General features: G+C 35.9%; 4 protein-coding genes across 4 annotated transcripts in view; 2 read left to right on the forward strand and 2 right to left on the reverse strand.

Moving 5' to 3' along the window:
- LOC145015824 (mitogen-activated protein kinase homolog NTF6-like) overlaps nucleotides 1-1,569 on the forward strand; it is a 2,854-nt gene extending 1,285 nt beyond the window's left edge. Inside the window, exons 3-6 of the mRNA XM_078974299.1 lie at nucleotides 1-32; nucleotides 112-444; nucleotides 576-759; nucleotides 1,251-1,569. The exon at nucleotides 1-32 is cut by the window's left edge and continues 106 nt beyond it. Coding sequence (XP_078830425.1) covers nucleotides 1-32; nucleotides 112-444; nucleotides 576-759; nucleotides 1,251-1,429 — 728 coding nt within the window. The 3' untranslated portion in view covers nucleotides 1,430-1,569. The remainder of the gene's footprint in view (nucleotides 33-111; nucleotides 445-575; nucleotides 760-1,250) is intronic.
- A 25,559-nt stretch (nucleotides 1,570-27,128) lies between these two features.
- LOC145015549 (putative serine/threonine-protein kinase PBL7) lies at nucleotides 27,129-29,763 on the forward strand. The gene is made up of 5 exons (XM_078974025.1): nucleotides 27,129-27,400; nucleotides 28,111-28,361; nucleotides 28,449-28,638; nucleotides 28,730-29,121; nucleotides 29,245-29,763. Exons 1-5 carry the CDS (start codon nucleotides 27,298-27,300, stop codon nucleotides 29,509-29,511), a joined length of 1,203 nt encoding a protein of 400 aa, XP_078830151.1. The 5' UTR covers nucleotides 27,129-27,297; the 3' UTR covers nucleotides 29,512-29,763.
- Nucleotides 29,764-31,795: 2,032 nt separating this feature from the next.
- LOC145017894 (uncharacterized) lies at nucleotides 31,796-33,521 on the reverse strand. Its single transcript, XM_078975846.1, has 3 exons — nucleotides 32,623-33,521; nucleotides 31,993-32,535; nucleotides 31,796-31,897 (listed from the first exon to the last, which is right to left on the reverse strand). The coding sequence occupies exons 1-3, from the start codon at nucleotides 33,460-33,462 to the stop codon at nucleotides 31,796-31,798; spliced, it is 1,485 nt and encodes a 494-aa protein (XP_078831972.1). The 5' UTR covers nucleotides 33,463-33,521.
- Nucleotides 33,522-44,507: 10,986 nt separating this feature from the next.
- On the reverse strand, nucleotides 44,508-51,704 carry LOC145014915 (DNA-directed RNA polymerase III subunit 1-like). Its single transcript, XM_078973359.1, has 26 exons — nucleotides 51,471-51,704; nucleotides 51,242-51,377; nucleotides 50,629-50,778; nucleotides 50,379-50,556; nucleotides 50,113-50,297; nucleotides 49,904-50,016; nucleotides 49,704-49,803; nucleotides 49,390-49,608; nucleotides 49,144-49,292; nucleotides 48,908-49,049; nucleotides 48,692-48,832; nucleotides 48,406-48,594; nucleotides 48,105-48,321; nucleotides 47,938-48,031; nucleotides 47,595-47,829; nucleotides 47,327-47,518; nucleotides 47,144-47,242; nucleotides 46,851-47,054; nucleotides 46,494-46,766; nucleotides 46,254-46,401; nucleotides 46,032-46,183; nucleotides 45,794-45,949; nucleotides 45,602-45,715; nucleotides 45,446-45,519; nucleotides 44,944-45,351; nucleotides 44,508-44,754 (listed from the first exon to the last, which is right to left on the reverse strand). Exons 1-26 carry the CDS (start codon nucleotides 51,560-51,562, stop codon nucleotides 44,706-44,708), a joined length of 4,209 nt encoding a protein of 1,402 aa, XP_078829485.1. The 5' UTR covers nucleotides 51,563-51,704; the 3' UTR covers nucleotides 44,508-44,705.
- Between the last annotated feature and the right edge of the window lie 20,385 nt (nucleotides 51,705-72,089).

Below are 72,089 nucleotides of genomic sequence, written 5' to 3' on the forward strand. Positions count from 1 at the left end.
CTTCTCAATCACTAACAGATGACCACTGTCAGGTAAGATTAACAATAACATAACAGATAGTTTAAATTACATTTCTATTGAAAGTTGAAACTGATAATATGTTATTTTCAGTATTTTCTATATCAGTTATTACGTGGATTGAAATACATACATTCAGCAAACGTATTACACCGAGATTTAAAACCAAGCAACTTGCTTCTTGATTCCAATTGTGACCTAAAAATTTGTGATTTTGGGCTTGCAAGAACAACATCTGAAACAGATTTCATGACTGAATATGTTGTGACAAGATGGTATAGAGCCCCTGAATTGTTGCTGAATTGTTCAGAGTATACTGCAGCCATTGATGTCTGGTCTGTTGGTTGCATTTTAATGGAGATTCTTCTAAGGGAACCTCTCTTTCCTGGAAAAGATTATGTTCAGCAGTTGTCACTCATCACCGAGGTAACCATTTACACATTTACCAATATGCCCTTGTGGACACTTTTTGAAACAACATTTACCTAAATGAGACAAATCAGAAAGTACATTGCAATTTAATGATCATATGTTTTTTTTTTAATTAAAAAAAACAGCTTTTAGGTTCTCCAGATGATTCGGATCTTGGATTTCTTAGGAGTGATAATGCACGTAGATATGTTAAACAGCTTCCTCATGTCCCAAAGAAGACTTTTCAACAAAAGTTTCCAAATGTGTCCCCAGTGGCAATCGATTTAGCACAAAGAATGTTGGTTTTTGATCCTTCTAAACGCATAACTGGTAAGTCTTTCTCTTTATTTGGAAATTAGTAAATTACATTTTTGGTCCTTGAAGATATCTGATTTTTTCAATTTTGGTCTCAAAAGCAGATCAAAATTGCAAAAATCAGCTAAACTCGGGGACTAAAAATAGTGATTTTACGTTGAACAAGAACCAAAAACGTTACAAACTCGAATAAGGACCAAAACTTAAAAAAAAAAAAAAAAAACTTTTTTGGTACCAAAACTGCAAAAATCGGCTATACTCAAGGACCGGAAATGTAATTTACAATATTAAGATTGGGTCCCAAAAAAATGCAACTTTTGTCCTATTCATCGTTTAAAAACAAATTGGATCAAAGTCGCAACAAAATCAAAGTTTTGGGCTGATTGTGATTGTTTAAAACTTTTTGGACCAAAGTGGTAATTTTCGACATACAATAGGGACCATTTTTGCAATTTTGTGTATTGTAAAGTTAGAGTTGGATGATATTGATATGTTGTTAATAATAGTTGATGAAGCGTTAAACCATCCAATGGTGAGAAGTCTCCATGAAATCAATGAGGAGCCTACGTGTCAATCTCCTTTTGTGTTTGATTTTGAGCAAGCCTCTTTAAGTGAGGAAGAAGTGAAGGAGCTCATTTGGAAAGAGTCTTTGAAATTCAACCCGGATAAGATTATCATAACATGATGGGTTTTTGGGTTCATTTTATTATGTGTTTTGCTTGTTTTTGTTGTTTTGGTTGTATTAATGAATTCTTTGACATATATTTTGTTGGGTGATTAAAAAATAAAGTCCCATAGTTATATAATCTTTGATTGGATGTGAAATTTTGTTGGATAAAGGATAAATAAATAATTGTTATTTGTTTATGGAATGATGGAACGTTGTTTGGAGTATGTGATGAATAAAATTGTTATTTATTAACTAAGTTATATCGAGTTCAAGTTTTTAAATTAAAAAAAAAAAATCAAACTTGTTTAATAATGTCGATCCAATTTAGTTCAAAGATTTTATTTTTATATTATTAGAGTTTTTTTTTTTTCTGAAACAGGGATTGGATATTGAGCTTTTTACTGAAACAGGGAGGAAATCAATTAACAAAATCTATTATATCTTTTTACGTAATATCTTAAAAAAAATATTTTAAATATGAAATCAATTAATAAAACATTTGAAATAAATTATGTATGGAACTTCTAAATATCATTTTGAAGGAAATTCAGGAATTTGGCTTTTCATTTGGAAGAAAGGGTGTACATGGAATTGGACTATGCGAAGGTCCCACACGGCATCTGTTATCTGTCAACCATATCTCACAAACAAGCATTACTCCACGATAAGGCTAGAGTAGAGGGTGTCGAATGGAACCATGGCAATCCTCTAACTTAACCTATATGTGCCATGCTGGTAGATTATGTCTAATTAACTTATAAGCTAACTTATCTTTTAAGTTCATTACACTATAATAGTTGGTAAGATTACTAAATTAACTTATAAACTAGTTTTTTATAAAAGAATTTGAGATAACTTATTAAATTAATAAACCTATGAGCATTTTTCTATAAATTTTCAAATATACCTTTATACATTAGTTTTTAATTATGTATCTAAATGTTCTTTATGTCATTTGACATTTCTTAACTAGATTTTATCAAACACTACTGTTTTGCAAGCTAGATTTAAGTTATTAGCTAGTTTGTTAGACAAAACTAAAACTAGCTTTCCAACTAGTATGCAAAATACAACCAAAACCCATAGTATCAAAAAAAATATTTTTTTAGTTCAAATGTTTTAAGAGCCATCAAAAGCTCGTTGTCAAGTACACTTAAAATATTTTGTAAACAAATATGAATATGAACTGATAAGTTGTATTGATATTATTTAATATTGATTTATAGATCATACCATCGATGGCATTCTTTGTTATGTTAAATTAATCTTTTAATAACTTTATTAAACAAAATTATATTTTCTTACATCCTTGGTTTTATAGGAAACTAGGTGAATGTATGTTTGTTGCACACTTATACATAATACAATTATATTGTTAAAATATTTTTAAAATCGACACATCATTTTAATAACTTGTACTTATGCGTTACACATGATAAAGTTAAATATAAGCAACAAAAAAATTTCATCCAAAATTCTATCAGCCACTTCAAACCTAATAAAAAGATGATCAATACTTGCAGTTCACGAATCAGACATAAAACCAACGGGACATATATACCCCTACTCAACATTTTATTACGCGTGAGAATTACATCCATCAAAACTCGCCAAACCATAATATTCACCTTCTTAGGCACACAATGATTCTATCTGGTCTCCGTTCCCATAGGAGGAAGAATAATATCATCAATCCATCTTTTAGTATCTTCCACCATAAATGAACCGTTTTGCCCAATATCCTACCTCCAAATATCATGACTTTAATTAAAAACATTTTCTTGAAGGCATTGAATAAAACCAAGAACTGGTGAAGCTCTTCCTCGTGATGAATAGTGTGACGCCAACTCCAATTCCATTCTTATTGGCCATTGCTTAGGGTTTTTTTTGGGGAACGGCGGAAATTTATTAAGACTAGCAAGAAGCTAGAGAAAAAGAATTACATCAATAAAGTAGCAAAAATAGGGTTATGAAGCTAAGAGTTCCAACTAATCCTGGCTTTAGTGCACCTATTTGAAATCCAAAAAAAAAAAAAAAAAAAAAAAAAAAACTATACACAACGTCATCAAAAAGCATGGATTTCGTAGGGGTAGCCGCTCCAAAAACCAAATAATTCATGAAATTCCAAATACACCAAAAGAAGTCAAAACCACTACATCAAAGGCCTTTCGCTGACCAGCTCTCAACGAAGTAGAGTCTGACCACTCGATAAGAGAATCCACTGATAACTGAGAAGGAATATACAATCCCCACCAAACAACGATCCGAGACCATAAAACAACTAGCTCGGTACATCCTGAAAATATGTGATCGATCGTCGCCACGCTACACGAACAAATAGGACACATAATCGAATCCACTAGAATACCCCTGTGGGATAATCATTCTCTAGTAGGGATGCTGAATAATCTAATCCTCCATATAAGAATATTAATCTTAACTGGGATCCATTTGTTCCACCAAGTCTTGGGGCCTCCTGAAAAAAACGCAATACCATCCATATATCTCCGAGCAAAAGACATGGAAAAAAGTTAGAAGTGTCAATAATCCATCCCAATCTATGTGGGGCCGACTGGAGCTGAAAATCATGTAATAACAAAAGAAAACAATCCCACTGCTTTTTCTCAACTCCTCCTCTAGGAATACGTCTAAGAGTATTGGAATCCCAACCTCTAGCAAAGCGGTCGCTAACAGACATGTGTCTAAAAGTATCCAAAGGATACACTCTAGGGAAAGTGGAAAGAAGAGAGGTGTCACCCATCCACACACCATGCCAAAAGGACATAGAAACCACATCACTAACTCTAATAGGACAGAAAGACTGGAGGTCGATGTCTTTCGCTCTCAGTTGGATGAACATACAAATAACCTTGTACTAGGGACCTTGCCCGACTCTAGAAGAGATCAAAGCTCTACATCCACCATCCGAACCATACATGGATTTTAGAACATGAACCCACAAAAGATTAGGGTTGTGAAAAAATCTCAACAACCACCGAAATATCATAACCCTATTGAAAGAAAAAAGGCTCCCGATCTCCAAACCTCATTCCTCCCTGGAGGCTAAGACTTTGTCCCATCTAACCCAATGCACGCGTCTCTCATCCACATCTGTGCCCCAAAAAAATCTAGCCATTTAAAGAGGTCAAAACCTAAAGAGGAGTAAGGAAGATAGACATCATGTAGCTCCCTAACGAACCCATAACAAATTTCACCAATGTTAGATATCGAAAGGCATTTGGCCTTCCAACCCGAAAGTCTACTTCGAAACCGATCAAGAACAGGGACCAAGCACAAACACGAGACAAATTCTGACCCACAGGAACTCCAAGATGAGAAAAAAGAAGTTTAGAAGCTGCACAACTGATCCTCTCAGCAACACTATAAACCTAAGATAAAGGAACACCCACACCAATCAACTTGCTTTTAGACAAATTGATTTTCAATCCCGACGCCATATAAAAACACCGGAGAATGCAAATAAGACGATTCACATTTTCAGGATCCCAAGACAAAACCATCATGACATCATCCGCATAGAAAATGTGCTAAATCTCAATCCCTGAGATAGAAATCCCCCTGAATTTAGCCATTTGGGCCCTAACCAAAGCTGCATGAAGTCCCTCCATAACAAGAATGAAGAGAAAAGGAGGTAACGAATCTCCTTGTCTCAAACCACGATGAATTTGAAATTCATCATTCGGGGAACCATTTACCAAAACAAAAGCCCTAACAGTAGACAATAACTCCTTAATCCATCCACACCACAAATGACCAAATCCATAATCTACATGATTTCCAATAAATAATCCCAAGAAAGAGAATCATAGGCTTTGTCGAAATCCACCTCCAACAGGATCAAATGATTTCTAGTCGACTTACTCCAAGCCACCATTTCATTCAGGAAGAAATGACCATCCAAAATCTGCATACCTTTAACAAAGGTAGACTACTCTAGGCTAACAACACTACCAGTAACCTCCGCCGATCGATTAGCTAGAAGTTTACAAATAATTTTATATTAGCAACCAATAAGGCTAATAGGCCTATAATAACTAGTAACCTTTGCGTCTCTGATTTTTGGAATAATGGTGAAAAAAGATGCGTTACACCCATTTGGAATAAAAAATTGTTGAAAAAAAATGTATGATAAATGCCTCAATATCATCTACACCACGATCCCAATACCGTTTAAGAAACTCAAAAGTAAAACCATCAGGGTCCGGTGCCTTAGTAGAACCACAATCCCAAACCGCCCTTTCAATCTTCTCATGGGTAAAAGGAGATTGCAAAGATCAACCTGAGTTGAAGATAAAGTACTAAAAAATTTGGCACCAGTCTTAAGCTGCCATGTAGGATGCTCGAAAAAAAAGAGAGACTGATAATACGTATGGAACTCCTCCTTAGCCCGAACTGGGTTATCAACCCAAACTCCATCATTCATAAGACCCGGAATAACAATTTGATGTCTCTTACGATTAAGAACCCCATGATAAAAACTTACGTTCTTATCGCCTTCCATCAATCATTTCTTTGGGCTTTTAAGTTTTTCTCTTCCAAAGAAGCTAATTTATATATAATAAGTTTTTGTTCTACATAATGTTAAATGCTTTAGAGGAATTATATAATATTCAAAAAGAACATGTTAGTGTTGAATACGACAACAAATTATTGTATACAAAGCAACTTATGACTATGATATACTTGGTAATGAGTTTTTAACTTTTAAAATTCTCAAATCAAATATAAACTCAAATCGAATATAATGAGCTTAAAACTTTTATTTTAAATAAGAAGTTCATAATAAAAAAACTGTTTAAAGTAACTTTAAGATTTTTTTTATTATTATTATTTTTTTTGAAAATTTAAAATTTAGGTTTTATGTTTATGGTATTTTAGATATTTCGAAAAAAGGTTGCAAATGATGTTACTGCATTTCGATACAAATAAAAGATACCAACTTTTAGCTTATAGATATCAACTAACGTTGCAAAACATAATATACGTCTAAACTTTGTTATATATAATCTGTTCATAAAGAAAAGATGATACTTGATAATTTTAAAGCACCGTTATTAATAGTTTATATACCAAACTACTGATTATTGATTATTTATGTCTTTTTGTTAAAGGCAGATTTCTTCTTTGTTAAAGGTAATTGTTTACGTACTTTTTACCTTTAAATGTTGCAAATCTCTTTACATATAGACCTGACTTTAAACATAAAATACAGCAACGTTTTTATGTATGTTCCATATAAATATTCACAAAGAAAATTAAATACGATAGTACCAGAATAAAATAAATATACCGGATCACAATATTCATTAATTATTTTCCATGTAAATCCAAATTTGTCACAACAGATTATTTGGACGTGTGAGAATCTTCAATTTTGTCCCTATAATATACGTTATACTTCCCTAAACTATGGATACACGAATGCATGGACCTTATCCAACACCAAAGGGCAAGGGGTACTCAAGTCATTACCTGTGTTTGGGTATATTGTGATTTTGGTTTTAAAATTTATCGAAAAATATTTAAATCTTGTGAAACAAATATACTGACCAAATCCTCGTCATGTCCAATTCCTTAATCATGCCTTTTATGTTGATTGTTTTGTCATGTTCCTTTGGTTTTGGATGACCCTTGTTTTGCTTTTAAGCTTAATCCTTCTATTTCATAATACTTTTTCTCAGAAAAAAGATTTGAAGAATATCAATTATTAGAAGTAATAATTTCGATCATAAAAGTAAAGTGGTTTTATTTAGCAAAAAATGAACATGTAAAATGGATTGAACATGTTATATAGAACCAAAAAAAATGTATTTGAATATCTACGAACCTTGTAGATCATGCTACTTATAACTTAAATTGTTATCCGACAAAATTCAAACACAATTTTTATTATAACTCTTATATCTTATATTATATTATAAAGTATATTAGTTATATTTTTAATTTTAACAGGTATAAGTTACAAAGCCTTTTGTACAAATCAAATATGCATGAATAATTCATTAAAACTTATCAAAAGTTTGAAAACTTAAATTAAAGAAATTAATAAAGAAATTTAATTTGAAACAAAATGAAAATTTTAAAATATTAAAAATTTTATTTATATAAATTAATTTGCATTTTTTAAACTAAACATCAATATTAATTAATTTACATTAATAATATAAACAGATAATATAAACATAAGGTATAAACATAAATATTTTATTTAAAAATGGTAATGTTTTATTATATAATAACTAATAATAAAACGTAATAAATATTTCGACGTAATAAACTATTCGTAAAAAAAACTACTTAGTTACTATGGGCGATCACACGATCTAGTATTACAAAAAAAAGTGTGAACTCGTTGACAATATTCAACTCAATCTGTTTTGATCTGTATAATAGAGTTATTTATTGTGACTCATTACACTATTAGAAAAAGGTTTTTAATGACATACATTTAGTGTGATGACATACACATTTGTCTCATTGAAGCCCCACTCATAAATAAAAGATGACATACATCATAAGTTCAATTAAAACTCTTGACTCACTTTAAAAAAAAAACTAAACTGTAAAAGTTCAATTTCACACTAACTTCATTACAATATTTATGTTCATCATCCTACTCGTTGGACACACCTCTGAATCATATATATATATATATATATATATATATATATATATATATATATATATATATATATATATATATATATATATATATATATATATATATATATATATATATATATAGGGGATAGAGAATATACATTATAGTCCCACCTAATTTTAAGTACTAAACCTCTAAAATATGTCGTTTTAACATGTTAAATATACTCGGTTTGGTTTCACTTGGTAAATATATCATTCTCCACAACATTTCTTTCTTTCATTATCGTTTTATCATCTCCGTTTTCTTTCCTCAATTATCATTTATTACTTCATCCAAGTGAACATTACTAAACCCTAAACCTAAACCTAAACCCTAAATTTAAACCCTAAACACTAAAGCTTAACCCTAAACCCTATATCTAAACACTAAACCCTAAACCCTAACCCTAAACCCTAAACCCTAAACCCTAAACATAAACCTAAACCCTAAACCATAAACTCTAAACCCTAAACCCTATTGTGTCGATCTTGAATTTACATCTTGAAGTATTAATCGTGAATCCATTAACCGTAATCTTTATATATTAAAACAATGTTTTTTCAAGAGGTTTAGTACCTAAGCTTAAGTGGGGCTGTAATGTATATTCCCTTTTCCTATATATATATATATATATATATATATATATATATATATATATATATATATATATATATATATATATATATATGACTCGATCAACTATACTCTAATTGCGCCCAAAATCGATCTAGATCGTTCACCAATTCCATCTTCTTCTAACTTCTTTTCTCGATCATCGTCTCCAAATGTCATATTATGCAAATCTTTCACTAGACCTTCGAGGTGATCAACAACAAGAATGGAATAAACTATAACAAAAAATTGTGAAGATTATGTACATTTGTTGCTATCGATAAGTAATTACAATTAATTGACAGTGTAAAATGAGAATTGTCAAACGATACATAAGGAAGGATTGATCCATGATTCAAAGAAACCGAGTGGGTCAAACTTGGAAGTCTGGTGATTACATAAGGTTTTCAGCTCACATTATTATTATTATATTGTTTTAAGTATATATATAACACGCCAAACCAATTAATCCCGATTACCCATTCCCCTTATTCTCACTCTTTGATCGTAAAATGATAATCTCAAGGATACTATCCTAAAAGATCTCTGTAACAACGAGTAAACAATACTGCCTTGGGGGTTCCTTAGCAATACAAGTCGGTAAGGCAACCACGAAGGGGAACATATTACTCGAATGAACACACAATCCATACTCCTGGATAGTATGATTAGTTAACACCTACAGATTGCGAGTTTGCTAGTGTTCCACCGGACTGTCTAGAAGAATCTATGGTCGTCATCACTACTCTGCTAACTGACTGCTCTCAGTTGGGCATGGTATCTCACCATTATTTTATCCATAGCATGGTCTCTCACCGTTATATTATCTTTGGTATAGTCTCTCATCACTATTTTATCTGTGGCATGGTCTCTTACCATTATCTTATATCTGCCTCCTTTTACCCAATACAATATAAGTATGATGATAGTGTGCCTCTTGGGCATGCCATAAAACACCAAAGGCGTTGGCCAGATAGCCAACCCATTCGTCCATCCTAGCGGTTCAGCGTCCATTCCATCCTGGAACGAACTATCCCTCGATATCTGGAATACGGCCTAGAATGTGAGTGAGAAGTCGGCAGACGACAAAATGGCACCTACAAACTCAAGTGAAGGTGCACGCACCACTACCATGGCTAAGTCAATCATGGCTTAGGTAGGGGATAAAGGCACAATCCACCAATTAACACCTCTGTACCGATTGGGCCTTGGCAGTCCAGTATTCACGAGCAGTATTCATGCCTAGATCCTTACTATAAAAGGTATTAGGCCTTCAACGATGAGGGATTGAATCCCAACTCTCTAAGCCTTATGTTATACAAACCTCTCTCTCTTTCTCTTCTCTCTCTCTCCCTCTCTCTCTCTCTCTCTTTCTCTTTCTTTCTCTCTCTCTCTCTCTCACACACACACATACACACAAAGAATGACTTGACCATCGGAGATTTCTCTCGGGACCTCCTCCCAAAGATCGTATGACGGCTTGTTTCCTATTGTTATTGTAGATATCCACTGTAACTCGCCAAATCGAGCCATTGCCACCACGCCGGAGGTCCAACATCACATTATTGGCACCATCTGTTGTTGAGACAACGATACTAAAAGCTCTAAACCCTAAACCACGATCATGGAAAAATACGGAGAATGAGGCACTAGCAACATGATGCAAAGCCCTGTCCGGCCAATGCCATCCCTCGACCGAGTAATTATGAAACAAGTCTAATGACCACCCCTCCTCTAACGCCCGCGTTTCTGGATAAGCATTAATAAGATGATTTAATAGTCAGGGTCAACAATTGTAACCTATTTTGAAGTAATGAAGAAGAATTATTTGAGTATTATGTTATTTAAGTGTAAATTATGTGCAATATATATGTTTATAACGATATAATAAAATAAGAATAAAAATACGTGTCTAAAATAGAATAATAATTAGACCTAATAATTTTTGAAGAAAGTTGAAGTAGTCGTGACAAGGATTCCGGAGATATAAAGAACGCTAAAATCCAACTTATAACAAAGAAGTTATGACCCGTCGAATTTTCGTGATTAAACCGACACGGCTACGCGTATCATAAAAAGTAAATTTTTGACAAAATATTTTTTAGTCTTAGCGATCTAAATGAAAGTCGTAGTAAACGTTAAACCGAAAGCGTGCATGTAGAGAACGTCCAAATATGACTTCGTTAGAGGAAGTTATGATTTTTCTAAAATTCAACATAGCAGTATAGAGCTCGGAAATCGACTTTTAGATCGATCGATCTTTAGCCGCGATGATCTAAACAAGAATTGAAGATCTCATTAATAGGAGTTCAACGACATAAAGATAGTCGAAAACGGACATCAGATGACAAAGTTATGAATTTTTAACAAACTTTAACTGTTTACGTCTGTTAAAATATAACTTTAAAAATAAGTCAAAATTAGTTGACGGAGTCTAAACAAAAGTTGTAGATCTCATCGATAGCTACGCGTGGATATAAAGAACGTCAAAACTGAAGATCGTATGCGGAAGTTATGAATTTTATAAGATAATTAATTTTCGGATTAACCTCGGGGGTGAGTACGCCCCGCATACTCGGCGGGCTGACAACCTATAAATAGAGCTCGATTTTCAATATTTTCCTCACACCATTCCTACCAACTCTCTCCCAAACCTCCCACCCCCAAGGCCTCCATGCCTTTCTCTAGCACTTCCCAGGTGTTAGTAGTGAATCTTCAGAGCATCGTAAAGCCCCGAGAAGAAGAGCTTTTGGCTTACAAGTTCTGCCCGTGCAGAGTCCGGTTTCTCGCTTAGCCACCTGTAAGTTGAGTTATGCTTATCGTACTTTAAGTATAACTTATGTTCAAGTTCATTACCATTATTATGAATGTATAAACAGGGATGATGTTTAGGCTAGATTAAGTGAGGTATTTAAAGTGGGATTTCCAAACATTATACTTTGTATACCAAACAGACCTAACCTCCGATATGTTCCTACTTGATTGTAACTTAATTGATAGATCTTGAAGTATACTTTGAATTAATGATGAATGTAGACAAATAATTAATTGCAATAAATATTAGACTAAGACTTACTGATAATGATACTAGGTTTCTTCAAAGAAAACGCAGTTGCTAGAAGCGAAGCGCTGTCCGAATTTCAAATTGTCACTTTAACAAGTGAGTACATAGTTACTTTCATCTTACACATAGATATGAAGTATTTAATATAAATTACATGCTATATGTGCCTATTATCCGTGTTCCTAATATCTATGTTGGATGAACGATTATGCATGTTTTACTTGATTTAAACTGTATATGTATTTTATACCTAATCTATATTGGGTAAAGATGGGTAGATGAAAGATGAGATAAATGATGAAATTCCTTGATTTTTAAGATGATCAAGTCGTCTAACGGAGTATACATGATGACCGCAGACTATTCTAGGTAGTCCAGTGGAACGCTGACAGACTCGCAACGTGTAGATGTTTTTGAACTAAGTGTTCACTAGATGTACTCCATCCCCCTTATGGTTGCCTTACTGAAATATATTTCTGAAGAATCCCCTAAGAATTATTTTCTATCCCAAAGATAATCCTAAGGACAGGTCTCTTAAATTAGATGCTTTAGGGACAAAAAGTGAGGATAACGGGAACGGGTAATTGGGTTGAATGATTTGATGAAAATAAGGAATTTTATTTTTTGTGAGTTCAAAACCCTATGTGCTCACCAGGCTCCCAAGCCTAACCCACTCAGTTTCTTGTATTACAGGTAGTGACACAAGGGCACATGTGTGATGATCAGATGAGATATTTATGGATTATAGGCCAGTAGAATAATAGATGTTTGTAAGGGCTATGTTATTTCCGCTTGTGCTTATGTACTGTATTGACGATGACATCCCAACAATTTAAATATAATTAAAACTAAGTTCTTTGGAAATGCTTTGATAATATCATTATCATATATGGGAACATATTCCGCAATATTATTCTTCAAAAGGATACTCTGATTTTTAAATAAAGCATAAACAAATCGGTCTTTTCTGGCCATTAAATTGGGGATGTCGTAGTTGGTATCAGAGCATTAGTTTAAGTGAACTAGGAATTTGTAGGATTTCTAGACTTAAACTTAGATTGATAAGCGATGATTGTGAGATGACCGTATGTTATATTACCTGAATAGACACAAGCACTAGCTTATTTACTGAAGATACCTAAATTGATTTTATATGCTAAATGTTTTATGTGTAGATATAAAATGCGTTATATTCTTTATGATGCTATTATTTGATTGGATCTACGGTCTATTACCAACCGGATCTGGAAACTTTATTTGTTCATATTACTAAACATTTAATTATGGTATTAGAACTGGCATCTAACCTTTCGGAGTGATAAGGAAATTTATATGCTTACCATAAATAAAGTTTTCCCTATCTTAATGCTCATCATTGTGCACTAAACATCTGCTTAGGTGTAATTGACATGGTGAGAACTCGTAGCGGATTAAGAAACGCTAATGGATACCAGCAACTTGAGCCACGAGTAATTGAGTGTGCGTCAGAGGTAGCAGCTGCACCTGAGCCTATTAGGTTGGCAATGATACAGACGATGTTGGATTGTCAAATGGAAGAGACAAGGTGAAACGACCCAAAATACGACCCAAATTTTTTGTTTTAATATTACTAAAAATCAAATCATCGAATATCATATATAATAAAAACTATGGAATGAGTAACTCAAATGTCATAGTAACTGTGTCAAAACAAAACTGTATCAATCATAACAATATCCGAATAAAACTCCCAGGATAAAACTGAAGTTGTGGTGTGTGCGATGCCATCATCCCTAGCTCTTCCCTTTGCTAGCGGAAGTACCTGAAACCAAAACTGAAAATTATAACCACGAAGCTTAGTGAGCTCCCCCAAACTACCACATACCATACAATAACATATAAAGCACATACTGGGCCTTGCCCACTGCATCGGCCTGAAGTCCAGAAACTGCATCAGATCGAATTCCGGAATCTAACTAGGGCCTTGCCTTCTGCATCGGACCGAAGTCCGGAACCGACTGCATCGGACCGAAGTCCGGAACTGACTAAGACCTTGTCCCCTACATCGAACCGAAGTCCGAAACTGACTGAACATAACATAGCATAAACATATCAACTAGCATGAATACATATATTGCATACTGCATTGGACCAGGGTCCGGAACACATAACACAAAACATGCTTGAATCACAAAGACATCAAGCAATCTAACTAATGCATCGGGACCGAGGTCTGGAACTACTGCTAACTAAACGGGCCGACATTATGGTCGTAGACCCGTTCCTACTGGAAGGAAACTCACCTCGGAACTGTGGCTGCTGAGATGCTAAATCCGAAACTGGATGATTGTTGCTCTGGAACTGTCGGGCTACTATTCCCATAAACACTAAATCAGATACCGATAACTGAACTGAGGGTAAAATGACTATTTTACCCCTGGTCAAAGTCGACCTTCTGGTCAAAGTCAACATTTAGTTGACCAGACTTGCCGAGTTGGGCCGTCAACTCGTCGAGTCCCTATACTCTCTTCTTATCCACTACTCGCTACTACTCGTCGAGTTTAACAAAAGACTTGATGAGTTCTTCTTCGATAATAACATCCAATCTAACTTCATCCGACTCGCCGAGTTATATAAACAACTTGTCGAGTCCACCCTCATCTCATGAACACGTCTAGTCTGTGACTCGCCGAGCTGTATGAACAACTCGTCGAGTCTGTTCTTGAGGCAAGAAGATTGCATTGGACTCGCCGAGTCAGGGCATAGACTCGCCGAGTCCCTCCATTACTGATTTTGTGTCCTATTTCCCTGAGTCCACGTCCTACTCAGTGATTCCACTCGTAATCTCTCAAAGGGATAAATTTGGGGACTTGCGACTCGACTTGTCGAGTCCGATGAACAACTCCCTGAGTCACTTGCATGAAATAACTATATCGTTGATTTTTATCGATTCCAAGGCATTCAATTCATAGATATGGGTTTCTAGAGTGGGTTTTACACGTAAAGTTTCCAACTTTACGTGCATGCATTATCAAACGAGGATTAAAAGCCCTAAATAAGCCAAAAGTGTAGATATATGGCTTGCATGAGCATTTGGCCTAATAAAGCTGGTGAATCTGAGCTTCTAGAGCTCAAACATAACTAGATATGATGTTCTTCTATCTCTACATGCCCCCTACTCACTAATAGCTCTAGAAATGGCCCAAAAGTGACTAGATTAAGCTTTTATGGAGATTCAATTGAAGGAACAGCAAGGGTTCGAGTTTTTATACCACTATATGCTCTAAATTGACCCCCAAAAGCCTGGATCTTCTTCTTCTCCTTTGGATCCTCCTTCCTTCTCCTTCCAAAACTTCAAAGAGCACAAAACACTCAAGGTTGCTTAAAGAATTGCTAGGGATTCGTATGGGATTCTTTGTGGGTGAGGGAGGTCGGTCCTGGGGCACATAAGATGTTTAAATAGGGTGCAAACCCCTGAGATTAGGGTTTCATCCAGACTGGAAGACTCGCTGAGTCCAGAAATATGGACTCGTCGAGTCGCTCACTTAAAACATGAGCAAATCCCATCTCTACTCGACGAGTCTAGCTTTTGACTTGTCGAGTACCCCCTTAAGAATGAAAATTACTTTAATTAAGTTACATACCAGAATTCGGGGCATTACATAAGGCGTGTACTTCAGCAGAATAGGGATGAATCTACTATGCCTATTGTGTAACCCGAACTAAATGAAAACTATTAGAGGAGGGAAATTACAGCCGTACTGTGAGTCAAGTTGAACCATGAGTGGTAAGGAGGAACGTCTCGAATAGAGGGATTGACAAGGATGGGCATATGTATAAGAACTTGTTAGGTGCCAAACCACCAAGTCTTTCTGGAAGATTGTGGACTGGATCTTCGAGATAGAGATAGTATTTGAAAGCTGCTACTACAGGAACAAGCAGAAAACCTTCTTTCCAGTCAGACAATTAAAGACCAGAGTTTTAAGTTGGTGGAAGTTATTAGTAGATACAATGACATGGGGAGAAGCCCTAAGGATGTCTTGGGAAGTACTCATGGAGCAGTTGAAAATGAAATACTGCCTGGATGTAACGCCCTGTCCCAAATCGTTTCTTATTTGGGGGTGGGTGACATAATTTAGATGATCTAGGTACGCGGTTTGTGTTTTGGAGCCAAATGGGTATTTTGGTAAAGTGTCAGCTCGGGCTTTTATGAAAATCAGATTTTTGTTCAGGAAATCTTAAGGTGTATGTGAGTTGATAAAATCATAGAGCTTCTCGTTACCTTTTTGTGGATATAAGGATCGTCGAAATTGGATTTATAATGAAGAAGTTATGGCCTTCGGAGTATTTAAGGGCTTAAAGAAAACCCTAGTACGCAAGTCGTACATAGGGAGTGCACGGGACGTACTAGTACAAAGTGACATATGCGGAGTGTACACTGGTGAACGCTAAGCGTACCAAGAAGGAAGAATCTTGAAACCTCAGCCTCATATGTTGGGCGTACGAGGAGTGCAGGAAATCTTAAGGTGTATGTGAGTTGATAAAATCATAGAGCTTCTCGTTACCTTTTTTGTGGATATAAGGACCGTCGAAATCGGATTTATAAGGAAGAAGTTATGGCCTTCGGAGTATTTAAGGGCTTAAAGAAAACCCTAGTACGCAAGTCGTACATAGGGAGTGCACGGGACGTACTAGTACAAAGTGACATATGCGGAGTGTACACTGGTGAACGCTAAGCGTACCAAGAAGGAAGAATCGTGAAACCTCAGCCTCATATGTTGGGCGTACGAGGAGTGCACGAAACCCTAATTAAAGTATGTTGTACCCTATTTAAGCATCTTAAGTCTGTAGGTCTGGCCCCTTTACCAACCCGCAAACCTCCTAAAACCATAAATTGACCCGTAAGCCTTCTTTATGGTGTTCTTGAGCTCTAGAGAATATTTTGGTAGTTATTTTGTCCATTGTGAAGGAAGTAAAGAAAATTTGAATGTTCTTTGCTTGGTAATATAACTTACACGATGTATGCTTTTAGCTGTATAACATTATAAGATCTTGGTAAAACATTTCATTCAAGGGTAGCTAGCCAATATGCCCCCTTTCGTAGTTTTGAATCGATGAGATATGATCCTTCCGATTTAGGTGCCAATTTATCAACATTGGGATCCTTGGTATTTTGGAATGCCTTCCTAAGGACTAACTCACCTATTTGGAATCTTCTTACTTTAATGTTCTTATTATATGATTTAGAGATCCTTTATTTATGAGCAGTAATACGGATCCTAGCAAGATCCATGAGTTCGTCAATAGTGTCAAGATCGTGGGCCACGATCCTATCGTTGTTCTTCGGATCCTGTAATTGGTATATTGTCGTTGGGATCACCACTTCAGTTGAGATCAAATCATAAAAACATATACAAATTTTATAATTTGATTAACTAGATTGATAAGAACCCTAATTCATTGATCAAGTGAAAAGAGAGCCAATCAAACACATAATTAAGATCAAATCAAAGATTACTAGATGTTAAATATCAATCAAGTGTAAATTACAACCTAACAACAAATACTTAAGAATTCATAATCCTAAATGATAAAGAAATCAGCCACACATGTCTAAATTAAACTACAAATTCAACAAGTTTAATCCTCAATTTGACTTACAAAATGCAAATTAAAGTGTTTCCAAATGTTAATAAACTTCTAAAATCTCCCAAAATCCTTTCTCTTCTACCAAAAGACGACTTAACTTCCTATGGAACTGGCTATCTCACTTTTACAAAGGATGAAACTGTTTTAAAACTGATGACACGTTTACACGGCCTGTGTAAACTAACACTGACCATTACACGCCCGTGTAAACTCTAGAAGTAAAATGCTCAAATCTGCCAGGCTTTCGAAGAACACTACTGTTGAATATGCGTTTACACGACCCGTGTAAACTCAAGGCTTTCATTTACACGGCCGTGTAAACCTCTGTAAAGTTAAAATCTTCATTTCTTCATAACTTCCTCCTCGATGCTCCAATAGTCCCGAAACTTCGTCCACATCTTTTATTCATCACCTCAACTAAGATCCTACCTTCAAAAGTCTTTGAAATATCACAAAAGTGTATGAATCGAATTTCATAATGAAAAATCCAAAAAGTATGCAAAATGCATGAGTTTAAACCTAAATGCAATGCACTTTTATGGATTAAAACTACAAAATGAACGCATGAAATACACCTAACACATCCCATCAGTCATCAAATGAGTTCCTGTGAAAGAATATATAATCTCTTCTCCAACAGAGAATTATCGGTAGCCGCGTATGATCCATGATTGTGTTTTGGGAAGGGCTCCAGGTTTTTAGGGTGTGATCTGCTTCAGGAAGAAGGGAATTTGGGTTTTCGATATATTGGGCAATTTTGGGTTTTGCCAAGGTTGGCAAGGCAGCGTATCGACTGAGTCTCCCATAGAAGCTCAGTGAGACTCATAACACTTCCTATGTCTTGCAGTTACGAAAGTGTGTGTCGGGCAAGGACGTTGTGGCATCAGTGGGTGATCTTCAGGAAAATGAGCGCCTGAACTATGTCAAGAGGACAGTGGCTGTCTTGGGACGAGAGGTAAAGGTTCTACATAGCAAGGAGGTGCCTTTGGTAAAGGTACAAGGGGAAACATCGGAAGGGATATGAGTAGGTTTGGGAGCCGGAGGCTGGAATGCAAAGGCATTGTCCATATTTATCCACTGTAGCAGGCTTCCAGGATGAAGCCTTGTTCAAATGGGGGAGAGTTGTAACATCCTGATTTCCGGGAATGATATTTTAGGGATTTCATGCAATTGAAGATTCCTACTCGATGAGTTGGAGGCCCCCAACTCGCCGTGTAGAGATTAGTCAGCCCGCGTGATTTATAAGGTCTACTCGACGAGTCGGAGGACCCTAACTCGATGAGTAGGAGCAGGAAAATGAAACCCTAATTTCTAGGGTTTTGCGCCCTGTTTAAAGGGTCATTAGCCTCCATCTGCCTCCTTACTATCGCCCTTGAGCTTAGAAAACCCTAATCACATCTACAATCCATTTGTGTATGTTAAGAAGCTTGGAAGGCGGAGTTTGTGAAGAGAGCTTGAAGTCTAAGGAGCTTGGAGCGAAGAGAAGATTGTGGATCTGGTTTCTACTTCATCTTAGCATCATCTGGAAGGCAACAAGTCATTACCTTGGTGTCTCTCTAGTTAGATCTCTTCATGCAAGGGTTTAGGGCTATTTCTAGTGTGATGTGGAATTATTTATGGTTTTGGGCATGATCTGAAGTCGTAACTTCAGATCTGGACTCCTCAAGCCCCTTATAGTTATAAAGTTCTAGCATTTAGCAAGTAATGGCCTTCTCCTTATCTAGAACTTCTTGTTTAGCTTGGTCTTGACCTTTAATACCTTGCATGCACATAAAGTTTGCATCTTTACGTGATAACTATGCCTTAGGAAGCTAGATCTACAATTTAGAGCCTTGGGGTAGCTTAAAAATGTCTGAATGAGAAATGGACTAAAGTGAATCGACGAGTTGCATGGTTAACTCGACGAGTTAGATGAAGATTGGTCGTTGTTGGTTTCTACATGGACTCGGCGAGTCAGTGAGACGACTCGACGATTCAGTTAGGGTTTTCTCGTCATTTGGACACTGCATGGACACGACAAGTTATCTGGGAACTTGAAGAGTCAACCAGGGTTTTCACGATTTATTGAGTTTTGGAAGACTCGACAAGTCAGTGGGCTAAACTTGAGGAGTTGGCTCCACATGGACTGTTGACCTTGACTTTAACCAAGGGTTGACCAGTTTGACTTCTGGGGGTATTTTGGTAATTTGGGAAATTATGAAAGTGGATCATTGGTGGATGTAGGGGATTGAGTTTGGAGCTGCATTTGGGGAATTTGAAATTTATCATCCCGAGCTACTTGTGAGGTGAGTTGTCCTCACTATACTAACAGGGTCAAAGGCACCAATGCCAACCCTTTTCAGTTTTGTATCCGGGTTTATTGCATGATATGCTTATTGATTTGCATCCTGGTAAGTAGGATGATGATATGTTTAGCGACCTGGTAGGTCGGTATCATGGTATATAGGATGATGCTATGTTAGTGACCGGTTAGGTCGGTATCCTGGTTATAGGATGTTGCTATGATTAGTGACATGTTAGATCGGTTTAACTGTTATATATGCTAGTGTATGATATTTATGTGCATATGGTTGTTTGATTGGGGGTTGGGTTGAGGCGGACCAACTTTGTGCTGAAGGCCAATATCCCAGGGTGGACCGAATATATTGCAGACCCACATATGGCATCCTAGTAAGGTCGAAGGCTCGACGAGTGGTTCGGATGGGCTGAAGGCCCTGAGAGGCGGTCCAGATGTGCCCATGGCTCAGAGAGCGGTCCAGATAAGACTGATGGCCCTACGAGGTGGTCCAGTTAGGCTGATGGCTCATTATGCATGTTGTTTGTTTATATGATATGATTATGATTGTATGGCGTTGGTATTTTGGGGAAATCACTAAGCTTCGGGCTTATAGATGATGATTTTGTTTCAGGTACTTCTGATGACTGCGGGAAGGCAAAGGTGTGATTGTGCCCGTCCGTATATTTTTATGATTTGATTATGGGATACCCTGACATGAAACCATTTTTAAAACAAATTTGTAATGGTTATTGGTTTTTTGAATGTTTTAAAAAGTTTTAAATTGGCTTTAATTTTATAGGTGTTACATTTATAGTATCTCCAACATAAAACCTTAGAAGCTGATAATGATCACTAGCCTTGTTGTTTTTATTGATTTGAATGTAATATTATCGGGATAGTGATGATAATACAAATACAAATGTACTAATAAAGCTCATTGTCTCCGTATTGGTGAATTACATGTGTAATTTTAGTCTAGACTAAACAACAATAAGTCCGATATTTTGGCGATCCTCATGAATGAGTATATGCACGTTGTTTGACTTGGTATTCTCGAGTCTTAAGCCTGGTTGAAGCGATTCTTCGTTGAGAATGAGTCTTATATTGACCATTTTTACACATGTGAGAAAAACAAATAGAAATATATCCATTAAAAAAGTTACAAAATTATAACGATAATGATCAGGTGCCTAAGGTATGTATAAGGATCTTGAGGTTTTGTTAACACCAAGGATCCAGAATATGGTTCTAGGATCCTACCCCTAACACTTAGGATCAAAGAAATCTGCTTAATCCATTAAGTTGCTGAAAAACCAATGCCCATGGTGTGACAGTGGAAAAAATCACATCTGGTTGCTATTAAAGGGCCACGATGTGGCCATATGTGATCACGACAGGGTCGTTGACTAAAGTCAACATTGACAGTTGACTTTGACTTGAGTTAACCTTTGGTCAAGCACCAATATATTGGATGACCTCAAGGCTTATTTGGTATGATTAATTAGGTGATGCATAGCAGCAATACTTTGTCATTGAGAGCAGTGGCATTAGAGCATTTTCTGTAAGGCAAGTCTTCTCATCACACTAATGGGTCGAAGGCACCAATGTCAGCCTACTGATTTATATGTGTAGGGTGTATGTGACTATGCAATTATTACTGATATGATTGTGTGTTATATGCATGGAGCCAATCCGACCTCAAATTCATTATGGACTCGGGGTTGATACGGACACGGTGGTTGATACGGACACGGTGATTGATACGGACAGAACACATCTACTTGTTGTTACTCGGGGTCGATACGGACCCGAAACATCCACGTGATGTTATATTTATGTGTATGTTGTATGTGGTATTTTGGGAAAGCTGACTAAGCTTTATGCTTACAATTATGTTTATGGTTTTAGGTACTTCCGGTACGAAAGGGAAGGGTCTGGTATGATGGCACAACATTTTCCTCCTCATGTTTCGCAATTATAATTTCTTACCCTTATGTTTTAGATAGTTTTTATGATGGTTGTTTTTTTAGACATATGATGTATGGGATTGATGATTTTGAAAATGCAAATTTTTACCACTGTCTTTGGGACATTACATTTCTGTAAGTAGATCAATCAGTATAATGACTTGGAATCATTGATAAAAGCTATTTATAGGTTTATAATAGCGAACACGATCATAAATATAAGTTACACTTGAAATAAAATAGGTGTAGCTTAACTTACAAAAGTTTTAGCGAAAATTGGGAAAGTCACATGCAGAACTCCGAAACCAAAAGCTCTCTCTTAGCCTCTCCAAAGACTCACTAAAGTAGCTAGAAGCTAGAAAGTAAAAGGAAAAGATTAAAGAGGATATGGGGTGAAGGGTATGAGAATTGAGCTTAAAATGTTGTTATTTATAGAAATTATGAGAAGACGCATCGCACAACCTGTCTAGGCATGTCACGCCTCTTGTCGGGGGTGTTAGCGTGGTTCCAGTCAGAGACTGCCACATGTTAGCTTATGGGTGGGTTGTTATTGCACACCCTGTCGACGCGCACCCACGCCCGCACGGATTCTTTAAGATTTTCAAATTTCATATCTTCTTCGTACGAGCTCCATTCTCGACGGTCTTTATATTTTTAACAGGCTTAGACTGCTAAAATACGTATAAAAATCATAATCTCTCAGACGACCTCTGTTATCGATTGTCTTTATATTGATGAGATCTTCAACTTTTATTTAGATTGTTTTGCCTAAGAATCAACCAATCTAAAATTCGGTTTCTGTGTCACACACAACTATACTGAAACTTCGAAAATTCATAACTTACTTATATGAAGTCAGATTTGGGTATTCTATATATGTATGAGTTCGTTTTTACGATTTGCACGACTTTCATTTAGATTACTTAGGCTATTACGCAACTTCTCCCTAATTCACTTTTTATGATGCGCATAGCTGTCTCGGTTTTGATCGTGAAACTTCGAAGAAGCTTAACTTCTTCATATAAAGTCGGATTTAGGTGCTCCTTATATCCACAAGATTGTCAATACGACTGCTACACCTTTAGTTAAGATTATTTATTACATCTTAAATGTCTAGACCAAATCTATGGTCATTAACAACACGAGTGGGATACTTTCAAAGTAGTGGGTTCAATAAAACCTTAAAATTGTACAACATGGATGAGAATGTATATTTGGTGGAATCACAAAATATGGATTGTCGATGGAGCCTTAGGGAGAGTGTTTTGAACCAATCAAGAGATGAACCATGGTTTCATACAATCAGAAATAAGATAACATGATTTTATTTGAGGACAACACACAAAAATAGCAAACGGTCTTACGTGTTTTTTTTTTTAGTTTTTAAAATTTTTTATTTATGACACCAAAATACGACATACATGTTTTTATGTCACGAAATTTTACAAACAACAACATAATTTTACGCTCTGTTGTAATTTCCTAAGATTTCATGAATGATAGAAATTATATTTATGACAAAAGTTTTTATCTATCATAAAGTCAATGTGTGCCATAAGCAATATTGCAGAAATTGGTCTTGGCGGTCGATTAATCGGTGATTAATCGTTTGCGGTCTCGAACCGATTACGATAAGGGTGTTTGGCGGAAATTGGTTAAAATCGGTCAAACTCGGGTTTGGCGGTCATTGGCGGCCTTGGCGGTCCTCGACGGTCATAAGCAGAAAATATTTAAAAAATTCAAAAAAAAAAAATCATATATTACACCTAAATTTTAAATTTTAAAATTTTTAAGCTTTCTAATTTTAAAATATAATACTAAAATTTTTAAAATTTTAAAATTTAATATTTCCAAATACTTAATTTTTTAGCTAATATTAAATTTTCAAATAATTTAGGATCTCCGATTAATCCCGTCGAGTTTGATTAATCGTTTATCGTCAATCGATCGCCGAGCTACCGCTGAACAATTTTTACAACCTTGGTCATAAGTAGTTCGTACAACACATCTAACCATCTATAAAATTACCAAAGTAAAACGTTTATTACCCTTTCATACGTATTGGTAATTTGTTAGATAACATATACTAACCATATTTGGATCTTTCACTTTATGAATATTTTAAAAAGATTATAAACATTGAAATAAATTCAACTCAAGTGTTAATGTTTCATGGACAAGTGTCAACAACTTTCAAGTAAAATAAAAACTCATTCGGGGAGTTGAAATAAATGTCACATCTCAAGGGGGTGGTTTATAAACCCTAATAATTCACCTATAAAGTAATTAAATAATATTGAATTATAAATATTTGTCATCAATATATGTTCAGTTAAATTTAAACTAATTGCATTGGTATGGATCTTGTCGGGTCAATAATTCATCTAACATGTACACAAAAATTTATATTATAAAAATTTCACATTTCATGGAAATATTGTTTCTAAAAATCTTAAATAGATCTAATACATGTTCATCTAAATACGTATTATTATAAATAAGGACACCTTTAGCTTCTGAGTTCTCAATAATGAAAATTGAAAAAGCCACTAATTACGTTAGAAGTATCAATCCAGTAGACTGCAAAAGGTAACCATTTATGCATAAAACATTAATGATACCCACTAAAATAACAAATCAAGGAGACAACAAATATCTGATAGCCTAATGAATAACAACTAACAACGATGGTTTAAAAGTCAGTTACGATTTTGTTTAATACAATAGAGGAAACACAAATATGGAAAAACTGGAATTCTATTTATATTCGTCTTTTTTATTAGAGATAACTATTGCTACATAAAATAATTTTGAAGATACTTTAATTTAAAAAAACAATTTTTATTATTTAAAAATTTTGAAAAATGCAAATATATAAATAGAAATGCCCAGATTCATAGGACCACTATAACTTTTTTTTTTTTAAGAGGGGGGGGGGGGGGGGGGGGGGGGGGGGGCGGGTAACCACGGGTTTTTTTCATTTAACCATTTAAGCTGTTTTTCCCCTGTGAACCTACTATATAACCCACTATAAAAACCATTATTCTTTCAAACTTCTTCAGTTTGACCCTTTGATTTTTATTTTCTTTAACCACTAAAACTTTGATTTTTATTAAAAATAAATGGCATCCGTAACAAAACTACTCGCTCGATTTTAGTTTACAATTCATTATCGGGAAAAAAATGAAGTAGTTTTTTTTTTTTTTTTTTTTTTATAAAGTTAAACAAAACTTTTAGCCGTTAAAACATTAAAAAACTCTTTAAGTTGATAAAAAAATATAAAATAAATAATAAAATTACTCTTTAAGCTGTTAAAAAATATAGAGTAAATTGTAAAATTGGTCCTTATGTTATCCCAAAAAGTATATATATATATATATATTATTTTTTTTATTTTTTTTATTTTAAATTTCATTCATACAGTTAGTCTCGAATTAAAGCTTCGATACAAATTGACCAAAACTGTATTTTTTTTGGGATTCCATAGAGACCAAATTTATGGAAGTTTCAATTTTATACTTACTATATGAATTGTTAGGACACCATGTAGACCAATTTTGCAATTTATTCTAAAATATGTATTATTGATTTTTTTATAAAATTTGATTTATTAAAGACATTTTATATACCTATTAATTAAGATGTTATTTTGTTTGCAACAAAAGGTTTAAACTCTAACATAATGATTCAAAGAGTTGAATAATTTATAAGTCATTTAAGAGAGTATTTTTATGTCAGGGAATATGACTTATTAAGGTAATTAACTTTTCGGTATGTTCATATCTGGGTAATTATCTTTCTTTTGTACATATCTAGGTAACAAATTTTTTGCAAGTGTTCACATATGACAATGACCTGCTATAGCAGGTTAAATCCTATATGTAAACGTTTTTAACAAGTTTGTTACCTAGATGTGTAAAAAAAAAATAGTTACCCAAACATGAATAAAACGAAAAGTAAAAATTAAATTACATGAATGGTCCCTATGGTTTGGGGGAATTTGTGGTTTTGGTCGCTAACTTATTTTTTTAACTTAAATGGTCCCTACTGTTTATTTTTGTTGCGCGTTTGGTCCCCGTCTTACATAAAAATACTATTATGCCCTTATTAATTTATTTTTTAATTAATTTTCTTATCTATGTATTTATTTTTTTCATATTTAAAAAAATTAATAGACCACACATATTTGTATCTCCTCGGATGATCCATACTATTTATTTTTTAATTAATTTAATTTTTTTAACTCAGTTGGTCTCTACTATTTAATTTTGTTACGAACTTGATCTTTGTCTTATTTAAAAAGACTATTGTGCCCTTCTTAATTTTTTTAATTAATTTTCTTGTTTATGTACTTATGCTTTATATGTTTAAGAAAAATTAGTAGACCCCACATATCTGTATTTCCTCACCATCCCATCTTTCATCATTCTCAACTTCTATTTATTTTTCATCTTTAGTGATATCGACGTCTTCATCATCACTTCTTTTTTCGGTCCTTCAACTCCGTTGAATCAACACCACAGCCCACTAAAGATGAAGAGACAGTAGGTTATGGTGTTGGTTCGCTAGAGTTGAAGTACCAAAAAAAAAGGACGGTGAAAACGTCGATGTTACTAAAGATGGAAAAGAAATAGAAGATGGGGAGGATCAGAGATGAGATGATGAATGGTAAGACTCAAATTAAATTTCTCAAATGTGGTTTCAAATTTACGGTGATGAGATACATATATGTGGGGTATATTAATTTTTTTTATAAAAAATAAATACATAAATAAGAAAATTAATTAAAAAAATTAATAAGGGAAAAATAGTATTTTTAGATAAGACAGAGACCAAACGCGTAACAAAAATAAACAATATGGATCATCCGAGTTAAAAAAATAAATTAATTAAAAATAAACAGTAGGGATCATCCGAGGAGATACAAATATGTGTGGTCTATTAATTTTTTTAAATATGTAAAAAATAAATACATAGATAAGAAAATTAGTTAAAAAAGTAAATTAATAAGGGTACAATAGTATTTTTAGGTAAGATGGGAACCAAACGTTCAATAAAAATAAACAGTAGGGACCATTTAAGTTAAAAAAATAAGTTAGCGACCAAAACCACAAATTCCCCCAAACCACAGGGACCATTCATGTAATTTAATTTTTAGTTTTCGTTTTGTTTATATTTGGGTAACTATTTTTTTTTTACACATCTAGGTAACAAACTTGTTGAAAACGTTCACATCTAGGATTTAACCTGCTATAGCAGGTCATAATGGTCATATGTGAACACTTCCAAAAAGTTTGTTACCTAGATATGTACAAAAAAAAAATAATTACCTAGATATGAACATACTGAAAAGTTAATTACCTTGATAAGTAATATTCCCTTTATGTCAAGTACCTGTTTGCGTTTTAACAGTAGTATAGGGGCCAAAATGAAAGAAAAACCCAACGAAATATATAAAATGTCCCTTCGTTTCCCCCTCTGAAAACTTGCCAAATGTTGAATATTCTCTCTTTTTCTCATTTATGCTGATTGGAGGTATGTTCTTGAGCAGCAGAAGCACAACACACGAAGAAGAAAGAAGAAGAAGAAGGTCAAATTAGGACCTTTTTGAAAATCAACGAATTCGGTTGTCATCGTGAGAAAGTTTTTGTGATAGAGAAAGAGAGAGACATGGGTTGTTTCTTTTGCTCCGGTGGAGATTCTTCTGAGAAAAGATCACCCCAAAATAAGAGAAAGAACAACACCAAGAACAACCAATCACATCCCTCTCCTGGTACGTATAATGCAATCGGTTCTTTTAACTGTTTTCAAATCATTTAAGAGCATTCAAAATAGTCAGTTTTGAAAATTTAATCGATCGGGATCGTATTTGGGGGAAATTTTCTTCTTTCAAATTCTTATTATAACTCGATAACGGATTAATTTATTGTTGTTTTTCTTTCTGAATCATGCATGCCCTTAACCTGTTCGACGTAATTCCTCTTCATTCTTCTGGATTTGCATTATTTTAATGTCTCGATCTCTTTCGTGGTTTTATGATCCCAAAGTTTGAACTTGTAAATGGAAACATACTGATCCTAGTGATTTTTTATATTTTTTTATTTCATCATCTTGATCAATAGTGAGATGCGATTTAATCCTTGTAATTTAGGCAATAATCTGTTCTATCTGTTGGCGATACTTTTTGTTTAACCAGTTAAATAGTCTACTTTATCATCATCATCATGAACAACCCCATAAAATTTTTCGTGAAACTTCATATAAAACAACAACATTGTTTTAAATCTGCGTTTTGTTAATTCCTTTTTTTATTTCTTTCCTTTTGTTCTTTTATAACTGTTGTCATATCCCCTGTTATCTTCCTCTATGATGTTGAAAGTTTCATTGTTTTTTTAACTTCCTTTGTCTTCTCTGCTTCCACACACACAAACACACAGTTCCTGGTGTTTTCAACGATTAAAATTTGCTTCTACATATGTGTAGATAACTCCAACTTGAATCCAAGTAGCGAATTGAAGAAGGATAATCCTAAAGAATCCAATCAATCATCAGTTGCCAATGAGAACGATGATAAAATCAAATCTCCCAACAATAAAGAGTCTAACAAAACCAAGGCACGAAAATTTACATTCGCTCAATTGGTAACTGCCACCAATAATTTTAAGGCTGCAAATTTCTTGGGTGAGGGTGGATTTGGTAAAGTTTATAAGGGAAAATTAGAAGACACTCATGAGGTTTGTGATCTTTAATCAATAAAAAAAATCATATTTATTGATATTAACCCACTAAAGTATGAATCTTGATTTTTTTTTTGGTTGCAGATTGTTGCAATTAAGCGATTGGATCTTGATGGGAGTCAAGGGATTCGAGAATTTGTTGTTGAAGTGTTGACTTTAAGCATGGCCAATCATCCAAATTTGGTCAAATTAATCGGTTATTGTGCAGAAGCCGAACAAAGGTTATTAGTCTACGAGTACATGCCGTTAGGTTCTTTGGAGGACCATCTGCACGGTACTCTATTTATCAGATATCAGATAACAAACAACAGATAATCAGTTTTTTACAGATAGTGACTAATTGGAACTTGGATTTATGGTGTTAGGTGTACGTGTGAATAGGAAGCCGCTTGATTGGAACGCGAGGATGAAAATAGCGGCGGGTGCGGCCCGCGGGTTGGAGTATTTGCATGACCAAATGAATCCGCCGGTTATATATCGAGACTTGAAGTGTTCTAATATTTTATTAAATGAAGAATATCATGCCAAGTTATCTGATTTTGGGTTAGCAAAAGTGGGCCCACTTGGGGACAAGACACATGTCTCGACCCGAGTGATGGGTACGTATGGTTACTGTGCTCCCGATTATGCGTTGACCGGTCAACTTACCTTCAAATCCGATATATATAGCTTTGGAGTTTTGCTCTTGGAGCTCATTACGGGGAGAAGACCAATCGATAATACAAAACCTACTTCCGAGCAAAATCTTGTTAATTGGGTAAGTTCAATAGTAAATTCATATTTTACATACACATTAAAAAATATACCATCAAAAAAATGGTGTCGAGTAGAGCAGCTCAGCTTAGGGGTTGCTGGAAGAATAACTGATTGTCATTGTCAGGCGCGACCGTTGTTCAAAGAGCGAAAGAAGTTTTCTCGGTTGGTGGACCCTATGCTTGAAGGGAAATACCCTGTGAGGGGGCTTTATCAAGCTCTTGCCATTGCTGCAATGTGTCTACAAGAACAACCTAACATGAGACCTCTTGTGGCGGATGTTGTAACGGCTCTTAATTATTTGGCAACCCAAAAGTATGATCCGTTAATTCACCCGGTTCAGAGGTCAAGGTATTGGTCAAACCTTGACCAGGATGGGGTTGTATCGCCTTGAAAGGTGGTTTTAAACCCTAATGTTTATATCAGAATCGGAGGAGAAATTCCTCCCATTCTGTTTGTTTTTTTTTTTTTTTTTTGGGAGTTGATGAGAAGCATTATACGGAGGGGTAGGATGTGGGGTTAAAAGGGGAGTTTTGTACAAGGAGTACTTTTTTCTCCTTGGAAGATGGTAAAGTAAAATGTTGGATTTTTAGAGCAAAAGATAAGAGTTTTTGTAAATGGATGTAAAGGTTTTCTTTTTCTCGAAGGATGGGTGTGGTCAAATAGTAACACAAAGACAAGGAGAGATGTCGTGTACTTGAATCTTTAAAAAAAAAAAAAAAGTTAATAAGGTACAAGAATGAACTTTAGAGTTTAAATTTTAGGTGGGGTTTTCATATATTTATTTTGAAAACAAGTATAAGATATACAATAATCAAAATTGTATAATCAGTTTTAACAAATGTCGATAATCAATTGTTTCAGATTATATAGAGATTACAGATGAAATCCGTAGTCGATGGTGCCTTTAAGGTATTTGATGATGTGTTTTAAGATTGGAGTGTGGCCCATAGGGAACATACACAGACAAACAAATTAACTGAATTGCATATGTGATGTCCGGAGTAGTAAACATCATATATTTTACTTTTATAGTTATACTTCGACAAAGAGTGGCTTTTTGATGTCCGACAATGATTTTAAAATTTTTGTTTTTTGGAGTGGACATAATTTTGCAATTTTGCATCATTGGCACGATGGATTGTTTTTGGTGTATTTGTGATGAAAAAACGTGCAAGTAACCAAGATGCCTAAAAATAGATTAAATTACTCTAGTCCATTATCTCAAATTCCTATATGGGAGCATGTATGATATTCATCGTGAGTGCTTGAATGATATCCCTACCATATAGTAAAAGATAAACGGTACAACTCACATAGTCGATAAATAAATAGAGTTGCCCTTTTTGTTGTATAGAAACCCAATCATAAGGAGATAACTTTTGAATCCTTGATACCAAGCTTGGGGAGCTTGTTTCAAACCATAGAGTGAGTTGCATAGTTTGCACAATTGTTGGGGCCAGGCCCGAAGAAAGGAGAGGTGATTTGGGTTGCAACAATGATTCGAATGTACGTAGTATGTGAAGTTGCGGGATGGTGTTTGAGTGGAGTGTATGTGCTACGTAAGGAGGGAGTTCGGAAGGTGTAGGCGGGGCCAATTTTTGGCAACAATAGGAGAATATAAATATTTTTTTTATTTGAATACGAAATGAGAGATATATTGGGATGATTTGTGGACATATTGTAAGTTGCAACATATGTTAGAAATCTAGGTGTTTCAATTACTTGGATTTACTAAGAGTCATGATACACTTTCAGACTCAACTATTCGATGATATAGTCGAAATCTCAATTGAATAAAACTTAGTGTGTTTTTGATGAACATGGAATGAAGAATACATGACTCACGAATTCGTATGACCAAAAAACGAGAGAACCATAATTTAAGAAAACTTGCAAAAAATTGTCATATTGGTATTTACAAAATCACCACAAAATTGTCACTAAATCAGGTTCAAAAATCGGGTTCGACCCAACCAGGGGCAGAGACCCGAAGACCCAACCAGGGTTGCCACCCCTTGGACCCCGCGACCAGGGGCATTGCCCCCGGATCCTTGTAGTTTAAGGGTTTCTCCCCTAAATATCAATGTATTTTTGAATCAAAATAAACTCAAACAAGTGTCTACTCCACATTACCATTGTTCAAAATTTATTAAGATTACATTGGTCAACAAGTTCATCTCATTATATTTAAATAATAATGGTTATACTAGATACCTCACAAAAATCACTTCACATGAGTACACCGAGAGAAAATAGAAAAAGAAGGTATCTTTAAATAAACTCACACTTTATAATGTCGAGAACATTACAAGAATCAAGTTCATTATTCAAATTAGTACCATTGTGACTCAAATAATTGAAATTTCATCACAAACTTTCATTCGCCTATATATGCAACAACGATGTGAAATAACTGAAATTTCATCACAAACTTTCATTCACCTATATATGCAAGAACGATGTGAAATAAGTGAAATTTCATCAGAAACTATAGATTTTGATAATGTGGAGTAATAAGTGAAATTCCATTATAGAAGTATGTATACTACAAGTTTGAAGAATCACAATCTAATTGGGATTAAGACTTACCAAATATAAAGATAAATAGATAATTACAAATATCAATCTAATAAGGATAACTACTAATATATCTTATATTTAAATATTATACAACTCTACACCTCAATAACCTCATTCTCTCCGCAATGACCAACCCACAAGTACATGACTCCTTCCTTCCTAGAACGCAAAACTCTACAACAATCCTTCCTTGGCGCCTGCCATATGAACAAGAAACCAATTACCAAATGATATATAAACAATATTATAGAAAAAGGTTATTAGATGATTTAGATCTCGATGCATCATGTACCCTTTGCCAACGATCGGGATCTTCCTGCTTCAAGACGACCACAGTGTGGATGGTTTCAGGAGACTCCATCTTCCATCTGCATCGAGGGTGGCGTTCCCGGTGACGAGTGTATATTCCGATGATCTGCTTCCTGGCTTTATCGTATCGTGTGGAGTTTATGTAGAACACGAATGGCGTCTGGCATCGGTTCCCGGTGATTGGACGAGTGTTGAATGAGTAGGATGTAAAATCAAGCACTTTGTACCAGTTGATAAACGTACGACTAGGAATCTCTAGCTCTCGTGGAGACAGAATTCCCCTCATGATCTGAACAGCGAAACCCCATGACACCAGAATCGACCATTCTCTTCTCCGATCATAACAAATTGACTGCTGTGCAAGACTCGCGGAATCGTATTTCGCAGAATCTAGTAAGTGTTTGATCGATTCCACTCTTTCCATGCCTGGGAACACCGGTTCGATTACATCAAAGTGGTGGAGTGAGACCAACGGCGTCACTGGATGGCCGGAGAGTATACCCAATAGGCTTCCATAGATATCGTTCTGAAAAGTTGCGAAAACAAAATCAGTCTGACTAAATACGAATTCTTGTAGTAATCAAAGAAGTTTGATCTATCGAAAAAAACAAACCTGATGGAAGCCTGGTTCTCTGGTGAGAGGGACGTTAAGCTCAGCCATGCAAGCTTGCATCCTGTCGTCGCTTCCATACAAACCAGGGTATCTCTTAATACACCGATCTTGCATCTTCTCCAACTCCTTAGCCAAAGGGTAACTGATGGCGAACCCACCACCACCATAAGCCATTAAATATGAGAAATAGATGTTCTGTAAATGACTTTCCGACGAGCTTCCGATATAATAAAACTGGTTGTGATTGTATTTAGACAAAACCCTCACAACATTCTCCTTAACAAAAACCGTGTCATCGTCTCCCATGACAAACCATCTAATGTCCTCCAACCCGAGTCTTAATGCTTCTGAAACTATCCTTGATATGCGAATGGCTGACCTATGTCCCTGTTTGTTCGTGTATGGGAATCTTGAAGTGTCTCCTGAGATGTAGATGTCGGGTAGACTTTCGTTAGGTTTGATTTTCACGTCCATGTCGAGCCAAACACCTCCTCTGGTCTCCCCAGGCTTCCACCATAGCTTGATGTATTCTTTCCTTGATTCCCATAGATTTGAGGAGGCTGCAATGCAAAATGCGATATGTTTGAGCTCGGTGTCGTACCCGATTTTGGGTTGTTTGGGTTCTGTGAGATTAAACAGGCTAGCTTTGGTGGCGTTGGGGTGGAGATCGGAATCTTGGCAGTTGATCTTGGTGGTTAAGTGAGGAGGATAAATGAGAATTTCGTAAGAGTAGAGGAGGTAGAGGAGGAGTAGGAAGAGGAAGAGAGAGGGGAGTGATGATCGGATAATGGAGGCAAGGCTAAACGAAGGGCGGTGTTGGGTGGAAGAGGAGGAGATCATTATGGTGGTGGTGGTTGGATTTGGAAATTGAGAAGGTGGTGGATCGGAGTAGGGTGGTTGCAGGATGCCCCATTGTTAGAGCTAATTTCCAGCGTCAATGAGGTTTGGATGGAGAGAAATGCTTTGGTACGAGTGATGTTCGGATTGAAATGGAGATTTGATAGCAAATAAAAGCCGAGAAGAAGTCAAGAATGTCTCAAAATACACTTTCACAACATGTCTACAAAGTCGCTAAATATTACTTTGTCCCCTATGTTTGAGACACGTGGGCACTAAAATAACTAAATAAGTGAAACTGATGGTCATTGACAAAATCAAAGTTGGACACATACCTTTGTTTTGTCAAAATCCCAAGTTGTTAATGTTCTAACTATAATTAAGAATGACCATAACATCTCACTGTGAATGTGTTAGTAAACTAAAGAGCCGATGCAAGTAAGAATCTGTTTAGTATCGGCCTTTATGAAGAGACTATGTCAGTCCCAACTCCCATCACCCATGACACCCAGGATATATTATGTTAGATTTGGTGATAAGATTAGTACTCTAATTATAGCCGGTCGGAGTGTCAGACTAAATTTCGATAAACTTAGCCAACTTATCTAATAATTAGTTTGACAATACAACTAGTCATTTGTCAATTTCAAATGAAACTGTGCTATGTGAAGTAATGATGTTTGTCACTCGAACCTACTCAATACTAAATAGTTTTAGTAGTCAATACCAGTCTAAAGAAGCAAGCCCAATTCAACAAGACTAAGGTAATTTTTGTTTTTTCAAAACAAAAACGTCTGAAATCTGCGGACCACATCTGCAACAATCATCTGCAGTATAATAGGAGAATCAAAAGGTTGCAACTTGTAATATGAAGTTTGTATTTTAACTCTACAGGTTGCTACAATAAACTGAAATTAACTATACATTATGTTGGGGGATATTAGGGTGATGGTCGAAAACCGAATTCCTTATGGATCGTGTATGTTCATTTTCCGAACTGATATTTTTACCATATGCCTAAGTTACATGAAATCTTGTTTTGGATAATCCAAAAAGACACGTGTATCTAGGCACAGAAACACAAGTCAAATCGCCAGAGAATTGTGAGTTCGTTTTAGAAGAAGAAGAGTTGAGAAGGGTTCTCTCTACAGCTCAAAAGAGGAGTCATAAATATACATGACATATTAGGGTTGTTATCTTCTAAATTAGTTAGGAGAATCTCACATTTAATGTCATAATCAGTGGTTTCTAAAACTGACAAGATTTGTCCATCTTAATATAATCAACCACTAGAATTTGGTTTTTCCATAATACATCTAATTCAAATTTCCGAAGACCTTTCGGGGCGCTGCACCAAAACCCGCGGGGGCGCTGCCCCTAAGACCCTGCAAGGGGGCGTAGCCCTCTTGAACCCCACCTTTCTGTCGTAAAGGCTTATAATTCGATCTTATATATGCATGCACCACACATTCACCAAAACATATAATATGGAGTACAAACGATAAGCCACTTATCTCACATGTCACTTCTAATTACACAAAATGTCAGGTGACACTAAAATCACCAACAATCATCCCTCATTTTAGTATAACCCATGAACAAATATAAATTTTTCTAAACAAACCAAACCAGTACATAAATGAAAATGTTGAAATGATTAAATTCTCATCTCAGTATCAAACAATTCAAATACTTGAGAATCGGGGTGTTCTAAGAATTGAACCCTTCAACCCAACTAAATACCTGAAAGTAAAATACATACTAGTTTACTGAACTTTCTAGCAAAATACAACTTGACACTATTATAAAGTCGTGTGTACTAATCCTCTCATGATTGTATCAATGCTAAGTCCCAACCTCTTGAAATGCATAAACACTTCACAATTACGTAGGTAATTCCTTTACTTCATGTACGCAACATCTTGTTTTGAGGTACTTTCACTTTTGACCCTTATATTGAGATTTATTACATTTTGGTCCTTAAAATGTAAGATTTGTGGTTAGGAGGGGAAAATAGTGTCATTCATGGAATTGTGGGGCGAAGCCACATACATTGGGTGTACATTTACGTACGCAGGGCATACGGGGTGAATTCACATACCCTAATATTTAGGGTTTGGACCCTATTTATTCTTCATTAACTCTCAAACCTAGTTCCTTTCATCAACCTCCATCCTCACAAACGTTTTTGCAAACCATAATCTACCTTGTGAGCATTTTGAGCTTGTGTGTGCCAGTTTTATGCCTTTGAAGAAGGAAGAAGAAAGTGGAGACCATCTTGGAGGAGTGAAGCACCTTAGATCCGGAATCACACCATCATTTGACATCACTTAGAGGTATAAAGTTCTGAATATGATGAAGTTATACTTAGATTTTATTTTGGGCTTGATTTTATGTCCTTTTGGTCCCATAATCTTGGTATTACGAGTAGGGGTTATTTTAATCCATTTGAGTTGTCCTTTCAGAAGTTTTGGAGCCTCTTGAGTAATAAAAATGTAATCTTGGATCTTCTTTTTCCTCCATGCAAGTGTTGAAGTGTCTTGATGGAATAAGAAGTTAGGTTTTTAGCTCTTGGGACTTGCCTAGCCATGGAAAGTCATAAAGGTGGAAACTTATGACTAAGAGCCTTATTTTGAGCCTAGATCTGTATTGGGAAAGGAAAGGTCTTAATGGATTAAGCACGACTTAAAGGGGAAAGTTGGTTGCAGAGTACGTTGAGCGTACTTCAGAGTATGCTGTGAGTACTCCCTTAAGCCCTCGATGATAGAACGTGAGTACGTTGGGCGTGCTCAGTTAGGTTGACTCGGTTGACATTTTGGAATTTTGACTTTTACCTTATTTTTTACCAAGTTTAACCTAGGGGTATTTTGGATTGTATTTGATAATTTGTCATTTGGATGAATAGGTGACGATTAGAGCTAAGATTCGGTGCAACACTTGAATTTGTGTAACATCCCGATGTTCAGGTACTTCTAAATTCATCCCTATAATTCTATTTCATGTCAATTGGTTAAGTGGTAGCACCCTTGGTTATAATTGAGGTTTGTACACGGTGTGTTGGAGGCTCCAACACGACATGTCTAGATTTGAGAAGGCGCGAGTTTCATCTTGGGCAACACGACATGTTCCCTCTTGGAATGCATGTGTTAGGCATCAATTTCAAACTTGAATCCATAGGATTGCTCACAAGAGAATAATCACTAAAATTGAACCGTTTGAGAATTTTCTCAACATAATGACTTTGAGTCATTACTAATCCCTTGTTCACCCTCTTAATTCTTATACCAAGAATTATATTGTAACATCCATAAAATTCAAGCTAATTTAAAAAAAATTCAAACATTCCAAAACCTTTAATTATTACAAAATGTTTTCAATCTAGTTTCATATCAGAGTATCCCAGAAATCAAGATCATAAAAATGTGAGGAGGTGTATCACGCCTTCGCCTTCCCGCAATTATCTGAAGTACCTGAAACAAAATCTAAAACTTTAAGCTTGAAGCTTAGTGAGTTCCCTAAAAATACCCGCACAACAAATAACACACATAAAATAATAGCATACTATGGGCCCAATCAACCATCGAGTTGGAATGCCCCAGACCCTTAACAATCGGGTTCAAATTCCAACATACTATGGGTCCAATTTTCCTATGGATGGTATACCCTCGGCCCACAACCATTAGGTTGGAATGCCCATATACTATAAGTCCAATCATTCTCAGGATGGAATACTCTCGGCCCACAACCATCGGGTTCGAATGCCCTGGTCTGTTGGCTCTCGCACAAAACAGATAAGCCTCAACCACCAATCAATCATGTGCACATATATCAGATAATCACAAAACAGTCTACAGACAGACAAGCCAATCTATAGAACACTAAGCATAGTAGCATCCTATCTACTAGGATACCGATCTAACTGATCATGACCACATAGAATCATCCTATCTACTAGGATGTTGATCTAACATATCACACTAACAATAAAGCAAGATAACAATCCAAAGGGTCGCCTTGGTGCCTTCGACCCTTGAGTATAGTGAGGAAAACTTACCTCACAATGTCGATCGGACTGAAATATCAAACTCCCAAAACACGGCTCCGAACACCAACACCTACAACCACCAATGATCCACTTTCATAAATTCCTATTTTACCGAAATACCCTCAGAAGTCAAATGGTCAACCCTTGGTCAAAGTCAAAGTCAACGGTCAAGGTTAACAGTCCATGTTGACCCAACTCGTCTAGTGCAACTTACTGACTCGTCGAGTTCCTTCAAAACTCAAAGAATTGTGAAAACCCCAGTTGACTCGTCGAGTTTCCAGACAACTCGTCGAGTCCATGCAGTGTCCAAAATGTAGGGAAAACCCTAACCAAGTCATCGAGTTAACTCACTAACTCGCCGAGTTCATGCAGAATCCAGAAAGGGGGCAACCCTCATCCAACTCGTCGAGTTGGCTATGCAACTCATCGAGTTCCTTCAGTCCTTTTCTCATTCAGATGCTTTTAAGCAAAACCAAGGCTTCAAACTCTAGATCTAGCCTCCTAGGGTATAGTTACCATGTAAAATTGCTAACTTTACATACATGCAAGGGTCCAAGAAGCTAAAACACGCATAACTAGCCTTAGGAAGGGGTTTTGGACATGTAGGAGGGCCAAAGCTTCTTAAAGCTTGAGGTTTTATGTCCATAAGGTCCTAGAGGAGTCCAGATCTGAAACCATGTTCTCATGACAAGCTCAAATTTGAGTATGACCCCCTTCTTGCACCAAAATGACCATATACTAACATAAGAAGAGATCTAAGGAATGGAAGACCAAGGTAAGGAATTTTTACCTGCAACTGGATGCCAAAACAATGTAGATACTGGATCTACAAGGTTCCTCTCGTTCCAAGCCTCTAAATCTTCAAGCCTCTTCAAGAAATGCACCAAACACACACTTTTAGCCTCACACACACACACTCAAAAATATGGTTAGATCAATTAGAGTTTTCTTCTGGACGTGAAAGGGTGGTAAGGAGGCTGGAAGGAAGGACTTAAGGTCCGTTAAATAGGGTGCAAACCCTGAAAATTAAGGTTTTCTTGCATAACCTCTGCTCGTCGAGTTAGGGTCCACCAACTCGTCGAGTAAGTCCCATAAACCACGCGGCCATATTTGTTTCTACACGACGAGTTGTGGCAACCAAATCGTCGAGTAAGTCTCTAATAATGAATATAAAACTTTTAAAATTTATACTTAGGAGTCATGGTGTTACATATATCAGCCTCTTCTAAGTATAACATGGAGAATTTAGATGACAACAGTTGCTTTATTTCATCTATTTGATCTTGGTCAATACCAAAAATCAACATGTCATCTACATATAAGCAAATGATCACTCCCATGAATCCAGTAAGGTTGCATAATTATCAGTCTTCTCATCTGTTGTTTTCTTCTTGACACCTGTAACAATCCTCCATATAGTCTTGCCCCGCAAGAAAATTTTCATAACATAACTCCAATAGTCATAGTTATTACCATCGAGTTGAATTATAATGGACAATATCAATCAAACAGTAAATACGAGTAGCAGCAGCAACAATCAAGATCTCGAAATCAACAAAATTAACAGACAAAACGAAACCATCGAAATCAATGAAACGAACAAATCAAATCAAACTGAACACATAAATGAGTAAGAAATTCATACCGAAAATGTAAACAATGTCGATGAACAATACGTGAATAATGTCGTCCTTACTACAAACTCACCCCCAAAACAAAATTACAAATGATCAAACGAGATCTAATACCATGAAAACTAACAAGATATAGAACGGCTAGGGTTTCATATTATTATCAAATGAGAAGTACAAAGATATTGTAACATCCCTAAATTCACGGTCATTTTAAAAAATTTATTTATGCTTATTTGAAAATCAGAGTATCATTTTTAAAGAATAATATTGAGGAATTTGTTCCCAAAAAAACATGATAAATATATTATCAAAGTATTTCCGAAGAAATATATTTTGTTTTTATTAAAACTTTGGGGATCTCATCGTTAATACAGAAACATAAGCATAAACAAACCTTATATTCATTTACACTAGTGATCTACAACTCTTTTAATCTCTCAACGTAATATAGCTTCGTATCGACACCTGTGATACAGATAAAGTGGATCGGGTTGGGAAACCTGGTTAGTACATATGGTTTTCAGCCCACAATAATATAATTATTATATTTAATCATCAAATAATCAACTCAGTTACTCATCCCCATTATCTTCTTTATTCTTAAGGATCTACCCTAAGAATCATATGTCCTTCATTTATTCATTCCTAAGGATCTTCCTAAGGAATAGGCACGAAGTCTATCGTTGCCAGGGTTTTTAGATTACAACTGGTGAAAACTTAGTTCAAAGGTTAGGCATAACTGCCAGGATTTTTAGAGTACGTCTAGTGAACACGTAGTTCAAAAAACACCTACAGGTTGCGAGGTTGCTAGCGTTCCACTGGACTTTCTAGAATAGTCTGTGGTCGTCATCTATACTCCGCTAGATGACTTGATCATTGTAAACATCAAGGCCTCTCGTCATTTTATCACACATTAACTATTTCATCTACTCATGTTTTACCCAGCATTTTCATAGATACAAAATACATATATAGTTTAAATCATTTAAAACATGTATAAAGCGTACATCCAGCATAGATATCAAGATTAGGCGAGTTGTCCCAATACATAGGCGAGTTGGGCTAAGGCCCAACTCATTCTCAAATATAAATTGGCATATTCGTCATCATTGGCTTTACTAGCAGGGCTGGCCCAATACATAGGCGAGTTGGGCTAAGACCCATGGCAGCAAAATTTAAAGGGCATAAATTTAGTCCATTCATCTATAATATATATAATATTGGTCCAGAAAAATTAGCCCATTACCCTTTCAGTCCAATTTATGTAGTGAGAAGGGCAACGCCAATGTGGGGGCGAAGCAACCGAAGAGACAGGTGATCATCAACTTTGCGTAGAAAAGCAAAACGTCAACAATATTCGACGCCTAGAAACACACCCATCTGGTTTTCGATCGAGAGAACTCAATGCCTCGAAGCACGGCCATTGATTTCGAATGTCGATCGTCGATCTCATCTCTAATATAAGAAGTAAGAAGCAATTTCTCTCTAAATCTAATATTCAGCTTTCAAATTTCACATTTATCGGTCTCCAAAGTGTCTAGGAGTCAATTTCCGGCTCGGTAGCTAAATCTCTACCTTCATCGTTTTTGTATCGTTTTTGTAATTGCAGTTTTTATTGATTCTTTTTTTGAAAAGACATTGGTAGTCAGTCTAACATAAGAATTTCTCATTTTAAAACATCTTCTTTGTGTTTTCATTACCTAGTTGTTTTGTTATAAAAACAATTTTTAATCTATGGGTGAATAATTGATATTAAATATTGGTTTTAATGATGAATTTGAAACAAAAATATAAGCGTATGATAAACTCGAAGTTTTTAAGGCTGAAGGGTGTGGGTGCGGTCTGGGACTGTGGTCTGTGCCACGTCAACCGCGAACACCGCCTCCAGGCCGCGGTGTGGTGCGGTCTTGGCCGCACTGCAGCTAGAAACCACCGCGTTTTGTGATTGGTCCTTGGGTTTTGACTGCTTTTTTGACTGTTGAATCGGTCTTTGTGGTTAATTTCTTTTTTTTTTTTTTTTAATTACTACATATATATATATATATATATATATATATATATATATATATATATATATATATATATATATATATATATATATATATATATATATATATATATATATATATATTACCATTTAACACAACATTTTTACACAACCTTTAACCATATCTCTTCTCCTTCTCTCTCTCTCTTTTTTTTTTTTTTTTTTTTTGAAAAATGTCATTTTCCAAACGACCCAGCAAAGAAAAAACACCAGTCAGAAACACCAACACCCCAATACCTTCATTTGATCAACCGTTTTCTCACCTCCGTATTACCATTACGGCGGTATGTTTCGTATTTTCCACAACGACCAGCGCAACCACTACCACAAACACCACCACTACCACAACCCGACATAGATTTTAATTCATTTGATTTTTTGTCTCAACCTGAGTTTGTTCAACAAACACAAACACAAACACAACCAGAAATGGTCATTTCTGATTCTGAACCAGAATTCGTTACAGAAACTCAGCCCACTCGAGCAGCAACTAAAAGAAAAGAGAAGGCAGATGCTAGATGTTGGGAACCTTTGGAAGCGTTAGTGTTGGCACAATCTTAGATCGATATTTCAGAAGATGTGACGGTTGGAAAAGACCAAAAGCAAGACCGCTTTTGGATTCGCATTTTACACAGGTTCCATAAAGGAATGAACCATGGAGAATACCGTTCAAAACATCAAGTGTACTCCAAATGGGGGAAGATGAACAAGGAAGTCATGTTGTTTAATGACTTGTGGAACAACATGAAACGTCAATGGAAAAGTGGAGAAAGCGATGAAGTGATTTTGAAGAAAGCGTTGAAAGTGTATCAAAAAGAAAATCTGAAGGCTTTCAAATTTCTTGAAGTTTGGAATTTTTTAAAAAGATAACAGGAAATGGTTGAGTAGCAAAACATCAGACGAGCATATTGATAGTGGTTCAAAACGCAGCAGAACATCTGAGTCCGACCACACTACATCAGATGCTCGTGTTCAATTTGATCTGAACGAAGATGAACCTGTTCCAGTTTCACCACCTTCCCGAGCAATGGGAAGAGACAAAGCAAAAAGCAAAGGCAAAGGCAAAGCGTCGGATTCAGATGATTTAAAAGAAATGGGAGCCGGCATGAAGGGTATAAAAGACAGAATGAACAAGATTTTGCAAATTGCTTCTGAAAAAGAGCTTCGGAAACAAAGGGAGAGCGACATGCAAATACTAGCGACGGACACGTCGAATATGATCATGGTTGAGCTTGAAGTGGTTTTGGCGATAAAGGAGGAAATGAAAAAACATTATATCAATCGTGGCTAATTTCTAGTTTTTTTTTCAAGTTTTTAATCGTTTGGTGTGTGTGTGTGTGTATGTTTTTAAGTTATAGTTTTATTTTTCTAATTTGTTTTTCTAAATTTTTAGGTGTTTTTTAAAGTTATGTAATGTATGGTATTTGTATTTTTAATTAATGAAATATTATCTTTTTAAAATTATGTTTTTTTTATTAAAAAAATAAGTTTTATTAAATTAAAATAGTTAACCAAAAAAAAATAAAAAATAATAATAATAAAATAAAAGTGTGGCACCACCCCTTGGTGTGGCAAGAAACCACACTTGTGTGGTAAAAAATAACATGACGTTTATGTGGCGGGGGGGAGTGTGGTTTCAGTGGCACCACTCCCTCCAGCCTAATAGAGCCTGCTGCAAGATTTTGTTGGTTTATAGTTTGATATTTTTCAACAAAATGTTTTTAAAAACCCAAATAGATTACCAGAGGTGCTCTACATAATTATTTTCAAATGACACTTTTTAACATCTCAAATGATTTTCTTCATTAATTCTTGTATTACACTTTGTAAATTGATGATTTAAATGTTAGTTGGTTAGCTACAAAAAATTAACTTCAAATGGAAAAGTTACTATGAATTTCTAATATCTAATGTTACTTTCCCTTCTTTTATGGTATGTATTTGACAATTGTTATAGATGGATGAGTCTGATAACTTCAATTCTGTTATATAAACCCTCATATTATCAATCTTATTATATTCATTACAAAAACACGAGACATCTATCTGATATAGTATTCTCTTTGTTGTCCTTCAAGGGAAAGGAAGTTAGACTAATGAGTTTGATTAACCTCAATTTCAGGGACAAAATGTTTCTGTTTTGATAGTTCAATGCCTTCTTTCACATTTGATATTTCAGTCTTGATCAAATGTGTACATTTGAAGATCGTGGGAATGGTAAGCACTCCATGCTTACTTTTATGATGAGGCATGGCTAGGTTTTATGATCCTTACATAGCAATAAAATACTTGGCGGAATTATGCAAAAATAAAATTGTATATTCCAAATATTGATAAATCTATATTGTTGAAAATGAGCATATCTTTGTATGGTATTCTATTTATTGTGTACCGTGTAGCAGATGTTAGAATAAGTTTAGCAACTTTTGTTTATACATACCAAAACAAATCAACATTTCTTAACCAACTGTTTGAATTTTTGTTTACAAAAATAGTACAATTGGAATAAACAAATTGCCTAAATAGTTCTATTTGATATTCTAACAAAGTTTTTTATAAACAACACAGTTTGCGAAAATTCTATCTATTATATTTGGGGGTGTTTGGATAGGAAAAAAAGAAAGTGTTTATTGTGTATAGCTTGCTTATTTTCACTACAATAAGCTAAGTTTAAGTGTTTGGATAAAATCCTTAAAAATCAGTTTATTATGTTATAAATAAGTTAATTTTAATAAGCATCTTCCCCCTTATTTATTACTTATTCTTACCACAAATAAGCTAATAAGCTAATCCAAACACTCCTTAAAATAACAAGAACTCTGCTTGTTACTAGAAAAAATTATGCAATATAATATTAAGGGTATATTTGGATTAGCTTTTTTATGTCAAAAGTGATTTCTAAGAAAAAACTGGTTTTAAAAAAATGTTTGGATGCAAAAAGCTACTTTTTTAAGAGTAAAATGGTTAAAAAACTAAAAAGCTAGGATTTTCCAGTTTTTTGAAAGCTTTAGTTTTTCCGATCCAAAAAACAGTTTTAAAAAACAATTTTTAAATACACAAACATTTTTTTTAACTTATTAGCTTTTTAAAAAACTAAAAAGCTAATAAGCTTTTTTTTAAAAGCTATCCCAAACACCCACTAAAGCAATATTAAAAACCACACCCATAAAAAAATAAAATTCATATATTTGTTTTTCATTAATTTGTAATACATTATTATATCGATATTAAAAACCACACCCATAAAAAAATAACTCCATATAATGAACGGCAAAATAAAACTCTAAAACCTTAATTATCCCACTTAAATTTTTTTAACATCTTTACAAACTGTCGAGAAGATTTTATTTAATTATAAATAAATATTTACTACAAACAAGAACATTAAATTACATATTAACTTACATAAAGTAAAAAACAAAAATCTTATTATTAAACCTCCCAAAAAAAATAAAAAATAAAAAATAAAAAAAAACTTCGGATGCATACATCCGTTTCATCAAAATTGTTTCCGCCAAAATCAAGCTAAAATCAACTCCGTCCCCTTGCACAACTCGACTTGTGGAACTCTGCCAACAAATATCAATATCAATATTCAAAAATCAAAATGACTAAATTACATTTTCAGTCCCTGCATATAGCTAATTTTTCAAAATTTTCCCCCAAGAAAGTTTTCTTTCGCAACTTCGGTCTAAAATTGCAAAAATCAACTATACCCAGGGACCAAAAATGTAATTTCATCATTCATGTGTGTGTACCTTTGTTTAACTTTAATCATTCCTGTTCCAGTAAGCATTGGAATCCCCATAATAATACATTCACTGACGCCTTCAATCTTATCCACTCTCCCATTAACCGCTGCATTAAAAAGATGATCCGATGTCTTTTCAAACGACGCCAGCATCAGCACGCTCTCCTTCATCTTCTGAATCCCAAACCTCGTAATCCCCAAAACTTCACCCTTATATGTCATCACATCCGCTAAAAGCATCATATGTCGGATATCGATACTCATTCCATGACTCTCCATTGTGTATTGGATTTCTTTTATAATCGACCTTCTTGCAGCTTCGATCCCGAGTGTGTTTTGTACTTCCAGAATGTGATTACTTGTTGTCTCGTGTCCGTTTATTCCTTCCATTCCCATCACCGCTTGGAGCCCCGTCCTGTCAGTCTCAGCTTGTTAAAATTACTAAAATACCCCTCAACACTTCTCTTTATTATAAATTATAAATTGTAAAATGTAAAATGTAAACTAACCCTTCGACAAGCAAATTGAACTTTTCCTGCTCCTTTTTCTTGTTTATCACAGCTCGTTCGATTGTACCAATTCCCTAGAAATGTATATATAATATAAAATCATTAATTTACAAAATTATAAATAATGAATTTGTTTTTTTTTTTAATGTGACTGACCTTGACAACGACTGATGGAAGCCTGTTTCTGTACCAATGAAGATCAAAATAATACTTGCTCCTATCATATGGAGGATTAATTTCAAGTTTATAATCATCCAAGATCCTGATATGCTGTAATCCATAACAAATGTACATATTTATATATCAGAAAATAGTTTTCAAGTACCAAATTATATCAACAATTCTTACATTTTCCTTGAGTTTGATTTTAGGAGTCTTTAGAATCGAATCTTGAACAGTGTAAGCATTTATATTGAGTTGTAGCGCTTCGATTGTTTTCTTGTCAAGAGAAACCACAATAGATGCGGATCTTAATCCCAATACAAGCTTTATACTCTTTGCAACCTGTGAAAAACAATATCTCAATATTTCAAATTTCAAGAGAAAAAGACAGAAATACCCCTGGAAAAGAATGATTATATCCAACCTGTCCCAAGAGAGTTCTCTCCATTTTCCCTTTCACCAGTCGTGCAAATGACACGTTGTCATTAGTTCTAAGCTTTGCAGTAATGACAGGTGTGCTGATTTTCTTGGCTGCATTTAAGATTTCCTTTATACGAGGAACCCCGAGAGTGACATCTGTCATAAACTTAAGGACACTACAATTATTTAGAAAAAAAATTAAATAAAATATTTAGAAAAAGGATACTCATGCTAGCAACTCCAGCAAAATGGAAAGTTTTTAATGTCATTTGTGTCCCTGGTTCTCCAATACTTTGAGCACCAATTGCACCAATATTTGTCCCAGCATCAATTTTTTTATGATGATAACGTGAGATGCAAGTTTCCATGAACACCTATAACAAATAAATAAATAATAATAGAAAATGAAACTTTTTTTTTTTTTTTGAGTTAATGAGATTTAATAGATATATATATTGAGAAATACCTGAAGCTGTTGAGGGGTGATGCCAGATACACTTTGAGCAACATTTTCAAAAACTAATGATTCATCATGATTAAGTTGTCCACGTGGCATGATTGCTTTCATTGTGAAATCCAATGTTGTTGCAATATTTTCAAGAAATTGTTTTAATTTCTTCCGAAAGTCTTCAGAGCAGCCTCCTTCTGGAGTCATATCATGCATTGAAAGACGTTCTTCAACCACTTCACGAATCTCTGTAGGAGACATGCCTTTATGTTCCCCAGAAGGACATGTATTCTTTCATTCAAAAACAACAAAAGTTACTAATCAATTATAAAACTTATAATATAAATAGTTAAAAAGTTAAAAATATTAAAATACCTTGGCTTTATCCAATAACCTTGAGAAATTAAGAGGAAACCCTGATTTTCCTTCCATTTGAGAAGGATCTCTTCCATCACCACCATATGTGAATTGAACAATACATGCACTTGAATCTCTCACTGTGTTATCATAGTAAACTGATAAATCTTCCAATCCTTTGATAAGTTTTCTAGACATGTAACCCGTGTCAGCTGTTTTCACCTGTGTGTCACACATTACAAAAATTACCATAATACCCTTTTACTCATTACTTTTAAATCTTCGTTTTTTTTTTTTTCTTTTTAAATTACCGCTGTGTCCACAAGCCCTTCTCGTCCTCCCATGGTGTGGAAGAAAAACTCGGTAGCTGTCAAACCACTGTAAAAAGAATTTGCTACAAACCCTTTTGCCTGAATTGAAAAATATATATATATATATATATAAAAGATAAACATAAAAGAAAGAAAGGTGAGGGGTAAAAATGTAAAACATACAGCAGGGGTTTTTGACATTCTTTGAAAATGGGGAAGACTTCTGTCTATGAATCCATTTGGAGCTCGTTGACCTCCAACTGATTGTTGACCAACACATGCAATCATTTGACTTATGTTGATTGGAGAACCTTTGGACCCACATTGAGACATAATTAAAGGGCTGTTTCTCCAATGTAGTTTTTCCATACAGACCTGTTTATGTAAATTCATTATTACACTTAATAGTTGATTTAAAAAAATATGGAGATAGATATTAATCTATTATTACCTTTCCAGTTTCATCTCTGATCTTATTTAATACACCTGTGATCTCAGCTTCAAGGGTCTGAGCAGCATTACAACCAGGTTGTAACTTGAGCTTTCCATTATTAAAATCCAATATAAAATTATCACATTTTTTATTCCCTTCAGAAATAATTCTATTTGTGTTGTCATTCAAATTATCCCCAGGTTGCACATCATCAATTCCTATTGAGAATCCATGGTTTCCTATCCATCGAGCACTGCATCATAAAATATAAACACAATAAAACATAACATAACATTACATTAACTAAATCTCTAAATCAGATTCAAGAAAACATAAATAAATAAATAAAAATAAAAAGTACCTTAGTTTTGCTAAGCGATTCATACAAGCAGCAGCAGCATGTGAGTTATAATCCCTAAGAAGAACAGAGTAAAGTCCATCCTTGTTGCCATTCCCTGTTGCATTATTTAATCACACAAGGGTATTTTTGACATTTCCAAAAGATTTGAAAAGAGAAGAAAACCAGACCTAAAGTAGCCTTCCCAAGCTGCCCACTTAGAAGCTCACTATTATGAATATAGATATATCCATCATTAGGGCACATGGTTTCATAAGGTTTGACTCTTTTGCCACTTGGCTTTGTGTAACTCTTTTCAGTAACAGTAAGATTCAGATAAACTCTCATATCTGCATATGGGCGCAACAATACACTAAACAACTGTTTACCAGTCCAAAGCTCTATTGGCTGCAACCAAAACAGTTAAAATAAACCATAATTGACATAAATACCCCCATAACAATGTCAAGTTCTGTTATGTTATTTTCAAACCTTGAGTATAACAGGAGTTGGCAAATCAAGAGGATCCATTGCATCACCCATATAGCAACACATAAGTGCAAATGAAGCTCGATCATAGAAAGTGTCTTTTCTTGTTATAAGGAAAGAAGATGTCAAAAAATCTTGAGTTGATGCAACCAAAATCTCCCCATTCTTTGGTGTACATAAATTGTTCTGAACCTGTGTGATTGAAAACAAACGATATGTGATGTTTCAATCATATCATGATTCTAAACTAAAGTTTGGTTAATTAATTAATTGAAAATGACAGAATTACCCCCATTAGCATAAGAGCTTCTGTTCGAGCCTCTTCTGTTTGTGGAACATGCATATTCATCTCATCACCATCAAAATCAGCATTGTAAGGATTGCAAACAGATTCATTGAATCTCAATGTCCTCCATGGCATAATCCTCGCCTACATACAATAAATTAATCAAAAATAATAATAATAATAATATATTTTTTTTTTCATCAATCATCAGACTCTCACCCTGTGACTCATGATTGACATACGATGCAAACTCGGTTGCCTATTAAACAGAACAACATCTCCATGTATCAAATGTCTGTCAACTACATCACCAATTTTCAATTCATCAGCCAAACGCTTTCTTGCATTGATACTCAATGATCTACAGCATCACATAGAATCAAAAAAATCACTCATCCATTCATCAAGAAAATCAAAATTCATCACCATGAATGACTAATGACACCAATACTTACAGCATGCTACCATCTGTCTTTCTTATATGCTTAGCACCAGGGTATTTAATAGTTCCATTACGTACAGCATGTCTTAATCTCTCTATATTGTGATTTGAAACTCTCTCAGGGAAAGTTAAAATCTTAGCCATTAAGATAGGAATTCCAACCTGAAACCAATAATACAAAAAAGAAATCAAATTCAAGAATCAAGATTATCATCAATCATGAGAAGCCAATTGTCAAAAGTGAAAACAATTAACAAACCTCTGTAATCTTTAAGTTAGGATCTGGAGAAATAACTGTTCTTCCAGTATATTCAACACGTTTCCCTGATAAATTCCCTCTAAATCTCCCTTGTTTCCCTTTCATACGTTGAACAAGACCAGACATTGGTTTAGTGTTTTGAAGATTAGGTGAAGGAGGCACACGAACATCACTGTTTATATATAGTGCAACAGTAATTTGTAAATACTCCCAATTTTCCTACAATCATAAAAGGGTATTATAACTATAAATAGTTACAACATTTAAAAAAAAAAAAAAAAAAAAAAAAAAAGTGATGATAAGAAAAACTATACCATGGTTTTGTTAGCAGCACTTGGGTCTGATAAATTTTGATTAAGAAGAGCATTGGCTTTTATAATTTCAGCCAATCTCAAGGTTACATCATTCTCATTGCTGCAAGATAGAAGAGAGAAACATTGGTTTAAATTTTAAAGAAAATAATTAGTTTGTAATGTTAAAACATTAAAAAATAATAATAATAATAATAATAAACCTTGTTGCTCCACCATCAACTTTGACAGAAGGGCGAATAGGTAATGGAGGAACAGGAATTACTGATATAATGAGTTTCTCAGGTCTATCAGCAAGATAAAGCAAATCACAATCCTGTAACACAATGTAAAAACAAAATCATAACAACTTTGAATCAAGTTCTTTTCATATAATAGTAATACTTTCATTAAAAGTCATAGAAAATGGTACCTCATCCACCATCTTCTTAAAAAGTTTAAGAACTTTGTCAGGGTTTAAACAAAGTGACAAATTGACAGGTGTCTTTGACTCCTTGAGGTGAGAGGTAGCAACAGTTAATTCCTTTGAGGTAGAATCTTGAACTTTGCTACGATCATGTACAACTCCAACTGTTCCAACAGCCTTTTTCACTATACCTGTAACAAATTATAAATCATCATTAGTGAAAATAATATACAAAATGTCTTATCTATGAAAATAACAAGTAAGAAATGAACCATTTATGTAGCCACATCTGGAGCATATCACTGCTTTCTTACTACTTGCCATAGCTGTGCACCTTTTCACTACCTTTTTAAAAGTTTCATTCTTTCTTAAATGATCCAGTTTTGGATTTCTCATCTTCTTTAAATAGCCTACACGTTCTTCCTCCAACAACAATATGCGTGAACATGACTGAAAAGAAGAAAACAAAATGGAAATGAGAAAGGGAAAAAGAATTATAGAGCTTGTTTGCAGCTACAATACCTTGCATATGCACTTCAAAATGTCCACAATATGAGAAATATATCCAACATTATAAACTGGTAACACAAGTGTCAGGTATCCAAAGTGACCAGGGCAATTTTCAAATTTTCCATGGCATGTGTCACATGTGCCTGATTTGTTTGGAGGACCCTGAAATAACAACAAAGATGTCTTTCAGAACTCTTCATAAACAATAACAAGTGAAAATAAGTTATAACTACATGTGAACAATAAAAATATGTAGCATAAGGTTAAAAAGCAACAATATAATCTCATAGCTTCTTATACAATTCAAAGTACTCTTATGCAAGTATGCAACACACCAACATTATGAAAAAAGTTACACATATATTGTTAAAAATCGCATTTTTCCACGTTTAGTGTTTATTTTAGAGGTCATGATGTGCAACAATGGTGTTTAGTACAAAACTCTCTTTATTCAAATCAATTTATTAGTTGAATGCTAGTAAACACTCTTAGTGTAATAGGGCACAATGTCCTCAATTCTACTACACACAATCATATATCTCCTATGCAAAATGGAGAATAGTCGATCAATTGCAGTCAAAACAAGTGAGATAACATGTATAAAATGCAGAGAAGTACAAAGTACCATGTGTGCATCCAACAAGCCATTGGGGACAGGGCTTTTGTCCTCTTGACTCACATAACATCGGGAGCAAGAAACCTGAACTTCCCCCATTTTGAGAACATCAGCGTCAGAAAACATTGAGAACTTAATGCTCTTGCTGTCATTAAATCAAAGATTTTGAGTAGAGTCAGAATGATTATAAGCAATTGAACTATTGAAAATCGTAAGAAATGATCATGAAAACTCTTACATCCTTCGGGGGCCTTTATCTTCGACATAAGGTTGTTTCGTGAATGTGAGGGTGGTGTCTTGTCCTCTATTGCTATTCATCGCATGCGCCATAGATCATAGATTGAACCAGAGGGGTTTGCAGTTCGTTCAATTAAGGGGTAATGGAGGGGAGAGGGTTAACACTTAACGCATTAGGGTTTTAGAACGGTTTATTTTTTCTCAAGGAGTTAAAGTGGTTTGGAGAAAAAACTTGTTCGAAAAAATACTCGGTAAGGGTAAATATAACTAGGGTGGCAATAGTAATTGTGTCCGGGTTGAATCCATCATCGTGTCTATGATCCATATAATTATCCGTGTAGTGGGTTGACGGGTTATGAGTTTGTAGGTTGGAACCTAGATACCAACCGTCTAAACCGTTTAACTATACAGGTTTCTGGGTCAGATTCGGATTAGCAGGTTGAGCTATGAACTCATATACTTATTTACATAACAGTAAGGATTAGTTGATTTTGGGCACGCAATACGCATAGGCTTATAATTGTAGTCACATAACTTAAAAACGATAATACCCTTTAAAAAATTGTATGGGTTGGTTGGTTGCCCCGTAAACCCAATTACTATCTCGTATGTCCTGTTTATTTGTCTGGTTGGTGGGTCACAAAATCTCAACCCAAACTTGTTTATTTTCGTGTTGGTTTTATGTCGTGTCACGAGTCGTGTTGAGAATTTTCATCCTTTATCTCTAAATATAATTGTAGTTAAAATATTTATAAATATACATTATTAAAATAGGGTTAGGTTTAAATGAGACAAACAAATTTTATGAGATGTGGAAATACATTTTTAGCCAATCAGGTTTTGTGTCAACAAAAAATCTAAAATACAAAAAAAAAAAAAAAAAAATGAAATTCTAAAGAAAAATATATTAATTTCGTTGTTATTTAAAATGTTTAATTTGTTAGAATATTCTAATTATTCTATGATAATGTTACATTATAAATATTCTAATATAATTTATATAATATTCTAATATTCTGTTAAAATTGTTATAATAATCAAAATTTTATTAGAATTGGTATAAAATATACTAATATTCCACAAATATTAGAATATTATATCTAAAATTATGTTACAATATTTCATGTATATATAAAAAATAGTATTCTTTTATTTATTTTTTATTTTATTTATTTGGATAAAAAATAACAAAAATACTATTTAAAAAATCATAAACTTTTATTTATTTGCATTTTAGAACTTTTATTTTTATTTTTGATCTCCAAAATAAACGGTTAAGATTATTGCCTTCAAGCATTTATATTTCAAAACATTTCAAACACATTATCAAAACATTCGTTCTTCTAAAACATTCTTTGTTTTCAAAAACATTATTGCCTTCAAGGTATTCTTTCAAAACATTTTTTCCAAAAGCATTTAACACTTTCTTTCCAAAACGTCATATATCAAAACATTAGCATTTTATTATCATAAAAATCATGTTTCCATGTACCCCAAAATGGGAAAATGCCAACACATACTCACCTTAATCATAAGAAGGCTAGCTAGTCCTTTTCTAGTTCATTTCCTAGTGAAACTCTCAAACAACACCTATACAACATGTATAAAAGTCAATAAATAACCAAAATAACCCTACAAGGGTTCTTAACTTTTCTAGAGCTTTAATATGCTAAAGATATATGTTAAAAGGTTTCGTGAAGGTTTCAAAACATAATAGTGAAAAACAAGTACTTTTGGAACAAAGTTCACCGTACCAACAGTTGAGTTCACCGTAATGGTGAGGGGTTTTACTGTAACCCTACGGTGAACCATGTTATGCTCCTTAATGTGTAGTTTTTTTCTCATTATGTAGCACCCAATTCCTGGTATGTATTTTACTCAAATATATTTCTCATTTTGACCTGGGACTCGGCGAGTTGGTGACCAAACTTGTCGAGTAGAAGCGAATTGGACACGGGAGTTAAGTAAGCGACTCGACGAGTCAGCAACTGGACTTGACGAGTCCGCAGTGTCTGGAAAAAACCCTAATTTAAGGGGTTTGCACCCTATTTAAACGTCTCATTCAACCCCCTTCGTCTCTATTTCCCTCAGAACCCTCTATAACCAAAACCCTAGTTGTTTTGAGTGATCTAAGGCCATTTTGGTGCTTGTGCTTGGTTTATGAAGCTTGAAAGGAAGGAAGAAGCTTGGAAATTCGAGTGGGGGCTTGTAGATCTAGAGATCTTAGTCCATCTTCAGCTTAAGCAAGGTAAATGCCCACTGTTTTGGTCTTTCTTTTGGTTGTTCATCTTTAGGGCCTAGATTTTTGGTGCATTTAGGGCTTTCTAAGCCATTTTCGGATTTATGAAGTGATTCATGGGGTTCTACTTTCAGATATGAGTCATTGGAGGGGTCTCATAACATAAAGGTGCCAACTTTATGGCCATGAGAGCCCCATGCACATTGTAGAGCACCTTTTATGGATTTTGAGCCAAAAACCCCATGCATGTGCACCAAGTTTGGAACTTTACGTATAAAATGGACATTAGGAGGCCATATATATGGTTTTGATGTGTTAAGACCCAGTAACCGATTGTATGGTATTGGTCAAGGATGGAATCGCCGAGTTGTTCTTGGGACTCGGCGAGTCAAGGTGTAATAACCACCAGATCCGTTTTGGGAATCGACCAGTTGATAGGGAAGGAAGTCTCGTAGATGTTTGGACGCGAAAGAGGACCTAAGAGTCATGGGACTTGCAACATCCCAAGTTCAGAAGCAAGAATTTGATGGGTGCTATATAAAAATAAATGAAGGGACTCGGCGAGTAGGTCTCTTAACTCGCCGAGTCGAAGCGAGTGTCGGGCACGTGATTAAGTGCCCTGACTCACCGAGTTGTCAGTTGGACTCGACGAGTCGGTGCTGAATGAGGAAAATCCCTAATCGTCATGTTTGCACCCTATTTAAAGGACTTAATGTCCTCCCCTCAGCCCCCTTAGCCCCCTTTGAGATCCAGAAACCCTAATTTCATTTGTGAGAAGCCTTGGAAGCAAATTAGAGTGATTTGTGAATGGATCTTGAAGATCAAGAAGCTTGGATCAAGGAGACTTGAAGAGATCCAGATTATACTTCAGTGGGAGGTCATTTTGGAGGTAAGGAATCGTTATCCTTGGCCTTCTCCTTTCTAGTTCCATTTTCATGGAGTTTTAGGGTTTGGTTGGAGAAATATTGATGAGATCTTGGTGCATGAGTTAGATCTGGAGTTGAAACTCCAGATCTGAGTTCTATGTGGATCATTGATGCAGAAAGCCTTTCTAGTTGTTATGCAAAATCCATTCCCCATGAGTTAAGTTCCTTTCTAGCTTGGTTTTTGGAGTAATGGGGCATGAAGCACATAAAGGTAGAAACTTTAAGTTGCTAATGGACTCTAGAGACCCATATCTATTGTTTGGAGCAAAGGAGTAACTCTGAATCTCTAGATTTTGGACATGCACGTATGAACTCGGCGAGTCTGGGAGATGACTCAGTGAGTTGGGTCAGGGTTTTAGGCTTGAGTCGCGTAGTAACTCGGCAAGCCACATAGGTGACTTGGCGAGTCATATGATGATGAGCTTGGACTCGACGAGTTGAAGAACAACTCGGCGAGTTTGATGAAGATTGTCGTGGACTTGGCAAGTCTGTTCTTGGACTCGGCGAGTCACAAGCAGAACCTTCAACCTTTTATGGTTAATACTCAAAGCAGTGAGCTGAGTGGTGATTCAGTGAGTTGGTCAAGATGAGACTCGGAGATTGTTGAACTCGACAAGTCATGGGGTGACTCGACAAGTAGATTCAATCGGAAAGTTGACTTTGACTGAGGACTTTGATTTTGACCTTTAGGGCTATTAAGGTAATTTGGATATTTATGTCAATGGTAATTGATGGCTATAAGTGTTGGAGTTTGAAGTAGTACTTCGGGATTATGCTTTCGTGATTCGGTTCGACGGTTGCTAGGTGAGTTCTCCTCACTATATCAATAGGGTCTACAGCACCAAGGCCAACCCTTTATGATTTACATCCTGGTTTAGGATGGTTGCTATGTTAGATTACATCCCGGTTTAGGATGGTTGCTATGTTAGATTACATCCCGGTTTAGGATGGTTGCTATGTTGGATCACATTCTGGTTTAGGATGGTTGCTATGATAGACTACATCCTAGTTTAGGATGGTTGTTGTGCTAGTAATTTGTTTGATTTATATCCTGGTGGTAGGATGCTAGAGATCAGTTAGATCTGTATGACTCTTTGCTATTGCATACTAGCTATGATATTTATGTGCACATGTTTATTGGTTTGGGGAAGGGTTGAGGCAGGTCCTTCTGTGTGTTGTAGTGCCAAGACACCCTGGGCGGACCGGGTAGACCGCAGGCCCGAGCCGGGCAAATCTAGTCAGACCGAAGGCCAAGCGAGCGGTTCGGATAGACTGAAGGCCCCGAGGAGGGCGGTCCAGATGTGCCGAAGGCTCGGAGAGCGGTCCAGATAGACTGAAGGCCTGCGAGGCGGTCCAGTCAGGCTGAAGGCTCACTATGCATGGTTTTTTGTATTTGCTGATATGATATGAGTATGGTTATATGATGTTGGTATTTTGGGGGAACTCAATAAGCCTTTGCGCTTACATTTATCGATTATTGTTTCAGGTTTTCTGATGATCGCGAGAAGGCGAAGGCGTGATTGTGCACCTCCTTACATTTTCATGATTGATTCCGGGAATACTCTGATGTTTAAATTATTTTGAAAGTAAACTGTAATAACTTAATTCTTTTTAGACGTTTTAAAAAGTTTTAAATTGGCTTGATATATATGAGTGATACAAGTTGGTATCAGAGCCTTGGTTTGAGTGAATTGGAGGAACAATCGTGTGAATTCAGTCTCAAATCAGGGAAAGATTTTAAAATGATTTCTAAAATGGTTTTCAAATGATAAAGGAGGATGCAGTGTAAGATCAGCCGGAGCTCGCGAATATACCCCAAATACCATACAATATTTGATTATGTAATATGTTAGAACATCATGCTAGTGCTAGGCTAGGGATCTTCAGGTATTGCATGATAGAATTGCATGATTACATGATGCCTGATAGCCTAGGGTTTTTCCTTATATGAAATTGACGTCATTATTGTAGTTGCTTAGTATATGCATCACTGTTGTACATAATTAAGATCTTATAGACTGAGAATGTTTGGTTTGGCTTTATTTCCTGTTCCTTGTTTGGTTGTGGGCTTAGAGTAGGACCGAGTATTCGAAAGTCTATAGGGTCCAACGTTATGTATGGTTAGCATATACAAGGGTTGTAGGGTTGGTGGAAGTTTCATGGGTGGGTTGTGAGAGGCTGGGAAGAAAGTTATGAGATGTTTAGCATTCCTCTAGGAGTGGGGTTTGAGCGCTCGCTATGATTATGTATGTTGTTAGGGCGTTGTGATGATATTTAAGACAAATATGGGTAGGTGTGGAAGGTAGTATGGGCCCGTACTACTGAAAGCATAGGACCCGTACGCGTAGCAAGGAAGTCACAACCCTAGGGTTTGGTTGGGAATTGGTTCTTGTCATTATATGGGTTATCAGAGATCTTTCTGGTATATTACCAGAATGGTGGTTACGAGGCATCTTGAGACCGGATCTAGGTTTGGATCAGGAGTTGGCAATCAGGATAGGCCAACATTGTCAGAGGACCGTGTTAGTGAGATCATCCTAGATGAGATGATCGAGGTGGTCCGAGAATAGTTTTTGGGGATGTTTCAGTCTATTAAGACCGCCATGGTTGGGTATTTCAACGAGCGTTATGCAGCCATTGCCGAGACGGCTGCCGCAACAACTTTAACAGCTATAACAACGGCAGGGAGAGGAGCTGGACGAGCTTTCCAGGACCGGAACTTGTTATTGGTGCATAATCTGATGAGCAGGGGGATACAATTATCTAGGAGAAGGAAGATGACCTGTACTCGTTATATTTTCGTGGGTTGAGCGGGGGATTCTAGCTTGTGGGTTTCTAGATTTGAGGCTCGGGGGTTTTGCTCGAGACCGGAAGTTGCATCGTAGGGACACTGGAAAGGGATGATGATTATGTTCAGCAGGGGTTTTGCAGCTGGAAGTGAAATGGCTAATTGATGAATTGGATTGTCGTTTGGTAGGGAAAGGATTGTGCCCTGTCAATTTTTTGAGCTCGAAGGAGTGAGCAGACTTGTGACCTGGGGGCAGGTTGTTCTCTAGCTTGGGGTCAGTTGGTTGCACAGGTTGGCAACATTATTTCAGCTCTGGTAAGCGCAGGTGGGTCGACTTAGCATAAGTAAGTGTGGAGTCCGGTTTGCCTTGGATCTCTTGCATCAGACGGTAAGGATTGATTGTACAATATATTGCACATTGGGATTGTAGATTATGTCTTGGGAGTAGTTGTAGCCCGGTTTAGGGCAGAGGTTGTTTCAGCTACTGTAGTTTAGCTGTGGACATTTGAGCTGATAATTGAGTCAGGGTGTGAACCCTGAAGAGACTGATTCTAGAGCCTGGAGCGGGAAGTTATTAGAACACCTTTGGAAAAAGGGGTATTATGTGGGAAGTCCGCGGGTAGGGTTTCTCAGGATGGTTATTTAGCATTTTCGGGACCTAGTAGTATTAGCAACCGTTCGTGATTGATGGACGAAAGTGTTGGATAAGGTGTCTAAGTCCATAACTTATTTGGTATATACTTGACCCGACCGGCATGGTCCATTTGGGTTGCATCTCATCCAAACTATTATGGATAATTTTATGAGAGTTATACACATATGTTTATTAATATATTATGAGTTATAATATATTAATATGAAGTTACGTTATTTAATTAGTTTTAGTCTTAAATTAATTATGAATTAATTTAGAGATTAAAAGGAATACTAATTAAATTATGGGCTATTTGTTTTATATAGTGTGGGCTAATACTCATTTGTTAATGGGCTAGGCTTATGTGGAAGTCCATGGATGATCCATGGAGCTTTTAACCCATGGATCCTTGGAAAAGGAAAAGACATGGGTTATTAGGGTTTCACCCTAACCATGCACACTATATAAGCATGCTTATGGAGCATGAAATGAAGCCTAAGAGAAAACTAGTGAACTAGTGTGTGTGTGCATGTGTGTGGCCGATTTATACAAGGTGTATACTCTCATCAAAGTTTTCCAAGAGTTTGTGGTGTTTGTGATTCCATTTGAGGCATTCACACTATTGGTGCTTGGCCCTCAAACTCCTTAGAACTCAACTCACCAAAAGGTATGTAATCTCTTCTAACTCTTTTATGTTGAAATGTTCCCCATGCCATGTTAGATAGGTTATAAACCTTGGAAAATTATTATTTTGCATGTATTTAGACAAACATAGATCCAAGGTTTATTAGGGTTGCATGCACACTTAGGAAGTGTTAGATTGCTCAAAACCCAACAGTGGTATCAGAGCCTAGGCTTGCTTGTTTGATACTTGATGCAAAATAGTGAAAAAAGTCGAAATCGTTGCTGTCTGCATGGTGGACTCGCCGAGTCCATTGGGGGGACTCGACGAGTCCAAGGCAAAATTCAACCTACTCGACGAGTAAGTTCATGCACTCGACGAGTAGGATCGAAAGAGTGCAGATTCTCGACTTTTGCTGCTGGAAATGGACTAGAAACATTACCCTAAACTGTTTTGGTGTTATAAAACTTATTTTAGTTGGTGTAATGGTTGTTCTAATCCATTTGCAATAGCATATATCAAAATTCCATGATTTTATGTGTTCATATAATTCTTGAATTTTTGATGATCATGTTCATGTTCTTATGAATTTAGAAAATGATAGGAATTATTTGCTGAATTGTTTAGGATTAATTCTTTATCATTTATGTGTTTTAATGGAGTCCATAATTTGTCCTCAAATTATGGATTACCAAAGGTCACTTTCATTTAACACACACTTAAAACACATAAGTTACATGAAAATGAAGAGTCTTCATTTTTATGAACCTTTAATTCATAAGTTATGAAATGAAGAGTTTTGCAAAGTTACAAAACTTGCCCTCAAGTTTTGGAATTTGTAAAGTTTCACACACTTTAATTCCAAACCTTAGAGTTTTAATAGTTAAAATTCAACCCTTATACTATTTATAACATTAATGGTTAATTATTATATATATATGCATAAGAATAAGTCGTTTTACCGTTAGTAGGTCTCATTCACGAAGCCGGTCTATAAGGTGGGTATAAGGTTGTTGCCTATAAAATGGCGACTTAATGGGTGTATACTCTCACCCACCGCTTGCTTGATCGGTGGAGGGTCGTTAGCCGAACGGGTAGAATAATGACTTTAAATCCTCATTAAAAGTATAATGAATATTATAAAGTAACTAAACTCTTTTAATTCCCAATCTTAGTTATTTTAGGAAAATGTGAACATGGTGCTAATCCATGGAATTCACACTTTGTACCTTACCAAGTCGTTGGTGGAGCGTGTGTGGTTAACCGGCACACTAACTAGGACTAGTAAGGATCACGAAGGGTGACTTAATGTTTGTCATAGATCAATGGAGCGTGTGTGGTTAACCGGCACATTGATTAGGTGATAATATTAAGAGTACCAAGTGAATTAGCATGGTTATTCACACCTTGTTTTGTGATCCTCGGCATCCCAGTCACAAAACTTGAAGGGCACAATCGAGATTGAAACATGCCATTGAAAAGTTCAATGAATCTCAAAAGAATCTAGGAATTTCAAATCCAATTAAACCTAATTAATCATTTCGTTTTCATGGTGGAAATTGGTGAATCGTCATTCACCTACCTTTCAAATATATTATTACTTAGATTACGGCATCCCTCTTCTAAGTGTAATATATTGTGATTGGATCCTAGCCTTAATATTACATTTGGGTGTCTTATTAAGGATCCTAAATATCTAATCTAAACTTACTTTCTTCTTTCAAATGTCTTCCAACACTAATGCTTCAGGCTCTAACCCAACTGGTTCTTTCTCTCTCATGAATCTTTGTGGGAGGGTCATCTTTGATGGTTCCAACTTCATGGATTGGATTAGGAACATCAGGATGGTTACTCGTTACGAGGACAAGGAATATGTCCTCGATAAGGAGTTAAAAGAACTTGATGAGTCTACTGCTACTCCTGAGGAGATCGCTGAATTCAGGACTCATGAGAGAGATACTACTAAGGTGGCATGTATCATGATGGCCACGATGACTGCCGAGCTCCAAAAGTCGTATGAAGATTTCTACCCTTTTGAGATGCACCAAGACCTGATGGAAAGGTACCATCAGAGTGCTCGTCAGGAGCGGTATGAAATAATCTCCTCCATAATAACTACCCGCATGAAGGACGGTGAATCCGTCACGGGCCACATGCAAAAGATGCAAAGGTATGTGGACCGTTTGCTGAAGCTGAATGTTAACATCCCCGAGGAGTTGGCAATTGACATCATTTTGCACTCCTTGCCTTCTTGTTATGATCATTTTCGAATGACATATCATATGAACAAGGAGGAAGTTACCCTCAGCAAGCTTCAAGGACTCTTGAAGACCGCTGAAACCGGTCTTAAGGGTAAAGCGGTTGTTACCTCTACTACTCCTACTCCGACTTCTACCCCTGTTTTAGCTATTGGGCAAGGCAAAGGGAAAAAGAGGAAGCACCCTTCGAAGGGTACCAAGGGAAAGTCTCTTGAAGGCTCCTCATCAAAGACTAAGAACGGTTCTGTCATTCCTTCTGCCATTCCCAAGGATGCTGAATGCTTTTATTGCCATGAAAAGGCACACTGGAAGCGAAACTGCCCTAAGTACTTGCAGGATCTAAAGGATGGGAAAGTGAAACCCACCTATGCAGGTATTTACACTATATTGTCTAATTACTCAACATATTCTAACTCTTGGGTGCTTGATACAGGATGTGGTATTCACATATGTTCTGATTTGCAGGGCCTAAGAAGAAGTGAGGATGTGGAGCACGGGAAGATAAACTTAATCATGGGGAATAGGAAGGCTTCACCTGTTTCCAAGATTGGAGTTTATACTTTGTTGCTTAATAATGGGTTAAAATTAGATTTGAATAAATGTGTGTACTCGTCTGAAATGGCGAGGAATATTATTTCTTTTCATGCTTTGTACAAACAAGGTTTTACCTTTTCGTTTGATAATGAATGTGGTGGTATTAATGCTTTCTTTAATAATGTGTTTTATTTTAAAGCATTACCTTGTGATGGCGTGTATGAAACTGTGTCGATTGTAGACAACTTAGGAAATAATGTGTTGTATATTGATTCTTCTACTAGCCTAGATAAAGCATCATTGTGGCATTGTCGTCTTGGACATGTAAACAAGAAACGCATAGGCCAACTCCAAAAGAGTGGAGTCTTGGAAACATTTGACCTCAAATCAGATGATAGTTGTGAATCTTGTCTACTTGGAAAAATGACAAAATCACCCTTCACTGGAACTTGTGTGAGGGGTGAAGGTTTGTTAGACCTAATACATACTGATGTATGTGGGCCATTCAAAACCGCCACAAGGGATGCTAATCGGTATTATGTGACTTTTATTGATGATTTTAGTAGATATGGGTATGTCTACTTAATCAAACATAAGTCCGAAACCTTTGAAAGGTTTAAGGAATTCAAGCAGGAAGTAGAAAATCAATTGGGCAGGAACATTAAGATGCTTCGATCCGATCGAGGTGGTGAGTATCTTAGTACCGAGTTCCTTGACTATCTTAAGGAGTGTGGGATTGTCTCACAATTGACTCCTCCCAGGACACCACAGCTGAATGGTGTAGCTGAGAGGCGTAATCGAACCTTGTTGGACATGGTTCGCTCTATGATGAGTCGAGTTTCGTTACCAATCTCTTTTTGGGGGTATGCCTTAGAGACTGCCGCCCATATCCTTAATCTAGCCCCTACAAAGAAGGTTACCAAAACACCTCATGAGATGTGGACTGGGAAGGTTCCCAATTTGGACCACATCAAAATTTGGGGTTGCGAAGCCTTCGTGAGGCGTGAAACTCATGATAAGCTTGAACCCCGAAGTGAAAGGTGTATTTTCATCGGTTACCCACAGAAATCCTTCGGTTACCTCTTCTCCAGACCCAGTGAGAATGTGGTCTTTGTAGCACGAAGAGGGATCTTTCGCGAGAAAGAATTTATAAGCCAAGGAGACAGTGGGAGGCAGATTGATCTTGAAGAAATTCAAGAATCAATTGGTGAAGGAACCTCAGACACTAGCAATCAACCTGAGGAGGAAACTCCTGTTGATCCAGCTGACGAGTCTGTACCTCCGAGGCGTTCCACACGGGTTAGGAACACACCTTCGTTTTATTATGGTTTTCATATTACTACGGAAGGTGATACGTTTATTAGTGATAGTACACTAGTAAATTTGGATGAACCTAGCAGTGTTAAGGAAGCCATGGCAGGCCCGGAGTCTGCTAAATGGAAGGAGGCTATGGACAGCGAGATACAATCCATGTATGACAATCAAGTTTGGAACTTGGTTGACAATGTACCAGGCCGTAAAACAGTCGGGTGCCAATGGATCTTCAAAAAGAAGACAAACATGGAAGGAAAAGTGCATACTTATAAGGCTCGACTGGTTGCGAAGGGTTTTACTCAAACTCAAGGTGTCGATTATGATGAAACCTTTTCGCCGGTAGCAAAGATTAAGTCTATTAGGGTTATGTTAGCCATTGCAGCATTTCATGATTATGAAATATGGCAAATGGATGTCAAAACCGCTTTCCTTAATGGAAAGTTGGCTGAGGATGTGTACATGAATCAGCCAGAGGGTTTTGTCAATGCAGAGTACCCTAATAGAGTATGCAAGCTTGAGAAATCCATTTATGGATTAAAACAAGCATCTCGTAGCTGGAATCTTTGTTTTGATGAGAAAGTAAAAGAGTTTGGCTTCTTGAGAAGCGAAGATGAGTCTTGCGTGTATGTCAGAGCTAGTGGGAGTATAGTTAGCTTCTTGGTACTGTATGTGGATGACATACTACTCATAGGAAATGACATCCCAACCTTGCAGGAGGTTAAGTCCTGGCTTGGGAAGTGCTTTGCTATGAAGGACCTAGGGGAGGCTACCTATATCCTAGGGATAAGGATATTAAGAGAAAGGAGTAGAAGACTAATTGGACTTAGTCAGAGTATCTACTTGGATACGGTGTTGAAAAGGTTCAACATGGAGAATTCCAAGAAAGGAGATTTACCGATCCAAAGCAATACCAAACTGAGTAAGACTCAGAGTCCGAGTACAGAGGCAGAGATAGCTGAGATGAGCCAATTACCATATGCTTCCGCAGTTGGCTCGATCATGTATGCTATGACTTGTACCCGTCCTGATGTGGCATTTGCTTTGAGCATGGTCAGCAGGTATCAGGGGAACCCTGGCAAGGCTCATTGGACCACGGTAAAGAACATTCTCAAGTACCTGCGGAGGACTAAGGATTGGATCCTTACCCTTGGTGGCAGTGATGACTTGAAAGTATTAGGGTATAGTGATGCTGGTTTTCAAACTGATAGGGATAATTTCCGCTCTCAGTCGGGCTGGATCTTTACCTTAAATGGAGGAGCAATTTCTTGGAAGAGTTCCAAGCAGGAGACGGTGGCTGATTCGACTTGTGAATCAGAGTATATAGCAGCGAGTGAAGCAGCGAAGGAGGCGATATGGCTAAAGAACTTCATCAGAGACCTTGGAGTTGTACCAGCTATTAAGGAACCTATAGAGATTTTCTGTGACAACAATAGTGCGGTTACCTTAGCCAAGGAACCAAGAGATCATGGCAGATCCCGACACATTGACAGAAAATATCACTTCATAAGACACAAGATTGAAGAAGGACTCCTTGTGACAAGGAGGATATCGTCGGATGAGAATCCTGCAGATCCCCTTACGAAGGGACTGACAAGGGTTAAGCATTTTCAGCATGCGAGATGCATCGGGCTGAGGGACGATATTAGTTTTACAGATTAGATAGTTTTCCTGAAACTTGTAAAATGTAATCGACGTTTGATGATGAATAAAATTTGTGATTTATTTATGAGTAAAGTGTTACTATCATTGTCAATTATTTACTATTGTTTCAGTTTTGCATGTTTTGACTTCTAGAATAATTAATTTATTCAAACCTCCACAATCGATCATACGTCGGAAGTAGGTATGAATCAAGATTGTCATGAATTGGGTTTGTAGATGCCTTAAAGGTGTTTAGACATGGCAATGGTTGCTGCAACATTCATGAGTACTCATAAGTTATGAGTATTGGTATAAACCCACGCCCACTTGTATCACTTCATGGAATTTATCTCGAGGGATCGTGAGACGATAACATCATATAAATCTTTAAACCTAGAGATATGAGTTGTTACCTATGAGTTGGTTGTGCATTGATTGCACGTAAACACATCAGTAACTTGATGTTATAAACGTGCCATTGTGTACAATTCAATAAGTAGTAGAACAAGCATATCAGTCGAAGTTTATCTGTTCCTTCTAGAAATAGAAGCGATATCTGGGCCCCTCGATGATTTTGTGTTGACCCATGTACCAGGCCTGGTCAGAACTAAACCGATGTGTTCAGTGAAGTTCTTCGTCAAACAAATCGGAAAATCGAGAAACAACTGCTAGACAATAAGCAAGACATAGTTCCATGTGTTTGTCCGGCTGATATCATGAGAACAGAGGATTATGTGATCACTTATCTAAAATGGCGCTTCATAGTTCGACAGAGTCTTCATTGTTCGAGGGAGTTTTCAAGAGCTACGATTATTGGTTGGTTCCTGAAGTTATAGGCAAATATAGTTATTAGACTTATCCAAGTGGGAGTATGTTGGATAAGGTGTCTAAGTCCATAACTTATTTGGTATATACTTGACCCGACCGGCATGGTCCATTTGGGTTGCATCTCATCCAAACTATTATGGATAATTTTATGAGAGTTATACACATATGTTTATTAATATATTATGAGTTATAATATATTAATATGAAGTTACGTTATTTAATTAGTTTTAGTCTTAAATTAATTATGAATTAATTTAGAGATTAAAAGGAATACTAATTAAATTATGGGCTATTTGTTTTATATAGTGTGGGCTAATACTCATTTGTTAATGGGCTAGGCTTATGTGGAAGTCCATGGATGATCCATGGAGCTTTTAACCCATGGATCCTTGGAAAAGGAAAAGACATGGGTTATTAGGGTTTCACCCTAACCATGCACACTATATAAGCATGCTTATGGAGCATGAAATGAAGCCTAAGAGAAAACTAGTGAACTAGTGTGTGTGTGCATGTGTGTGGCCGATTTATACAAGGTGTATACTCTCATCGAAGTTTTCCAAGAGTTTGTGGTGTTTGTGATTCCATTTGAGGCATTCACACTATTGGTGCTTGGCCCTCAAACTCCTTAGAACTCAACTCACCAAAAGGTATGTAATCTCTTCTAACTCTTTTATGTTGAAATGTTCCCCATGCCATGTTAGATAGGTTATAAACCTTGGAAAATTATTATTTTGCATGTATTTAGACAAACATAGATCCAAGGTTTATTAGGGTTGCATGCACACTTAGGAAGTGTTAGATTGCTCAAAACCCAACAGAAAGCGCCAAGAGAAATAGGTTCGTTGCCGAGGTATTAATTGAAGCATTTATCTCTTGGCCTTCAGGACATGAATATGGGGTCACTCAAGCATTAGTGGCTGATGGTTTCTCTGGAGTTTAGCAAGTTCTCATTTTGTTTCTTGGAGGTGTGTGATCATTCGGGATGGGCTAGTAATGGATCACTAGTGGGAAAGAGGTGGTCGGCCTCAAATCGGTCGTCGGAAAGTGAAAAGGATTGAGAATCCTCCAGTTTTCATGTATTATGAAGGGTTAGTCGAGTCTAAGTGGGGGAGTGTTACCCCGCGATGCGGAAGTGAGAGAGGTTTTGAAACGGGGATAAGTTTCATAACCTGATAGGGAGAATGGAGGCCCTAGTGGCTGCTTGGTTGAGGGTTGTGTGAGTTGGGGGTTCGGTAAAACTCCCCATTATGTGTATCACGTATTCTCGGTAGTTGATAACAGAATTTGGGGAATCAGGTTGGAAGTCTGGTTATGATTAAGTTAAGTTCGAGTATTCGCTCGAGGGTGTGGTCAGCTCTGAGGGTTTTTGGATTAATAGATTGAAGGTTTTGTTATCTGCCAGGGCTCAACAGCATTTCAGCATGGGTATGCGAGTTATTTAGCGTATGTGATAGACACGTAGGACAGGGAACAGACCATGGGTTCAGATGAGGTAGTTGATTGATGTGAGGCCTGGGTTTAGGCTGAGGAAAATTCAAGTGATAGATTCTGAGTTCGGAACCCCTAGAGGGCTAGAACAGACTACATGGGAGAGATTCCTGGGAAGAATGGTTCAGGGTGATTTACAACAGTTTTTGAGCAGTCCGAATAGACTAAAGGCCAGTGGGCGTACCAGTCAGGCCGAAGGCTCGGAGAATGGTCTAGATAGGCTTAAGGCCCAGAAGGGCGGTCCAGACATGTTGAAGGTTCTGAGAGTGGTCCAGATAGGCTGAAGGCCTGGTAAGGCGATCCAGGGTAAGGGCCCTTCATGAAAGTACCATCTAGACCTAGAAAATCTCTTAACCCATATTTGAATCCTAACTTCAATGCACCCAGATATATTCTTCTAAAAGCTGTTGTGGTAATAGATAGGGAGGTTTTTGGATATACATCAATCCGAACTATTGTACCAGGATTAGTGTTGAGTAGCTCCAACACATAATCCCTAAAAAATCCTTACTGTACTTGGTAGTCCCCACTAATGATATGTTCAGCCATTGACTTTGCCTTAGCAACCTTTTGCAATGAGATTCCTACCTCTAGTTTCTTGCACAACTCTTCGTGTAAAGCTTACACTGGAATTTTAGGGTTACTCTGAATTTGTTGAACAATTAAGTTTGCTACGTATCATGGAAGTGAAAGCTTTAACCGTCCTTGTTTGCAAACATTTATGCTCATCCTGTACTGTTTTCACCAACGAATCCTGATTTCCATTAGCCCTTGATATTTGGACTGCCCATGGACATGTACCTTTATTGGCAATTACATCTTTACCCTTGCACTTTTCCTTACTTCTAGTTGAGGGCTCACCACCATCAACTACTTTATATGGCTTACTTACAACACATTTACATTTCACCTTAATCCAAATTTTGTCATTTTTTGCTAGGTATAAAGACCACCTTGTTGCTATAGTGTGTGAGCTCGTGTAGTTTTTAACATCACACTTGGTTATAAAGACATGACCAATCTGAAATGGTTTTACATGAACCTCTCCATGTGAGCATGTACTTGACTTACTCAACTCTTTTAGCAGTCTTTTCCTACCATCTTCATGAAATCCCGCAAATTGATAATTATCAGTGGCAATAACTTCCAATTCATCATCAACCATGTCATTCCCTTCATCTTTTGAATGATTGTTCAAGATTCCATGTTCTACATCAACAACATTATGGAATTTACTCATGTCTACATCTACATCAAACTGTATGTTAGACTCATCCACATTGTATTCACTGTCATCATAATCATCTCCACTATCCTCAGAACCATGGCCACTCTCAGAATAGAAAGCCTCTCCACTATCATCACTCACCATACCTTCTAGATAATCCACTTCTGGTTGTTGTTCAAATGAAGTTTGAACATTAAACATAACATCATAATTTGCATAAAGTGAGTAATCCTCTATAAATGGTTCATAGTCATCAACCGTTGCAGTATTAGCTCCATCATCAGCTTGGAAGCTTGGTTCCTGTACATGGTAAGTTCCTAATGGTTCTTCAGTTTCAACTGCACTAGTGATCACTTCTTCTTGAGTTTCAATTTCATGATTCACCACTTCCTCTTGAATGACATGACTTTGTTTGCTAGCTTGTGACCTTATAAATGGCAGAATACTCTTTGAGTAATCATGCCCTTCATCAACATCTAATACTTGTGATTGCTCATAATCAGGGTTCATAGACTTGTTTAGATCAAGCTTTCTACTGCATGATCCTGTTTCTCTCCCTCAAGGTTTATTTTTATTCATTTTAGGTGACACACTATCAGGCTCCAACTCTTCAGTAACAACTTTAGAAGGAGACTTGTAATAACTCGCTACCCTTGTCTGACCAGTTTCAATATACATCCTAATAAGTTTGTGTTTAGGGACATATGATACCATTTTAAGTACATCTTGGTCATTACCTAAAGGCATTAAGCCATAGTCCAAAGGGTATTCAGGGATACAGAAATGGTAGTAAAGGGTTTGCTTAGTTTTGTACCCTAGTTCTCGGACCATGTTGTCAAGCTCATGAACTGAAAATAAATCAGTGTCAACATCATCTACATATGCTACAACACCATCAACGTATTTCCTTCTAGGTGCTTTGGTGAAGACACCACTGTAGTGTATCTAACTGAAAATAAATCAGTGTCAACATCATCTACATATGCTACAACACCATCAACGTATTTCCTTCCAGGTGCTTTGGTGAAGACACCACTGTAGTGTATCTTCAACGTGAAATAGTTGTCATATCCTTCTGCAAACAAAAAAAAGAGTAAAATCAATGATTTCTCTACATGAACACAATCGACCAAGAGAAAACAAGTTTTGTTATAGTATTGTACCGTATCTTTTTCCTAAGTCCTCCACGATTACAATTTTTTCTCAAAAACACCATATTGATAGCACCATTGCAATTCCTGCATCTTAAAACCCTAGATCCCAATTTATATTCGTGCTTATATGATAGGAATGAACCCGATAAATACAAATGTAACTGATTATCTTCTTGGGAGAGGGACGGGTAGTGACGTGCAAGCAATAGGTAATCATTCCATATTAAAGAGAGAAGTTATGACTGAAATGACAAAATTACCCTGCAATATAAAATTAAAAAATGAGTTAACGGTGAAATGCTAACAGAGTGAGCCGGAAGGACCAAATGTTAAAAGTTTTGAAACCACAGGAACCATCTGTGAGGTTTTTTGAACTTAGAGATTAAACTTGATATTTTTGAAAACCATAAGGACCTTTTTTGAAGTTTTGTCTATATAAAATAGAAAAGTTCCATTATTTTAGGAAAATCACATAATCTGTCATTTCCTATTAAAATAAAAAAAAAATTCATTAATTTGGGCAAAATGTTAAATATTCAGGATTTTTCTGGTAACAAAAACTCTTAAGACTTGATAATAAATTTTTCCAAAATAATGAGACTTTTCTGCATAAAACATCATTCTTCATATATATATATATATCTATATATATATATATATATATATATATATATATATATATATATATATATATATATATATATATATATATATATAAGTTCGGTTCCTGTGAGAATTCGTGAGGACACCTTAAAAAAGCTGGAAAAAAAATCTAAAAAAATTACAAATAATAAAATCGAGCATAGATCTATGTCCGGGAGAAAAGAAATTAGAAAAAAAATTACATCATTAAAATTGATCTATGATTCAATTTTAATTTTTTATTTTACATTATTATGATTAACGATTCAATTTTAATGATCTATTTTTTTTTCCAATTGTTTTCTCTAAAACATAGATCTATGTTTAATTTTATGATTTATATTTTTTTTAGATTGTTTTTCATTTTTTTTAAAGTGTCCTCAAGAGTCTTCACTTTAAAATAAGTCTTCACCCAATCTTATCTCTATATTATACTTAGTTATTATATTGAAGCTTGCTATACGGAGCATAGTTTTGATTGATATTTTCAACCTATTCAATATTTCGAACTCTAGCCAAAACACGAGCCCTTAACAAAAAGAACCATCAAAGTATCAAACCAAGTTCAAATGTAACCTACCACCACTAATTAAGAATCTTCCCACGTATGTAACGCTTAATTTTAAATGTTTTGGAAACTACATTAAAATCAAATTTGAAATACGGTAATCGTTATCTTTCTAATCAAGCAAATGAAAAGGTGTTAGTAAAATATAGGTTGCTTTTCTTTATACGAGAGAGTTATTATCTTTAATAAATTTACAAAGCATAAGTAAAATTCAAGAAACGCATATAATTAATTATGCTTAAAAATATATTTTTTTAATGCCTATTATTCATTACGGGTAAGTTAAGAAAGGAATGAGAAGAACCACCGTCACATGGCTCACATCACTCTATATATTGCATGCTTTTCTTTTTTTCTTTTTTGGAATTCTAATTCTAAGCTACAAAAAAGATTTTCTTTTGTTTTTGTAAAAAACAAAAAATAGAGAGAATACAATGAGGAAGTATAACTTCGGAGGCCAAATGTTTCTGTTATTAGTTGTTCGTTTTCTGTTTTCAAAACATGTGTCTGAGGCATCAAGAGTCAATCTCCCTCTTCCTGATCACAAAGAAAAGGTAAAATATGTGCATCATCCTTTTTATTTTTTTGCCATAATGATATGAAACTAAAACATTGACCAACGAGAGATCTTTTCATTTTCATATTATAGCGAAATTGCACATATGCAATTACAGTAGAAACGACATGTACAATGGGTGCCGAGACCTCCAACCATGTCAGTATAAGATTTGGCGACTCAAGTTCAAATGACATTCTGGTGCATAGCCTCAACTCAAAGCAAGTTAAAAGGCTTGATCCACTAGAGCCACAGGTTCTTGATGAAGTGCCAATAAAACCATTTCAAGTTTGTACAATAGACCAAATGGAACACACAAGCCAATGTGTGGATTCCCCCGTATGTTACTTATACCTAAAATTGTCAGGAAAAGATGATTGGCGTCCTGGTTTTGCACAAATCCGAGTGCTAGAGAGCCCACATCTTAGTTCAAGTTACTTCTATTTTCGAAGATATCTGCCAAGAAACGTATGGCATGGTATTGATCTTTGTCACACAAAGGTTACCCCTTTTGGATTAAAATACAAAAGAAAAGTGTTCGGCTAGTAGTCTTGGATCCATCCATGTCATTGCGGAACAAACTTACGAATGCATGCATGTTTTAAGTAGACTTGTATCATGCAAGTTAGTGCAATTTTGAGTTTCAACTTAACTCAAAGTACTACGTTAAATTCTAGTATATAATATATAAAATTTGTTATCTAAGTACTTAGATTTGCATTTTTTGTTCTATACGTACATATATACACATAAATATATGTTAAACAACATATACATAATAAATACGCAAATACAAAAGCATATTGATGTGCTTGGACCATATCCACTTCCTTAACCACCTCCAAAACCCCATCACTAGGGTAGCAAGACCAGAGTAGAAGCAGCGATGAAAGCAGTGAAGAGAGAGCTTCGGTGGTGGAGGGAGAGCTCCATCTTTTCTTCTCTCAACAAACCAAATGTGGATGAAAAATGCAATATAAGTTTTTGGATTAAGAAGTTTGCAAGCTTCTCAATTTCTATAGAGGTGACAAGTGCTCCATAGTTCTTCAAAGCACAATCTACGACTATGTTGCTTTGATGAGTGGGAAAGGTAGTCGAATTAGGATATCACTACCGGTACGGACTCCACAGGAAGTTGCAATCCTACTCTTCTATTTGCAATATTATCACTTACCATCAAGAATTTTGTGTCACATAGCA

The sequence above is a fragment of the Lactuca saligna genome, chromosome 9, assembly GCF_052625555.1.
Source record: "Lactuca saligna cultivar CGN05327 chromosome 9, ASM5262555v1, whole genome shotgun sequence".
In the NCBI taxonomy this organism is placed as follows: Eukaryota; Viridiplantae; Streptophyta; class Magnoliopsida; order Asterales; family Asteraceae; genus Lactuca; species Lactuca saligna.

Bases quoted from the DNA above. Each gene is read 5' to 3' on its own strand.
- LOC145017894 (XM_078975846.1), bottom strand. From the start codon at position 33,462: ATGATCTCCTCCTCTTCCACCCAACACCGCCCTTCGTTTAGCCTTGCC. The intron at 32,536-32,622 runs GTTTGTTTTTTT...GCAACTTTTCAG, and splicing joins GAGAACCAGGCTTCCATCAG to AACGATATCTATGGAAGCCT. The intron at 31,898-31,992 runs GTACATGATGCA...TTCATATGGCAG, and splicing joins ATCCCGATCGTTGGCAAAGG to GCGCCAAGGAAGGATTGTTG.
- LOC145014915 (XM_078973359.1), bottom strand. From the start codon at position 51,562: ATGGCGCATGCGATGAATAGCAATAGAGGACAAGACACCACCCTCACA. The intron at 51,378-51,470 runs GTAAGAGTTTTC...ATTTAATGACAG, and splicing joins GATAAAGGCCCCCGAAGGAT to CAAGAGCATTAAGTTCTCAA. The intron at 50,779-51,241 runs GTACTTTGTACT...TTGTTATTTCAG, and splicing joins GCTTGTTGGATGCACACATG to GGTCCTCCAAACAAATCAGG.
- LOC145015549 (XM_078974025.1), top strand. From the start codon at position 27,298: ATGGGTTGTTTCTTTTGCTCCGGTGGAGATTCTTCTGAGAAAAGATCA. The intron at 27,401-28,110 runs GTACGTATAATG...ACATATGTGTAG, and splicing joins CCAATCACATCCCTCTCCTG to ATAACTCCAACTTGAATCCA. The intron at 28,362-28,448 runs GTTTGTGATCTT...TTTTGGTTGCAG, and splicing joins AATTAGAAGACACTCATGAG to ATTGTTGCAATTAAGCGATT.